The sequence below is a fragment of the Protopterus annectens genome, chromosome 1.part2, assembly GCF_019279795.1.
Source record: "Protopterus annectens isolate FY-2018-M chromosome 1.part2, PAN1.0, whole genome shotgun sequence".
Classification (NCBI taxonomy): Eukaryota; Metazoa; Chordata; order Ceratodontiformes; family Protopteridae; genus Protopterus; species Protopterus annectens.
The window spans coordinates 197,427,644-197,499,732 of NC_056727.1; positions in this window are offsets into that span (position 1 = coordinate 197,427,644).

The following is a 72,089-nucleotide window of genomic DNA, read 5'->3' on the forward strand; positions in this document are numbered from 1 at the left end:
CTTTAGGATGAGGTGTGTCCCGAGTTTCTTGTAAAGTGAAGAACATCAGCAGACCTTGTACAGTATGGTAATGGGGGATATACTGGGTGTTAATGAACAATACATAGTACGACATACTGTCATATACACATTGACAAACACATAACATTCATAGACACATCTGAGAGACCTGGGTTTATCAGTGATAACCACCTTGTCAGTGGGTCCATTCTGTTACAGAAAACTTGCATTCAGCACATCCATCATTGGGGTGTATAGTGTAATCAGTTACCTTGTGTAGTTGATGGTTACAGTGGTCCTGATACATTGGACCTTCGGACATGAATTGGGGATACCATGGTGAAAAAACAGTATACCCAGCACCCACACCCCACATTGGATATTTTACTCACTGAAACCAATGATAATGCTCTGACATACCCACAATCACACATTGACCAGGACTGTAATACAACCCCTTGTCTATCTAATCAGTGCTACTAAAGGAATATACATTTATTGCACATGCCACAGGGATAGTGGGGTGAGGGTTTGTCATCACTCTCCTAATGTCAGAAACATCACTATCCCTTATAATGTATGGCAAGTTGCATTGTATTTGGAGAATGTGGCCTCAGAATGCTGTATCCTACAAATATACACACTAGCACACATACACACACTTGCCAGGACTCAGAGGGTAACCCATGCCTATCTACTCATTTGTACAGCAGTGTTATGCTGGTATTGCAAGCTCCATGTAGCCCATAGGGTGAAGAGTGAAACAAGGTACATTTAATGTCCATTACAGCAGCAGCCATTTCTAACCATGGCAATGGGGATGTAGTGGGTGAGAAGACCCTCAGGGTATTATCAACTACAAGTTTACAAACACACAGACACTGTTATTCTCAGTAATGCACACTGACACATTTGTCATTACTGGGGTCCATAGGTGCAGGTGCTATTATGTGTGTACCAGGCTAATGTCCATAGAGAGATGAGAAGAGTAGGGGATGTGGGTACACTGGTATCATGCAACCTGACATTTGTCAGCAGGCCATCTATCAACTGATGCCACTTGAGTGATCCCCAGGGTGACAGTTAAATGCAACATCCAATTATCTGGTTTTCTCTTGCAGAGGGCCAGTGAGGTGCTCCAATTGACATGTTTGCAACATATATTACATAACATGGCCAGTGTCTGGGTTGGAGACCTGAACTCAAGCATGTTCTTTTGACTGTGGTAGTCTATGTGAGGTATTCATGGCATGTGGAGCATACAGGGTGGGGTTTCCTAGCTGTGGAATTCATAAGACAGCTGGGCAGACATGTCAGTGTCAGTCGAGCATAGATTGAATGTAAGCAGCCAAGATAGATACCTGACATCTGCACAGCTGTACAGAGGACAGACAGAAATCAGCTAGCCAACAGGTTATGCATTAGGATAAATGTTTTGACAGATATACGTCTGGTACTGATAGGTATGCCATTACTACATGACAGCAGCCCTCAATGACATGTCTTATACACATAGTAGTCTACAGTTAATATCCACATATCAGATCAATATCCAGTAGCAAATATTTAATGACACACAGCTCACACACCAAGAACACGATAGTCAGTACTCAGAATTCAGCTTTGCATGGAGTGGTGTATGGTTCCAGTACTACAATGTGCAATCTGCTCTTACTTGGGAAAGCACTGTTAACAGTAGTAATGTAATGATACAATACATGCAAGTGTGACTGCATATAACCTGGGATACTACCCATGTATGAAAGACATACAAAGAGAAAAGATTGTACTAGCCATATATACTCAGGTCTCCAATACAGTATACTCACACCCCTTGCTACTGTAATGACAGAACATAGAAGCATGTTATGTACATGGAATTAAATACACTTATTAAAGATGTCATTACCCTGCTATTTCATCAGACTGGAATGTGATCACTGGTTACCAGGGCTGAGCTATGCTTAGCAGGTGTAAGTATTGCTTAAATATAAATGCTAAGCACATTTAAGTACTGGTAAGCAAAGCCTACACGGTGTAAGTGCCTTTTCATTTAACTGTACATTAGCACCGCTTACCGTCACGCAAACCAGCGCAAACCCACCTAAAGCTGCTCAAAACTACCTTAACCACTCTGTATCCAACAGTCCTTGTTCTGCCTAGCAACAAAATTAACAGCCCTTGCAGGTCTTGAACACAGGACCCTGTACATTTTAGTCATAGCAGTTAACCACCAAGCCATCGGAGCTGTGAAAATGTTTGTTTTTTCAAATATATCTTTCAGTACACATACTGAATAATAGTGAACAACTGCTTTGGCTTCTACAATTGTTTAGTACTTGCTAGTGAAAATAGTGTTGAATCAGTATGTTGTTATATCTAAATATACACATATCAGATAAATATAGTGGCATACATCTGGGAAGGTATATGCAACACTCATGTTTACACATAACAAGGATATGGATATATATATATATATATATATATATATATATATATATATATATATATATATATACATATATATATGTATGTATGTATGTGTGTGTGTGTGTGTGTGTGTGTGTAGATATATGTATACATGTACAAACACACATATATTTATATATATATATATATATATATATATATATATATATATATATATATATATATGTGTGTGTGTGTGTGTGTGTGTGTGTGTGTGTATATATATATATATATATATATATATATATATATATATATATATATATATATATGTGTGTGTGTGTGTGTGTGTGTGTGTGTGTGTGTATATGTATATATATATATATATATATATATATATATATGTGTGTGTGTGAGTGTGTGTGTATGTATATATATATATATATATATATATATATATATATATATATATATATATATATATATATATATATATATATATATATATATATATATATATATATATATATATATATATATATATATGTGTGTGTGTGTGTGTGTGTGTGTGTGTGTGTGTGTGTGTGTGTGTGTGTGTGTATGGGTAGTGTACATCATATGCATGTTCTTTGACATGTGGAAGTGTACTTGAGATCTCTGGGGCATGTTGTGTGGCTTACTTATGCCCTCGGGCCAATAGCCTAGTACCTGCCTATGAAGCTATGAACCTAAGATTGCTATCTTCTGCTGTAGCATTCCTGACCTTATTTGGTGAGACCTGGCTATGGAACTATGGTCATTCTTGCACCTACATTGACAGCATGATACAGGTATTCAGTGGTGTTAGTGGCATCTGTCCATACAGGGCATGTGTATAAGGCATGGTATTAACTTTGTGGGTTACATTTGCAGACTCTACGGTTGCTGCAGGCATCCATTGGGGAACATAGCAAAACGGCCACTGTACGCATTTATTTGCCTACTGTGGGGATGGAACAGGGTGCCATGTTCTTTTACTTGCTGGATAACACACACTCGGTCAGGATATATAACACATCACAGTGCTTTCTGATGTCAGTGGCACTGTTGTGGTCAACAGGCATGTAGTCCACTGCAATCACACTGTGGTTACTATCTGTTGAGGCAATATGCAGGGAACTACCAATATAGTGGTTGTTGCTTAGCCAATTGTGTTTGTGTATGAGACATGGGTGGTGAGTGTTCTCTGAGTAATAGAAGGGTTGCCTATATTGCTCACCAATCCATAATGTCACATGTAAGGCTATGGATTGTCTACACCAGCCTCTCTGGTGTTTGACATCTGTTGTCCTTGTAAGGTGGACATTGTGACATATACAAGGTCCTCAGCATAATAATGTAGCAAAACCAACCCCACAATGCATCCTGTTATTACACAATCACAGCAACCTCCACACAAGATACTGATAACACACACACACACACACACACACACACACACACACACACACACACACACACACACACACACACACACACACACACTTGCCAGTAGTGAGATTCAAACCCCTACCTAGCTATGTATTGCTACTATAGTGTAACACATTTATCGCAAGCAAGTCAATCTCTGAGATTTGTACTGGGTGTAAATGGGGCCAAAATCTTTGAGGTACACACACAAACACTTGCCACAGATGAGATTCAAACCCATACCTGTGTGGTTATTGCTGCTATATTGTTCTACATTTTTTGGCATGCGCCATGGAGCTTACATGTTCAAAAGTTCTCCACAGGTACCTTTGAAGGTGACAAGCATCAGCAGCAGTGCTAAAGGAGGGATAAAGAGAGAGTAGTAAGTGTGAATGTCCATAATATCAGGTATTATCAAGGACACACACACACACTCTCTTACACAAACACACATAGTTTGACAGTTGCCATGTCTGTGATTAGAACTCCTACCTAACTAGTATGTCACACTATAGCGTTATGCATCTATCGCATGTGCCACAGAGCTTATGGGGCTGGCCCTTGTTGAAAGGGGTATTTCAAGGTGACTGACATCAGCAGGCTTGATAAAGTAGGGCAATGGGAGGTGTGGTGACTATGAATGGCTTCAAAATCATTCATCTCCACACACACAGATGAAATGGAGCCATTTTATATAAAAACTAAAGTCGCATGACTTAAAATTAGCCATGTTTGAAAACTATAGTGTCCATTTAAAGCAGCAATACACTATAAAAAACACCTCTGTGCACACATTTCAATTAAGTGATCCCTCTTATTTGGGATTAGAACTCCTACCTAACTAGACATGTTACACTATAGCATTACACAATTATTGCAAGTGCCATGGAGCTTATGGGGCTGAGATTTGGCCAGAGGGTTATTTCAAGATAACTGACAGCATGAATACTAACATGGGCAATAGGAAGTGCAGTGCATGTGAATGGGCCATAAACCATTCCTCTGGAAACACACACACAACACTCAGTCACACACAACTTTACATTTCACAGGACTGGGTATACAAATGCTAGATGAATACTGATTTGTGCTATCATGTTACACAGTTATCACAAGCACGACAGACACTATAGGGCTGAGGGCTACCAAAAGCAAATGTCTACAGTGATTGACATTGGCACATCGTGTAATATTGGCCAATTGGATGTATGGTGGGTGGGACAGGGCTCATGATAGAAATTTCTATGTCACTGTCTGTCTCTTTCTTCCCCACATCTCTGTGTGTGTATGTTTGACCTATTATAGTGTGTTGACCTTGAATATGTGTGAGTATTCCTGTCCATTGTGTGTGCAAAGCAGAAATGGTGTGCAATGTGGTGTGTGTGCACAGACATCTGCGACTGACAGATATGTGTAGTCCACTGTTGTCGTCAGACATTGGCTTCATTTCTCTAAGTGTAGGAGCATGCCCAGTATCACCTTCTATATTGAGTGTATGAATCCATTCCAGGTGGGTTGTACTCCAGTCCAAGATTTGGTGTTCTACACCTACAGCTAGCGACCTGTTTCTGCATGATATCTGTAGATAGGTTGACAATATGGAGCCACAATGGGCAAAAGATAGTGGGATACTGTAACTATTGTGTATGTGCTGCTTGTGTTACATGGTTGGTTTTAGCAGAGATATTCAGACATATGTACTGTTTTACACTGTCATGTATTATTTCATCAACTACTGACAGATATACTTATTTGTTCACAGTTATTTCCTGGGAAATACAAGATGAATGAAGCTGTGTCCAGTATTGTGGCCTGCAGCCTACATATTCTTGCACACTCATGCCATTCTGGAGGGGTAATGGCAGACACTTGCTGCTGGATCTGTGTAAATGGTCTAGCACCTTGGTACTGTGGTGGCTGAGGATCCCCTGCTTGTACATCTATTGACGTAACAAAATGGCTATATCCTGCTGTGGCCATACCTCTCAGCTGTACAGATTCATCCAGGTTACCCAGAAGCAGGGCTCATATATCTGGTCAGTTCTCCTTCACATTGTGGTTTATGAGCAGGTTTGTAGCCACCCATTACTGGGCTTGCAGGCAGGGGTAGTATAGGCACACATCAGAGTTTCAGACTTCACACACTCCATGGCATCCATGCTTCTACACCCCCACTCTGTTAATCTACCTCTTCCTAACATTATGCAAACAATATCTGAGAAGTATCCCTATAGTTGTCCCTTCATCCCAGCGGTATTTAGGGATTGGTGCACAGTTCATGCAGTAGGACATGGTGGGCATGCTACAGGGATTTGTCAACATGGCCTTGCATTTGTGTTCTGTGGACTGTGTTATGTTGTTAGTTGGGACCCCATGAGATAACATACATTGGCAGTACGGGTGAGGCATAGGCCTTTGACAGAGAACTGCAGGGCATTTGGTAGTGATGCAGGCCATCTGTAGCAGGCCAGTGCATTATGTCATTCCTACAGTCCCAGGCTGCGAGCCACTGGATTCCCCTGGAGTGACAGGGTAAGTGTGCGAGGTAATGGCAATAGTTCCTGTCCATATTAATCCATTGGTCTGGATGCTGGTAAGGTGCTTCTTACAGATAGGGACACACCTGCATGGGGTACCTGTTCAGCATGCTGCATTCTGTGGGTATTCACATACAGAAGTGGGGGTCATACTGTGCTCATTCCCAGCAGCAGGGATATGACCTGTGATAAACCTGTGGCTGATGGTGGGGTGAGCTGAGTGCATGTGTGATATGGAAGCTTCTTGCAGCTGACTCACAGATATACCTGGGACATTCCCCTTATGCTGCCTTGTGCGCAGACTTAAGCAGTCTCTCATTACTTCATACCTGTGCCTTTTGTGGTCTGCCAGTGGTTGGCCAGACTACATCAGTATTCCATACTACACAGACAACTGATGTGCTGCTAACCTGTATGTACAATTCCAAAGGTGTGTGCAGTTGACAATTAAAGTTTATGTACTCTGTCTAGGGTACTTCCACCTGTGTACTGTGTGTATGTCTGGGCCCACATTCATGGCAAGTCCATCTTTCAGATGGTGACAGATATTGATATCTGAACAGTGAGTATCGATGACTGCTGAATTGGGTCTTGCTGGGATGCATTGTGGTTGGCACTGCAGTTGTCAGAACATGGCCCTGTCATCAACAGTACCCGCCATAGGCTACCGAGGAACAACCCTCCATGCCTACATGCTGACGACTTCCACACAATATAGAACACGCAACAACCTAACACACAGACCCCTACATATTGTACACATGCAATAATCTATCCTGTAATTTGGGCCAGCTCAGGTAATCTGTGCTCCACTGTTATTAAACCCACACAAAATGTTACTGCAATTCTTCATAGGATTGTTGGGGGGGGGCACACCTGACAACTATAAACATTTGCTATGGCTGTACTGGTATTTCAGGTACTCTGTTGGCTTCCATTTCATTTTGTATTCTGGCCTATCATGCAGACTAGAGGCATATCAGTAGAGTACAGATCTTAGGTTTTATTGACCTATATTTCAGTTTCAGACTTCTTACCCTTCAGAACTAGCATACAACTGCCAGACCTGTTGTAGTCTGTCTGTGCAGGTCTGGAGGGGGTCTGTTCTCCATTGCCATCAGTTGGAGGCCTTAGCACAGCCTTTCTTTATGGTCATCTACACCTGTCCTGCTGGCTGAGGGTGTTGTTGGGTATGTGAGCCTCACTGACATGCATGTGTGTGTCCTATGGACACACATTTGGGCCACCACATGTACTGCAGTGGGATTTGTCAGCTTGTCTAGTACTGCCTAGTATGTTGACACCAGAATTTGTTATGGATTTCATGCTGCTCATATAGTTGTCCACTATCTGCTGCCATCACATTTAGCCACCTGATTTCCTTGCATGCTCACATCCATACCATAGATACAACTAGCAGAACATACTACTCCATTCAGCAATTGATAGGAAGAGTGACTTACCTTATGGCTGTGCCAGTATTGAGGATGGTGCTGGAGGGCTGACTATGTCAGATGCACATAGTACACTCCCTCTACATGGTAAAGCACAGGTAGGGTCATGTTTGGCATCCCTTTTACTGTATGTGCGACTCAGAGAGAGGTGTCATTCCCTGGGTCCCTACCGTGTCAGTGTATGTCCTATGCATTGCCTCTTTGCCAAATCCTGGGTATACTGGGCACGCCTCCATCTGCCCACATGGGTAGGCTCAGGTTATTCCTCCTCTGAGTCACTCTGTGCCTGTGGTAATGGTGGGGGGGCTGTGTGGTCTTGCCCCGTGCTGTTCCTACTGCAGCTGTTTCCACGGGATCATATTGTGTAGCATGGCACATACAATGACAATTTATACACACATAGCTGGAGAATACTGCAAGGCTCCACCGGATATGTCCAGGCACCGGAACTGAGACTTGAGCATCCCAAATACGTGCTCTATTATGATTCTGGTTTGTTCGTGTGCCTCATTATGGAGTTCTTGTTTGGGTGTGTGTGCATTTCTGACAGGTTTCATCAGCCACGGCTCCAGTGCATAACTAGCATCCCCCACTAGATGGCCATATGGGATGTCCTCACTGGCAAATGTCTGGTACAGCTGTGTCATATGCCAGATGTGGGAGTTGTGATAGCTTCCAGGGCTGCCATCACACACATTCAAGATAATGCCCTGGGCATCACACATGACCTGGCAGTTGATGGGGGGGAAGCCCTTGCAGTTTATGTAGACCCTACCCTGCTCACCAGGTGATGCTTTGATGTTTATGTGTGTGCAGTCTATAGCACCCACTACCTCAGGATATTCTGCTATTTGGTGGAAGAAACGCATATTGCTGGTCAATGCCTCACAGGTTGTGAGGAAATATATGTGCTCACCAGCATTTGCTGACATGGCATCCAGGAACTGGTTGTGTACCCTGGATGCTGATGCCTGTGAGATCCCCATGATATCCCCAGTTGGCCTTTGGAAGGTACCTGTAACTAGTATTCTTATCCCTACACATACCTTGGTATCCACTGGGATGGGCTTCCCTCTGTTGGTTCTGTGTGTGAGGCGTGGCCGGCACAGCTCACAAATTTGCTGTAGGATGTCCCTGTCCACCATATAGCACTCCACTATCTCCAGCTCATGTAGCCCCTGCTAGGTTACCCTGGGTCTGTACACTCTTCTCCTTCTCCTCACTGTGGGTTGGTCATCAGCATTCTTATCCTCACCACCCTCAGCTTCTTCCACATATTGATGTATGAGAGTGACAGCAGCCCCTATTATTGTGTTAATTTTGTCAGGTAAAATTTCCCTGTCTGTGTACACCAGTGGTGTAGAGTTTGGGGGAAAAACCAGAATGAAAGGTGTTTGCATAGTTTATAGTAGTATGCTGGGCTGCTGCCTGTGTAATTGGCTGATTCTTATACATTTCACCTGCCAGCTATGCTAGTTCTCCTTGATTGCCTTTTTACTGCTGTTTTCCCTTCCCATTGTTTTTCTGTTTAAGCCCTGAGGCACAATGTGCATACCCAGTGCTCAGATGTGAACAGAGCTGCTATTTCCTGTATTTTTTTTTGTTTAAAACCCAGTGCGTGATGCACACACCTGTTTAGGCAATGTAAACACTGCTAGGCAGCCTCAGACACACCCCCTCTTCTTAGCTGTGCTTAGCTGAGGGCAAACACGGGCCACAGAGCTCCAATAAGCTTACAGCATGCATGACACTCCCCCTTATGATGTCATCTACCTCTTATGCTTATACCATGGTGTTGTTGCACCTACACGGTTGGATGCAAGATAACAATGAGGGGAAATCTGTGATTCAGTATCAATCTCCTCATTTGCATAAAACTGACTGCTAATGCATGGTTACAAAACTGACACGCTGCCTTCCCCCTTAGCAACCACTATTCCATGGTATTGTTGCCTTATGCATGCCATTGACTATTATGGCAGAATGCTGCTTTGGTTATAAATGCTTATTTCCAACTGTTTTCCTTATTTTCAGGCTGATCCCATTTGCGCACCGCTGCCCTACGCTTAAACGGCCAAAATCGGCCAAAAAAAATAAAAGTTATTTTTTTATAATTTTGCAACTATTTCCCATGCCAATGACCATATATTTGGCCATTGGCATGCCTACTACATTGAATACATGCTTTCTTTTGAGCTGTCATGCCTCTGTTTTGTAATTTGCAGAAATGTATTCGGTTAGTAACCAAATACATTTCTGCAGGTTACACTATTCCTGATCAGATGCCTGCCTGCTTCCTGGATCACTAATTCACCTCATTTGCATGGTTTTCACTGGCAAATGGAGTAATTAGCATACAGGATCTGTGTCCATGCAGGAATAGTGTAGAAGTTCTCGTGCACGTCCCGGGAGCTCGTTCCTGGATCGCTCGTCTGCCATATTGTGTGCAGCAGCTCTTGCACTATTCCTGCATGCCATGCAGAGCTTGCTGAATCCTGGGGAATACGTTTATTGACAAATTTGGAAACTCCACCCCAGTTGCCATTCAGCCTGAAAGCAAAATAAAAAGTGGTTCCATTTTTTCATCCATGTTATAACATTGTTAACTGCTTCTTGAACTAAATGTTGTATATTCTTGCATTTGTAAATATGTATATACATTTGTTTTTTAGTATATCCTTGTATCTGTAAATATGCTATGTTCATTTCTTATGTGATCCTGTTGGTTACACCTGCAAATGTACATTGAAATCAGTGCACTACCCCAGTAAAAATATAAATAAATAAATAAACAAAAAGTGCAAATTCCTATACTATAAAATAAGACGGATGTGAAAGAAAAAGAAACAGAGCAGAAGTGTCACATAAATGTGTTGAAACCACAGAGGGTAATAAATCAAGAGGATAAGACTTTGCCAAAACAAGAAGTGAAAATTGCCTTATTAATAAATAGATTTTTTCAGTTCTTCCTGGTAGAACACCTTACATGAACATCATATTTAGGTTCATAGGTTCATAGGTAGGTACTGGGCTATCAGCCCAAGGGCCTAAGTAAGCCTAGCCAAACAAGATTCCCTGGCTTACGCCACCCAAGAAAGTTAATTTCCTGTGCCTCTGTCAAGCAGAGCCACAGAAGTGATCCCAGGGGTGTATTTCCTATTTCCCATCCACTCATCAAGATTTTTCTTGAAGAGTGCTAATGAGGAACTTTGCTTGACATAGATGGGTAGCTTGTTTCAGAGTATAGGAAGTCTCTGGGGCAGGAATCTATCCCTCCAGCATGTCCTGTTTATTGTGGTGACAAGGTTTAGGTCCCTATTTATTTATTATTTTATTTTTTATTTATATTTTTTTATTTATATTTGTTTACCAGGGAACTGCGGTGGTGGTGCTGCGGTAGCGTTGTCAACTCACAGTAAGACGTTGTCCTGTTCAATTCTCAGCTAAAGCATCTTCTGTGTGGAGACATGCGTGAATGGGCATACCTTTGTTGAAGGTTATGCATCAGGGCTGGCAACTCAGTATGTAAAAATCTACTGCCAATCATTAGCAAACCAGAGTTCTGCTGTGGTGACCCCTAACCGGGAAAAGCCGAAAGATACAACAACAACAACAACATTTGTTTACCAGGGTAGTGCACTGGTCTCAATAGACTATTTGTAAGCTCAGCCCCGGTGAATAGGATCACATAAGGAATGAACAAAACAAGCTAATATAAATATTGAAACTATACTATGAAGAAGATGAACCTAAAATTACATAGGGTACAAAAGTTCCAAGGAAAGGGAATAAGTGAAGAAGTGAGACATATGCTTAAATATGGAGTTACTGAAGTGTTTTGGTTTGTCACTTGGTTGATGCCTAAAGTGAATGACGTTGTAGAGAGGTTAGGAAAAAAAAGTGCTTGACCACTTTAGTAGTGACCATGGGGAATGTGGATCAAATAACATGACTCCCATTGTGGATGGGTGATCTGGGTCTCACAAGCCATCCTAACAAGTATAGAATTGGGGGATAAATATTGTGAGGAGAGGATGCTGTGGCACAGTAGAGGGTATTTAGTGTTGATTATACCATTTTTAAATAACATGCTTTTTTTTCCCTTTCTGGTCTGATGTGCTATTTTAAGTGACTTTAACTTAAAGTGGAGTAGACCAAGCAGCATTATTTGAAAGCACCTTCTTGGTGAGGAATTAAAAGAGAGGCATAGCTATACATCTAAAAGAGAGAGTTGTACATATTAAAGATACTTGCCTGTTACTATAGAGAATATATATATTTTTTAAGAGTCTGTCTCTCATTACAGAGGGAGAACTGTTTATAAGAGACATTTGCCTTTGCCTTTCAGTGCAGAAGGAATATTGGTGTGGAATGGAGTAAGAAATGTGCTGTGGTGACTAAACTGTCACCTTTATTTTGTCTAAAATGGAGAAGTATTTTGAAACTCTATTACTGATCAGCATGGTGATGAATCAACCTCTGCTGAGCATTCAAGACTAGAAAAGGCAATTGAGAGACAATTTTTAATTGACAACAACAGACAATTGTGCTAAAGGAAGTATTGTGAACTAATGAAGCGTTGTTTAGATCTGAGGAGCTCAAGTTGCAGATTCCTAAAAACATTCCAAAATGCCAGTAAGTGCAATACTATGATTTACAACCAAAATAACAAAAACTGAGGAACACAAGTAAGGAAACAACTGATAAAATCCTTTATAAAATCGTTTATTAGTGCTTTTGTCCACTAACCACAGGTGAACTCCATCAGCTAGCAATGTATTTTATATAATCATCATTTTATATAAAAATTCACCAATCAGTACATCCTCCTAAAAAACATCAGCATTAATTATCCCATCCCTAACATACATCCTAAACCTCTTTACAATAATCAACTTCTCATAACCTTAATATTAAGTTAAAATCACCCTTATACCATGACAATTAAAAACAAAAATTACATACATATATACATATAAATAATTATATACATGTAGATGAATATAAGTGTAGCACTAGTATACTTAATTATGTTCTTAAGAAATAATGGTAATAATATTAACAATACAACCTAAGGTGTTTATCTAATTAGAGCCCCAAGTTTTAAGAAACATGAGCTCAAGCAATGGTCATTAAGACCTGGACAGCTAAAGGCATTCAGTTTAAGCTGCTTTTTCTCGAGTAAGAGGTTAACAGGACCCCCCCTCAGACCCATTCTAACAGTATCAATGGCCATATATTTTTATATAAAATGATGAATGGGAAATCCGTCATTATCTGATGAAGTTCACCTGTGGTTAGTGGAGGAAAGAGCTAATAAAGGATTTTATAAAGGATTTTACCGGTTGTTTCCTTACCCGTGTTCCTCAGTTTTTGTTATTTTGCTTGTTTAGCAGTTTGTCGTCTGTTTTCAAATACTATGATTTAGATTTGGAAAGAATGGGCGCATTACTAAATATATAACCACAAAAAAGAATGTACTCCATGAGGTAAATGTATTGATACCAAAAACAGATAAAATAGATAAACCACAGTCCAATATGGTAGCGAAGACAACCAGGCACTCTGTCAGCTTAATATAACATAAAATTTATTCAGACAAAATCAAAACTCTTGGTAAGCGCTTTCGCTTAATAGCTTCATCAGACCTTAATGCAGTTAAACATACAAAATCCTATTTAAGCAAAGTCAAACTTCTTGTACCCAATCACAGACAAACTTCTGTCAAAGCAATTAAGTTAAAGCCATAAAGCACACACACACATATATATATATATATATATAAACTCTTTACAAACTAAAAACAATGTATACATATGATTTAAAACATGTTCATATGTGCACCTTATATAAATTAATACATTAAAAAAATATATATATATATATATATATATATATATATATATATATATATATAGAACATTTATTTATTCTCCTATTTTTTAAAAGAGGTTCTATGGATGCTCTTTCATTGAGCCCTCTCCCTGTATCTGCTCTCATAGCAATAATCCAGTTAACTTCCCTACTTTCTGTAAAGTTTCTAATGTCACCTTTTCTAATACTTGGTTTAATGACATCTATGACCCTGAAAGTAAAACTATGTTCTTCTCCTGAACTCATGACATGTTTTGACAGTGCATTACATTCAGATTTAATTTGAATGTTATACAGATGTTCTCTTATTCTGTCCTTAAGGATACAGTCTGTCTTTCCTATATAAAATAAATGACAGAACTCACACTCCGCTAAGTATACTACATGGGGTGTGAGGCAGGTTGCTGATGTCTTAAAAACATATTTCTTGTGTGTATCTGGATGTATAAAGGTACTACTGGTATTATTGTACGGACAATAATTACATCTCGCACAAGGTTGTGTCAATGTGTCCGCATCTACTCTGTCTTTCCTACCAATATTGTAGCAAAGTAACCTCTTCAAGTTCTTATTTTTATTGGAGAACCTAGGTCTCTCCCCTACTAATTCATTTATATCCGGATTTACTGTTAACATAGACATTTTTTTTTTAAATATCTATAAGTTGTTTATTATCACTAGTATAAAAAAGTGGGATCTTTAAAGAACTACTATTAAAGCTAGATGTGGCCACTTGTTCAACCACTGCTGTTGGTCCATAATATGGTTGTGCTCTATTTTTCCTCAAATTATTAGTTGATATTAGGTTCTCATTGATCTCATGTTTCTTATAGCCCCTATTTATAAGTCTGTTCTCTACACTATTCATATCTGTCAAAAAACCTTCTTCTGTGGGGTTTAGTCTAGATGCTCTAACTCCCTGACCCTTAATTAGGTTTTTAAAAACATACCCCAGATGCATGCTAATGCTAACCAGGAGTGAATTCCTATAACAGGGTTTTCTAAAAATTCTTGTATTTATTAGGCCATTTGGTAGTTTCTCAATGAAAATATCTAGGTATTCAATCCTCACATCTGATGATGTCATGGTAAATTAAAAAAAAACTAGTAAGGTTATTTATCTTATCAACAAAATCTACTAGTTGTTCTTGGCTACCTGTCCACAAAAGGAAAATATTGTCCATGAAACGATGATAAAAAGTTACATATTGTACAAATAACTGCTCGAAACAGAGAAATATTTTCCCAGTGGGCCAAAAACATGTTGGCATAGCTATGGGCACAAGAAGTGCCCATAGCTACGCCATCATTTTGAATATAAATCTGTTCATTGAATATAAAAACATTATTCTCCAATACTGTCTAAAAATTGACAGATTAGATCTATCTTGACATTGTCATATTCACTTCCATTGGACAGGTAATCATGTATATAGGAAATACCCAACGAATTTGGAATTATAGTAAAAAGTGACTGAACGTCTAGTGTAACAAAGATAAACTTTCCAACATTATCAGAACTACTAATATATTCATACAGATCAATGAGGAACTGTTTAGTATCCCTTAGGACCATCCTACATTTATTTATGATTGGTTGACAGTGTTTCTCTATGTATATGGGCATGGGTTCTGTAACCCACCCACCACCTACTACTATTGCTCTCATAGGTGGTCTGAGTCCATCTTTGTGAACCTTTGCTAAACCCTGTATAACAGGAATCAAAAGATTCTTTACCTGTAGATATCTATGAGTCACACAGGAATAGAGTTCACTGTTCAAATTATCAGATAACATTGTAGTAATCGAGCTAATAATTTGGTGCGTTTGTATTATAGTAATATGACTATAGAACTTATTATCAGATAACATCCTCTCCATAGCTTCAACATATTGCTCATAATCCATTATTACAACAGGACCTCCTTTATCTGCAGGTCTAATCGCTATCATTTAATTTCTTTGTAATTTTCTAAGTGCTTCTCTTTCACTGTGACTCAAATTATTTCTACTCTTGTTAGATTTCTTAGAGCTTCCTTTGTTACGATAAAATGTATGTAATTAATCTTCTGTACAGTAATTTTACCGGTTGTTTCCTTGCCCGTGTTCCTCAGTTTTTGTTATTTTGGTTGTTTAGCAGTTTGTCTGTTTTCGAATACTATGATTTAGATTTGGAAAGAATGGGCACATTACTAAATATCATTTAACTGTTAAAAGTGTACCTCCCCAAATGTTACTTTTTGCAATGGAAATGTAACCATTTCTGCAGATGCTGTATCAACTAAAATGTGAAATTTTCAGGAAGATGCTAATAATGAAAATGTGTAATTTCTGGCAACATGTTAAGAAAACTGTACCAAAGGAATATGCTAACATTTTTGCTAGACCTCTAGAGTCAGACTGTTACTTCTATGCTACATCTTAGCTAAATGTGCAATATCGGTGACTGGGAATGAAGTGAATGGGTTACTAAATTCTGGAGCATGGTCACACATTAATAACCCTTATATCTGTAAGCATAACATCTAAATCTATAACAAGAGAAAGGTAGACATGCTATGTGTTCAAGGAGATAAGAAAAATTAGCCAGTAACACATGTAATAATCCATACACTGTTGGGTAAAGAATTGCTTCATTATGGCTTTAGTTCCTAATCCAACATATGATATTCTAACAGGTCAAGATTTTATTTTCAGTTAAAGACACCATGGAATTACAGAGAAAGGGATCACAGTTAAATAACTTATGGCTGAAAAATACTCTTAATAAGAACTGGAAGACCGCAAAAGCAGCATGACACTCTGTTAACAATATAGTCCATCCCCCCCTGCACCACCTTAGTAATGGGTGCTAACCCTAGCCCTAATGCTGCCCTTTCTGCCAACCCTAACCCTACACCTTAACATCAGTAAAACCTTCCCATAACACTGCCACTACATAAGACAGACTCAGACACACAAACACTCACAAACAACACTATCCCCAGGATTCTGCAAGCTCTGCACGGAGTGCAGGAATAGTGCAAGAGCTGCTGCAGGCAATATGGCTGTCATACGATCCAGGAATAAGCTCCTGGGATGTGCACAAGCGCTCCTGCACTATTCCTGCATGGACACAGCTCCTGTATGCAAATTACCTCATTTGCAGGTGAAAACCATGCAAATGAGCTGAATTTGTGATCCAGGAAGCTGGCAGCAGGCCGTGCAGGACTAGTGTAATCTGCAGAAATGCATTTGGTTAGTAACTGAGTACATTTCTGCAAACTACAAAACGGAGCCATGACCACTCCAGATGGATGTATATAATGCGTAAAGCATGCCAGTGGCCAAATATATGGCCATCGGCATGGAAAACAGTCACAAAAATAAAAAATAAATTTCTTTTCCGGGACGATTTCGGTTGTTTAAGCGTAGAGCAGTGGCACACAAATGGGATCGACCTGAAAACAGAAAAACCTTGAAATAAGCATTCTATCCAAAATCATAATTTTGCCATTATACTCAATGGCAGGCCGAAGACAACATGGCCAGTGAATAGTGGTTGCTAAGGAGGAAGGCTCAGTGTCAGACTTGTAACTAGGCATTAGCAGGCAATCCTATGCAAATGAGGGGAATGATATTGAATCCCAGATTCCCCCTCATGGCTAGCCTGCACCCAACTGTGTAGGTGTAGGAAGACCATGGTGCAAGCCTAAGAGCTAGCTGAAATCAAAGAGGGGTGTGTCAGGCATACTGTAAGCTTATTGGAGCCCTGTGGCTCGGGTTTGCCCTTAGCTTAGCAGAGCTAAGTAAGGGGGGTGGCTGAAGCTGGCAAGCACTCTTTACATTGCCTAAGCGAGTGTGCATGCTGAGCACTGTGTTTTAAAGGGAAAAAAAGTAAACCAGGAAATAGCAGCTCCACGCACATCTGAGCACTGTGTTTGCGCGGCGTGCCTTGGGGCTTAAACAGGAAGGCAATAGGAAGGGAAAACAGCAGTAGGAAGCTAATCAAGGAGAACTAGGATAGCTTGCAGGTGAAATGTATCAGAATCAGCAAATTACACAGGCAGCAACCCAGCCCATAACACCAGCATAAACTATGCAGACAGCTTTCCCTCTGGTTTTTCCCACAAACTCTATACCACTGGTGTACACAAGTGGGGAAATTTTACCAAACAAAAACAACAAAATGATAGGGGCTACAGCAGCTATCATAAATCAACATGTGGAAGAGGCAATGGTGTGGATGAGAATACTGATGACCATCCCACAGAGAGGAGAAGGAGAAGAGTGTACAGACCCAGGGTAACCTACCAGGGGCTACATCAGCTGGAGATAGTGGAGTGCTATAGGCTAACAGGGACCTCCTACAGCAAATTGTTGAGCTGTGCTGGCCACACCTCACACACAGAACCAACAGAGGGGAACCCATCCCAGTGGATGCCAAGGTATGTGTAGGCCTAAGAATACTAGCCACAGGTACCTTCTAAAGGCCAACTGGGGATATCACGGGGATCTCACAGGCATCAGCATCCAGGGTACTCCACCAGTACCTGGATGCCATGTCAGCAAATGCCAGTGAGCATGTATATTTCCACAACAACCATGAGGCATTGACCAACAATATGCATCTCTTCCACCAAATAGCAGAATACCCTGAGGTAGTGGGTGCTATAAACTGCATACACATATGCATCAATGCAGCACATGGTGAGTGGGGTAGGGTCTACATCAACCGCAAGGGCTTTCCATCCATCAACTGCCAGGTTGTGTGCGATGCCCAGACCATTATAATGAATGTGTGTGCTGGCTTCCCTGGAAGCTATCACAACTCCCACATCAGGCATATGACTCAGCTGTACCAGAGATTTGCCAATGTGGGCATCCCTTACACCCACCTAGTGGGGGATTCTGGTTATGCACTGGAGCCATGGCTGATGACTTCTTCTTCTTCTTCTTTCGGCTTTTCCCATTTAGGGGTTGCCACAGCAGATCATCTGTCCTGTCATGATTGGCAGTGGAGGCTTACAGTGTCGAGTTGCCAGCTCAGCACCCAACCTTCCACAGAAGGCACACACATGCACGCACTCACACCTAGGGCCAATTTAGAGTGTCCAATCCACCTACAGCATTTCTTTGGGATGTGGGAGGAAACCAGAGCACCAGGAGAAAACCCACGTGACTGCAGGGAGGACATGCAGACTCCGCACAGAAGGCAAACCAGCTGAGGATCGAACCGGAGAATCACTTGCTGTGAGGCGGCAACACTAACCACTGCACCACCGCGGCCATCCATAACCATGGCTCATGACACCCATCAGAAATGCACACACACACCCAGAACTCCATAATGAGGCACATGCACAGACCAAAATTATAATAAAGCATGTGTTTGTGATGCTCAAGTCATGGTTCCGGTGCCTGGATGTATCCGCTGGAGCCTTGCAGTACTCACCAGCTACATGTACCCAAATTGTCACTGTATGTGCCAAGCTACAAAGTATGATCCTGTGGAAATAGCTACATCAGGAAGAGCATGGGGTAGGGCCACACAGCCCCTGACCATTGCCAAGGCCTGCACAGGCATGAAGTGACTCAGAGGTGGAACAACCTGAGCCTGCCCCAGTAGGCAGAAGGAGGTGTGTCCAGTATGCCCAAGTCATGGCAAAGAGGCAATGCATAGTACATACACTGAAACAGTAGGAACCCAGGGAATGACACCTGTCACTGACTCACACATACAGTAAAAGGGATGCCAAACATGACACTACCTGTGCTTAACCATGTATAGGGAGTGTACTATATGCATCTGACATAGTCAGTCCTCCAGCACCATCCTCAATACTGGCACAGCTACAAGGTAAGTCACTCTCCCTATCAATTGTTGAATGGAGTAGTATGTTTTGTTGCTTGTATCTATAGTATGGATGTGAGCATGCAAGGGAATCGGGTTGCTGAATGGGATTCCAGCAGATAGTAGACACCTATAGTGGCAACATGAAATCTGTAACAAATACTGGTGTCACCATAGTAGCCAGTACTAGAGAGGGTGACAAAACTCACTGCAGGAAATGTGGTGGGCCATGTGTGTCCATAGGACACACACATGCCAGTCAGGGAGGCTCACATACCCAACAACAGTCTCAGCCAGCAGAATGGGCATAGACAAACACAAACAAAGGCTGTGCTAATGCCTCTGGTTGATGGCTATGGAGAACATCCCCCTCCAGACCTACACAGAGAGACTACAACAGGTCAGGCAGTGGGATGTTAGTTCTGAAGGGTAAGAAGTCTGAAACTGAAATGTAGGTCAATCAAACCTAAGACCTGTAGAACATTGATATGCCTATAGTCAACATGATAGGTCAGAATACAGAATGAAATGGAGTACCTGAAATACCAGTACAGTCATACCAAATGTGCACAAGTGTCAGGTGTGCCCCCCCAATCCTATGCAGAAATGTAGTAACATGTATGTGTAGGTGTAAAACAGTGGAGCACAGATTACCTGAGCTGGCCAAAGTAGCAAGATAGATTGTAGCATGTGTACAATATGCAGGGCTGGGTGTGTTAGGTTGGTGTGTGTTGTATATTGTGTGACAGTGGTCAATATCTAGGCATGGTGAGGTTTGTCCTAGTGGCCACTGGCCAGTACTGTCGATGACAGGGCCAAGTTCTCACAACTACAGTGCCAAAAACAATACATCCCAGCAAAACACATTCCAGCAGTAAGCCATAGTAAATGTTTGGAAGTAATATCTGTCACCATCTGAAAGATGAACATGGCATGAATTTGGGTCCAGACATACAAATAGTACACAGGTGAAAATACCTTAGACAGACAGTGTATAATATGTTGCTGTCAAATGGATGCACCTTTGGAATTGTACATTCAGGTTAGCATCACATTAGTTGGGTTTGTATTATGGAATACCGATGTCGTCTGGCCAAACAGTGGCAGACCACAAAGGTCACAGGTATGAAGTATTGAGAAACTGCTGATGTCCCTGCACAAGCCAGCATAAGTGGAATTCCCCATGCATATCTGTGAATCAGATGCAAGTAGTGTCCATAGCACACATGCACCCAGCTCACCTCACCATCACCCACAGCTACCTCTCTGGTCTTATCCCTGCTATTGGAAATGAGTACAATATGACCCCCACCTCTGTATAGCAATAGCCAAAGAATGCAGCATGCAGAACAGGTGTCCCATGCAGGTGTGTCCCTAGCTGTAAGCAGCACCCTGCCAGCATCCACACTACTGGATCAATAATGACAGAAAGTATTGGCATGAAGACCTTGCACACCTACCCTGTCACCCCAGGTGAATATAATGTATTGTAGTCTGGGACTGTAGGGGTGACAAAATGCAATGGCCTGCTACAGCTGGCCTGCATCATTACCAAATGGCTATAGTTTTCTGCCAAAGGCCTGTGTCTCGCCCATATTGCCAATGTATGTTATGTCATGGACTCCCAAATAACAACATAACACAGTCCACAGAACCCAAATGCAAAGTCATGTGGACACATTTCAGTAACATGTCCACCATGTCCTACTGCATGAGCTGTGAACCAACACCAAATTACTGCTGGGATGAAGTGATAACTATGGGGAACTTATCATATAATGTTTGCATAATGTTTGGAAGAGGATAGAATAATAGAGGGGGGGGGTAGGAGCATGGGCGGCATGGAGTGTGTGAAGTCTGAAACTCAGCCGTATGCACATACTATCCCTGCCTGCAAAAACAGGAATGGGTGGCTACCAACCTGTTTGTAAACCACAATGTGAATGGGGTAATGTGCAGAATTATGACTCCTGCCTTTGGGTAACCTGTGTGAATCTGTACAGCTGTGTGGTATGGCCACAGCAAGATATGGCCATACTGTCACGTTGATGGATGTACAAGCATGAGATCCTCAGCCACCACTATACCGAGGTGCTGAACCATTTACACAGACCCATCAGCAAGTGTCTGCATATTCCCCTCCAGAATGGCATGATTGTGCAAGAATATGTAGGCTGCAGACCATAATACTGGACACAGCTGCATTCACCCTGTGTTTCCAGGACATTACTGCAAGCAAATATGTATACCTGACAGTACTTGATGACATAAAACATCACAGTGTAAAACAGTACATATGTCTGAATATCTCTGCTAACACTAAGACCATGTAGCAGAAGCAGCACATACACAATTACCTACAGTAACCCACTATCCTTTGCCCATTTCGACCCCATATTGTCAACCGATCTACAGATAACCTGTAGAAACAGGTTGCTAGCTGTAGGTTTAGAACACAAAAGCCTGCACTGGAGTACAACCTACAAGGAATGGATTCACACATTTAATACAGAAGGTCATACTGGGCATGCTCCCACACTTATGAAGCCCATGTCTGGCAATAACAGTGGACTATACATATCTGACAGTCACAGATGTTTGTGCACACACTCCTCAGTACACCAGTCATGCTTTGCACACACATTTGATAGGAATACACACATATATCCAAGGACAACACACAATAATAGACCAAAATTACACATACATAGATGTGTGGAAGAGAGTGACAGACAGTGACAAAGAGACCCCATCATGAGGCCTGTACTACCCAGCACACTTCCAATTGGCTAAAACCACATGCTGTGCAAATGTCAATCACTGTAGACATTTGCCTCTGGTATCCCTCAACACTATAATGTCTGTGGTGCTTGTGATAACCGTATAACATGACTGCATAAGTCAGTAGTCATCTAGCAGTTTTATACATGTACCTGTGAAATATAAACCTGTGTGTGCCTGAGTGTTGTGTGTCTGCTTCCATATGAATGGGTTATGGCCCATGCACACACACTGCACTCCCCATTGCCCTACTATGGCAAGCCTGCTGATGTCTTCACCTTGAAATACACCTTTGGGGAAGAAATAGCCCTATAAACTCCATGGCGCATGCTATAACTGTATAAAGATATAGTGTGATGTACTAGTTAGGTAGGAACTCTATTCCCAGAAATGGCAACTGTAGAACTTTGTGTGTTTGTCTGTGTAGGGATCTATGCTTTTGAGGCAATTCAGACTCACTGCAATTTCAAATGCCCTACTTTGGCACGTCTGCTGATGTCATTCACTTTGAAATACACCTTTGGGGAAAGAGTAACCCAGTAAGCTCCGTGGCATGTGCTATAACTGTGTAATGCTGTAGTGTGATGTACTAGTTAGGTAGGAGCTCTATTCCCAGACATGGCAACCATAGAACTTTGTGTGCGTGTGTTTGTCTGTGTAGGGATCAATGCTTTTGAGGCCATTCACACTCACTACAATTTCAAATGCCCTACTTTGGCAGGGCTGATGATGTCATTCACTTTGAAATACACCTTTGGGGGAGGAGTAGCCCAGTAAGCTCCATGGTGCATGCTATAACTTCGTAATGCTGTAGTATTATGTACTAGTTAGGTAGGAGTTCTATTCCCAGACATGGTAACTGTAGAAGTTTGTGTGTGTGTTTGTCTGTGTAGAGATCAATGCTTTTGAGGCCATTCACACTCACTACAATTTCAAATGCCCTACTTTGGCAAGGCTGCTGATGTCATTCACTTTGAAATACACCTTTGGGGAGAGAGTAGGCCTGTAAGCTCCATGGCATGTCCTATAACTGTGTAAAGCTGTAGTGTGATGTACTAGTTAGGTAGGAGTACTTATCCCAGATGTGGCAACTGTGAATCTCTGTGTGTACAAGTATTAGTGTTTTTGTGGCCATTCACAGTCACTAGGCACTCCTAAAAATGGAGAACATCGATATCTGTGCAGTAACAGAGATCTGATCCAAGGCTCCAGAGAGCACCCCTGCAATACCATGTACACCTCTCACCACACCTGTCAGCCAGCAAACCAGGACCAAAGCAATAAAGGTGGGGGAGTGTCCATATTCACCAAGGATATTCACACCATCAGGCTACTTGCCCAACAGAATGCATCTGAAATACCCCCCGGTGCAACTAACACTAGGTCAGACTGCAATCCAAATTGTATAGCTTGCTACAGATTCCCCACCATGCCCCAAGATTCCCACTACACCTTTTGAACATAATGGGAAATATTATTTTACAACCAAACACCCTAATACTGGGTGACTTACACTATCCTGCATTAACTGAGAAAAGTACTTGTGTACCAACACGTGTGCCCAACGGTTCTTGGAAGTCATAATTCCCAGTGCCCTGGATCAAGTAACCCATAGTCCCACCAGGGGCTCAAATATCCTAGACCTGGTCATTACCAACATGGGAAATCAATGCTACACACCTATGGTTACCCCATTGGTGGTCAGGTCTGTCCATAAGCTAATCATCCTTAACATTCACATCCTCCCCCACACCCCAGTAAGGAAACCTCTGTAACACATATCTCCAAAGCCAACGTCATGCTACACATGTCAGATGTGACTAACGTCATGACACCCATGCAGATGGGAACTAAAAGGGTGACTGCTGAATCCTACATGAAGGCACTGTATGAGCACATCCACTCGTGCATGAATTGTGCCATCCAATATAGAACCAAGACACTCCCCACCAAGAAAAGGAAGCTAATGTGGTGGCCCCCTGCCATAAACATACTGTACTTTCCCGGTCAACAAATGTTAAATAAAAAATAAAAATAAAATAAAAAAATAAATACAACAAAAGGAATAAATTGTTGCAGAAACAGAGGAATTAACAGGATACAAAATACTCCCTTACCAGCCACAGTAAGAAGCTGAGATCCTACATAACATCCACCAAAGCTAGTTATGAACATAATATAGCCAAAGATGCCAAAGACAACTGCAAGCCATTCCATAGCTGTGTCAGGAATCTAAATGGCAATGCTCAGATCTGCTCTGAGCTACAACAGGATGGTATTAAATATACTCCTCCCAAGGATATTGCCAATATCCTGGCAGATCGATTCAGTGCCAACTGCACCCCCATCCCACCCAGAAAAAGCCCATCTCAACACTGAAGGATTGCCAGATTCTGGTAATAATGGCCACACAGGTAAAAAACACACTCTACAGAGCTAAGACAACAGCAGCCATGGGACCAGTCAACATCCCTGGCTGTGTACTACATGAACTACAAAATGAACTAGCACCTCACCTGCATGCCATGTCTAATCATAGCCACACCTCAGGCTTTGTGCCCACTGTGTGGCACACAGCTACAGTTATCCCAGTCCACAAGGGGGAATCCACCTTGGATCCTGGGAACTACAGCCCCAGCAGTATGACGTGCCTGATCTGCAAGGAATTATCATGGAAATTAAAACAAAGACATTGGTAACACTGGACCCCAACCAGGTTGAGTTTGTGAAGGGCTGATCATGTCACCTCAACCTGACTGACAACTTTGAATCAATCTCCAGAGCTGTGGATGAGGGTAAGGTGATTCACACAGCCGATTCAGATCTTGCCAAGGCCTTCGGCACCATCCCCCAGTCTGGAATCATAGATAAATGTACCAAGCTGGCCATTAATCCCTATGTCACCTGATGGACTGCCAACTGCTGTACTTACAGAACCAACACTGTAAATGTAGGTGACACCAACTCCAGCACCAGACAAGTGACAGTTGGAGTAACTCAGGGTTCAGTCCTGGGAACACCCTTGTTTGGCATTTACTGCTCTGAAGTACAGTCCAACACTAAGGGGCTCGGGCAAACAAAGGTCACATGACTGCACACTGGGAGTCAATACTGAATCCCCATATGATACGAATATTCTACAGAAGGGCCTTACAGAATGAGACGCTTGGTGCCTGAGCCATGGCTTCAAGATCAATGCCAAGAAATGTATAGTTATCCCCTTTGGGAAGGGACATGTACCTGTGAAGTACCACATAGGTGGCAGTGCACTAAACACCTAAAGTGTGATAAAAGATGTAGGGACACAGGTGGACAGTGGTCTCACCTGTGATAACCACATCACCACAACAGTAAGGAAATCCACCTATGTGGCACACCTCATCACTAACGGCTTTACATCCAGGAAAAAGGAGGCCATCATCCCACTGTAATCATCTCTCAGTAGACCCAGTACAGACTACAATGGCCCATTACATATGTACCGCACAAGACATCTGCAACAACTAGAAAGGCTGCAGACATACCTCACTAAAAAAATCACAGGCCTAAACCAGATGCCCTATGCTGACCATCTGAAAATCATCCAGCTATACTCTGTCACATATTGTGTACTCAGAGGCGATCTCAGCTTAACATACAATGCCATGTCAAACCCACAGCTATTGGACATGCTACACTTAAAGAATTCCAAACCCTTACAGCCACATGCTCCAGGGATCCAAACCTTGTCATCACAATGAACAATACATGCTGGAGGGATGTGTTCCTGACCCAAAGACTTCCCAGACTCAGGCATAGACTGCCCATACATGAAAAGCAGAGTGCCTCTTTGGCCCTCTTCAAAAGGAACCTGGACGATTGGATGGGAGATAAGAAATTGACCCAAGGGATCATGTCAGTTGCCCTGCTAGACAGGGGTCCAGGGAAGTAAATACTGTGGGAAGACATAGCCAGGGAATTGTCATGGCTAGGCATGTATAGGCCCTAGGGCTGATAGCCAAGTACCAACCTATGAACATATGACCTACACTTTCATTGCCCAACCTTGGCAAGGCTGCTGATGTCATTCACTTTGAAATACATCTTTGGGGAAAGAATAACCCATTTAGCTCTATGGCACGTGCTGTAACTGCATAATGCTGTAGCGTGATGTGCTAGTTATGTAGGAGTTCTAATCACAGACATGGCAACTGTAAAGATTTGCGTGTTTGTTTGTGTAGGGATCAATGCTTTTGAGGCCTTTCACATTCACTGCAACTTCCAGTGTCCTACTTTAACAAGCCTGCTGATGTCATTCACTTTGAACTACACCTTTGGGGAAGGAGTAGCCCAGTAATCTCCATGGCATGTGCTATAGCTGTGTAATGCTGTAGTTTGATGTACCAGTTAGGTAGGAGTTCTAATCCCAGACATGGCAACTGTACAATTTGTGTGTTTGTTTGTCTGTGTAGGGATCAATGCTTTTGAGACCATTCACAGTCACTACAACTTCCATTGCCCTACTTTGGCAAACCTGCTGATGTCATTCACTTTGAAATGCACCTTTGGGGAAGGAATAGCCCACTAAGCTCTGTGGCACATGCTATAACTGCATAATGCTGTAGTGTGATGTACTAGTTAGGTATCTGTTCTAATCCCAGACATGGCAACTGTGAGACTTTGTGTATGTGTGTGTGTGTGTGTGTGTGTGTGTGTGTGTGTGTGTGTGTGTGTGTGTGTATGTGTGCTTGTCATATGTATCATGTGTGGAGGAAGCTATGAGTGTGTAATAATAGGACTCATTGTGGAGTGGGTTTTGCAAATTTCTTATATGGTGGGCCTATTATATGTCACATTGTCCACCTTACAAGGATAACAGATGTCAAACAGCAGAGAGGCTGGGGTAGACAATCCAAACCTCTACATGTGACATCATGGCTTGGGGAACAGTATAGGAAACCCTTGTATTACCCAGAGAACACTCTCCACTCAGCTAGGCAACAACCACTATGTTGGTAGTTCCCTGCATATTGCCCACAGATAGTAACCATGGTGTGATTGCAATGGACTACAGAGGACATGGCGCCATGTCCCATCCCTACAATAGGCAAATCATTGCATACAGTGCTCCTTCACTATGTTCCCCCACTGGACGCCTGCAACAACTGTAGAGCCAGCAAATGTAACCCACAAGGACATACCATGCCTTACACACATGCCCTGTATGGATAGATGCCACTGACACCAGGGAATACCTGTATCATGCTGTCAGTGTAGGTGCAGGGTCAACCTGGTGTCCATTGCCACTTCTCACCACATGAGGTCAGGAATGGCGCATCTGATGATAACAATCTATCTACAGAACATGCCCTAGACACTCCAGGTACACTTCCACATGTCACAGAACATGCATGTGGGGCGTGTGCACATCCTGGACACCATCCATGTTATGGAATATAGAACACATACATGGCAAGCATTGCACAGCACCGGCCACCCACAATAGTAACCCAGATGGCTGGATGGTGAAAACAATACCCACCTGTGTGGGCCAGTCCAGACACTACACCCCTGAGCCACACTGCAGACCATTTTCATGTGGCCTGATTCCAAAGTATACCCTTTACCTAGCCTTATACAGCCTTATGGAACAGTCAACCACTACACACCTGTGAAGCAATGCACCCATGCATGTCAATACTGGCAAACCTGTGTGTGTGTGTGTGTGTGTGTGTGTGTGTGTGTGTGTGTGTGTGTGTGTGTGTGTGTGTGTGTGTGTGTGTGTGTGGAGTATAATGATCTGGATGCCATTCATACTCACTACACCTCTCATTGGCCTACTGAAGCATGGGTTCTGCTGTCAGACACCTTGACATACCCTTTGCCCATATATCATCCTGATAACCCCTGTGGTGCATGTGATACCTGCATATTACTGTATTGTAAACTAGCTAGTTAGGAAGTCTAATCCTGACCCTGCCAACTGTGATAATGTGTGTGAGTCCCTGAGAGATTGTGGCTGTGTCGACCTTGACACCTGTTCTTGTGGACAGGCATGTGTACTACACCTACCTTATCCCTCCTTTATCACTGTTGCGGATGTCACTCACTGTCAAATATACCTTTACAGAATTCTCCAACATGTAAGCTCTGTAGTGCATGCAATAACTGCACAGACATGTAATATTAATACATAGTCAAGCAGGGGGTTGAAACCCCGTACTGGTAAGTATGTGACACAAGCATGCTTAGGCTTTACTCTCCCACCCCCTCTCTGTCTTACTTTATCTCTGTCTGTCTCTCTCACTCCCTCTCTGGTGGATGTGGAGAAGTACACCTGCTTTGCTTAGGCAGCAGCTTCTGTTTTGTAAGTGATGCTCATGATCAGCTGATGACCCCTGCACAAATTGCAGTCCCCCACTAGATGATTGCATGTGGAACAGCTGTGGTAACATTCCCATAGCCAATTGCATGGAAACACACTCCTATAACTAGGAACATCATGTGGGTGTTGGCCCTTTTCATTCACTGTGAGCAGGACTTCATATCGATGTTTGCCGAACAGCATTACAGATGGTAGTGGGATATACCTCTAACAACATACACTGTGGAGACAGGCCAAAAAACAGGAGGGTGATGTTCCAGACATGACTGCAGAATGTAAGTGTTGCTCTTCTGCATTTGGAGTAATGTTGGTTTAACAGGGTTTGTGTGGATATGGCTGGTCTACATGATTTAATACCTGTCATGACAGTGTTATGTGTTTGAGGAAACTCCCACCTGTAGGGTATTTGCAGACTGGCCGGTGTTTGGAGTCTTATGTGTCCTGTGTTACTCACAGATTACCTTACTTAGAACTGCAGAAGCATAGCCTGAGGATTGCAGTCAGTACATGGTGACAGCCATGAGAGATACTGACTTTATATCCCTCATAGGACATATGTCACAATAAAAACAGTAAATGTGTGAGGTTATTACAGCAACATGTCAATACTGGCCCTGTGTTTGTGCCTCCAGTCACAAGTTTGTTTGTACACCACTTTTTATTGACATCATACCTGATAACAAGCCAGTGAGATATCAGACTGCCAGACATGTTATGTATAGTAGGGGTTATATTTGAGGACATAACCTGGGCATTCTGTGGTTGTGTGTACAGTAGTGAGGTCTGTGTACTTATGGTGATTGTCGACAGTATGTGTAATGCAAATATGTACCTTGGCCTGTGTACAAACTGTGGTAGATGTCATTGTTCTTGGTCCTGTTCTATCTGATGTTAAATGCTGCTCCAGTGTATGGTGCCCTATTGGCTTACATGTTTGTAGGGCCAAACACATGCATGTCCCATACCACAGACAGGCATTGGACCACACTGTGTCATGGCCCGGTATATGTAGGGTTAGTGTGTAAGTGGCACATATGAGGATGGTATTGATCAGACAGTCCATATACTGTAATATTAAGCTTGCTTACCATATGTGACTGTGGCTGTGTGGGTATGCACTTTCACATAGGTGTATGTTACTCTGTGCTGTGACATACCTGTAGAGCCTGCTATATTTGCAGGTACATGTGTATTCCCCCATAAGAAATGTAGGCCAGTGTTGTGGCAGTCTGCCTGTAGTTTGCACAGTGCTTTGTTATATGCCTCGCAGCTTAGTGCAATTACCCAGTGTGATGTTATGTCCAGATATTTTCCAGATGTACTGCTGCCAGGCCACCATAACTGTCATGTATTTCTGACAAAGCAGTGGGATGCTGTACAGATGTATGTCACTCACTAGTGGGTAGCATGTGGCCATGTGACCTCTACACCACCAGTTATTATGTATCAGGACAGACAGGAGTGTGTGAATGCATAAACTGTGTGGGCATATGTAGTCCAGTATTTATGTGATATACCTATTTACATGGCTGTTAACATCCACATTGTCAGGCTTGGTCCACATGTCTCACACTAAGGGGATCTGTGTATACCTCTGGACTGACCAGAGTGTGCCAGACTGTCCACATTTATTGGTCATATCTCTGCTATAGTCCATAGGATCATTACTGTGATATCAATGGTACTGTACTATGATGACCTTAGGATGTCTGTCAGTAACTGATGGTGTACATGTCAATAGCAGATGTGACCTCCCACACACAACATTTCTGTTAAGACAACCCTTGTTACAGTAGCAACAGTCTACATATATACCTGCAATACATACATGACATCCCCTTGCACTAAGCGGTTGAGACTATTGGTGCTGAGGTATGACTCCACTCCATGTTCTGGACATATGGTAAAGATATATGTATATATATATATATATATATATATATATATATATATATATATATATATATATATATATATCCATATAATATATATAGATATATACACACACATACATATCTATATACATATATATATATATATATATATATATATATATATATATATATATATACACACACACACATATACACACACACACACACACACATATATATATATATATATATATATATATATATATATATATATATATATATATATATATATATATACATATATACACATCTATATATGTCTACACATATACAGATATATAGATTGATATATATGCACATATAGATATATATATCTACATATATATCAACATAAATAGATATATATATATACATATATGATGTACACACACACACACACACACACACACACACACACACACACACATATATATATATATATATATATATATATATATACAGAGAGCTCTATATATGGCCATATATATGATGCACTATACAGATGTATATAAATACATATATATGAATATATATGTGTATGTACATATGTATATATATATATATATATATATATATATATATATATATATATATATATATATATATATCCATATCCTTGTCATGTGTAAACATTACTGTTGTGTATACCTTCCAAGATGTATCACACAATATGTATCTGATTTGTGTATATTTAGATATAACAACATATGTGATGCAACAGTAATATCACTAACAAGTACTACACAATTGTAGAAGTCACAGCAATTTTTCAATACTATTCAATATGTGTACTGACATATATATTGGAAAAACAACAACTGTCTTCACAGCTGGCATGGTGTAACGGTTAACTGTTGTGACTATAGTGTACAGGGTCCTGGGTTCAAGAGCTGTTTATTTTGTTGCTGGGCAGAACAAGGGCTGCTGAATACAGAGTGGTTAAGGCAGTTTTGAGCAGCTTTAAGCACATTTGCGTGGGTTTGCATGAAGCTAAGCAGTGCTAAGGTATGATTAAATGTACGGGCACCTACACCATGTAGGCTTTGCTTACCAGTGTGCAAATGTGCATAGCTGTTATATTGCAGCAATGCTGACACCTGCTAAGCATGGCTCAGCCCTGGTAACCAGTGCTCACATTCCAGTCTGATAACATAGCAGGGTAAAGACATCTATAATAAGTGTATGTAATGCCATGTACATAACATGCATCTATGTGCTGTTATTACAGTAGCAAGGGGTGTGAGTCTCCTGTCTAGGACACTTGAGTATATATGGCTTGTACAACACTCTTATCCATGTGAATGTGTTACATACATGGGTAGTATCCCAGGTTATATGCAGTCACACTGGCATGTAGTGTATCATTACATTACTACTGTTGACAGTGCTTTCCCAAGTAAGAGTAGATTGCTAATTATAGTACTGGAAACAAACACCCCTGCATGCAAAGATGGACTCTGAGTCCTCACTGTCATGTTCCTGGTGTGTGAGTTGTGTCTCATTAAATATTTTCTACTGGATAATGATCTGACGTGGAAAATAACTGTAGACTACTGTGTGTATAGCACATGTCAGTGAGGGCTGCCATCATGTAATAATGGCATACCTATTGGTGTCAGACATCTATCTGTCAACACATTCATCCTAATGCATAGCTAGTTGGTGAGCTGATATCTTTCAGTCCCTGTACAGATGTGCAGATGTCAGGTATCCATCTTGGATACATACAGGCAATCTATGCTTGACTGACACTGACATGTCTGCCCAGCTGTATTCTAAATGCCACAGATAGGACTGAACACCCTGTATGCACCACATGCCATGGATACCTCAACTACACTACCACAGTCAACAGAACATGCTTGAGTACAGGTCTCCAAGACAGGCACTAGCCATGTAATGTAATACATGTTGCATACATGTCAACTGGAGCACCTCACCGGCCCTCTGCAGGAGAGACCCAGAGGATTGGCTGATGCATGTTACTCTCACCCTGAGGGTCACCACAGTGGTGTCTGTTGATAGATGGCCTGCTGACACATGGCAAGTGGCATGATACCACTGTACACACACATCCCCTACACTTCCCATATCTCTATGGACAGTAGCCTGGTACACACCTATGAACACCTGCACTGATGCACCCCAGTACTGACAAATGTGTACATGTGCATTACTGAGAATATCAGTGTCTGTGTGTTTGTAGACCTGTAGTTGGGAATAGCCTGAGGCCCTTCACGCCCACCGCATCACCCATTGCCATAGTTAGATGTGGCTGCTGCTGTACTGGACATTACATGTACCTTGCTATACTCCTCTCCTTAAGGGCTACCTGGGCCTTGCAGTACCAGCACAATACTGTTGTACAAATGGGTTGATAGGCATGGGATGCCCACTGAGATCTGGCAAGTTTGTGTATGTGTGCATGTGTGTATATATGTAGAGTACAGCATCCTGAGGCCACATACTCCTATTACAAAATGCATTGCCACACAGTATTAGGGATAGTGATGCTGCTGCCTGTAGGAGAGGCATGAGAATACATCACCCTATTATGCCTGTGGCATGTGCATTAGATGTATATCCCTGTAGTAGCACTCTTGGGATGGACAAGGGGTTGTATTGCAGTCCTGGTCAATGTGTGATGGTGGGTATGTCAAAGTGTCATCATGGGTTCCAGTGTGTACAATATCCACAGTGGGATGTGGATGCTGGGTATACTGTCATTACAACATGGTACCCCCGGTACATGTCCCATGCACCACTGTATGGTCACCACTGTCACCATCAATCATACAGGTAACTGATAAAACTATCCAGCCCAGTTATTCATGTGCTATGTGCATCCTACCTGTAATACAATGGACACACTGACAAGGTAGTTAGCGCTGATAGGCCCAGGGCTTTCAGATGTGTGTCTGACTGTTATGTGTTTGTCAATGTGTATATAACGGTATGTCACACTATGTATTGTCCATATACAACCATAACATCCCCATTACCATACTGTACATACCTGGGGTGTTCTGTATGTAACATGTAACTTGGAACACACCTCATCCTAAAAGCTGTGTAGTGTGTGCAATTAAAGCCACACACATCAGTAGCACTACATATCTAGGTAGGGGTCTTGTCCCAGTGTTGCCAAGTAAGAATGTGCATGTATGTAGAGCGATCTACTTAAGGTTGCAGAACATACATGTCCCAGGGGTCATCTGTCCAAGAACTGTGTGGCATATGCTAACATGTCACAGCTATCATCCTGTGGACATACATTCTATCACAACTACTCGGTAAATGGCCTCTTCCCCACTGCATAGGTGTGCAGTGATACTGGGGTTGGTATATATATATAGCTGGGTGTGGCTGTTGTGGACACAGCCAACATCATTGTGGTTACTGTTGAGTGTATTCCCCCATGTAACTGGCCGTAATACTGTACAGTTCATGTTAACAGGTTAGGTATTTAGCTATCACACTATCTGTGGTTCTACAGCACTGTCACCCTCCAAAGGGTAGAGGTGTGCCACCCACACCAGCACACATGTTTACTGAGTTGAGGATTGCACTACATTGGGGAAGGGGACATATACACTGCCAGTACCATCATCAGTTACATTAAACTAGCGGACTGCTTATTCCACAATGTGTTGTTCTGCGTAGTCTGGCTTGGTAGAATTACATAGGCTACAATGGGTTGCTTGCACAGGTACATACATCCATGTGTACAGTATTCTCTGTGTAGTGCATCAACACCTAAGCCTCTGTGTGTGTTATACACAAACATGTGGTGTGTACCACCCAGTACAACTACCATTGTCCACTGTAGAAGGGCTGATAACAGCAGCCACCATGCACTCACCTGTATACACCACCCCCAGACCTATCGCCCATGTGGCACAGACAATAACTGTTATACACAGACCTGTGACATGTGTTCACCTGCACCCAGGATATGGCACAGCCAAGGTGTCACTACAGTGCCATACCCTTTGTGAGATATGACAGCAGACCATCCTCCTGCTGTCACATGGACACCTACAACACAAATGGATAATATTATGGAGACCACAATCACTGAGTGTTAATAACAGCTATAATGCATCACGGCTGGACAGCTACACTACCTGACATGTAAGCATTAAATGTTACTGCTGACAACCTGTTACACAGCAGTACATCGATACACTGTAGTACGGTCACCGTGTGCATCTGAACCATATTAACCTGTCCCTGAATTGATGTTATGGATGACAGGGATGTGGCACAGGTATCATCATATGCACAAGGTGTGTTGTTGGTTTGCCAGAGACCTAGGCTGGGCCATATGTTTGACACCATGTGTGTGAGTGAGGGGTTTTAATTACTGATATGGCCATGGTGATGTGGTGTGTAGGTATGGGGTTGCCCTAGGTGTGTTTGTATTGTGTGTGAGTATGCATGCACACAGTTCTGCCATGTGGCTGCCCTATGCAGGTGTTTGTTGGATAGCTGCAGACCATACCTGGCAGGGTGTGCAATTCACCGCCTCTGGCCAGAGGCATAAGAACTGTGCCTGCCAGGGGTTCCATGGGTACATCCAGGTACAAGCTTCAATATGCTACTCTCCCCTGATGATGACATATGTCGGCTGGAACCAGGTCCCTCCTGGGACTGGCCAGGGCCACGTGCATGTGGTCTGCAATGGTGTGGTGTGGACAGCCCCCCCTGCAGTGCTGGGGCTGGTATTGCCACTATGGGAGCAGCTTGGTGTCCTTGCACATCCATGCCGACCTCCAGATGTTGGTGTTGCTAGCCTACGTCCACATGTCTGTCGCACCACTCCCACCACATGCTCTAGCATGGGCAATCCACGGTCGAGGAGTCCCACCATTTCACCCCACCATCTATCCATGACCTATGTAAAATAACAGACGGCACTTGAAATATCATGGATGTTGTCACTTACAGCTGAAAGAGCAGCCCTCTGCAGCCTCATACCCTGTCTGGTGTACCATTCCATATGTGCTTGCACCTCCATGATAGCCTGAAACATGCATCTGGTGGTACCAGATGTGGCACTTCTGCCAGGGGCACGATGACCAGCAGCCTTCCCACAAGCAGCCCTGTACATCTGCCTGTGTAGTACCCTGCCAGACATCCGGCTATGGCTGCTGTGTCCAGACACAACAGCCATAGATACCACACTGTCCTGTGCACTGACACCAACTGCCAACTGTCCCTCTGCTATGGCCACTGATGATGGGGTATCTATAGGCACTGTGACTGTGTGCGGGTATGGGGTAGATAACAGGGGTATGTCAAACAATGGCACAATTTCAGCCTCTGACAACCCTGGCTGTGCCTCAACACACCTATCATCATTTTCAGTGTCTGTATGGACACCAACATCAAATTGCCTGCAGGAAGGACCCTAACCCACCTCGCCACCTGTGAGAAGAAAACAAGAAACACACTTTAAGACCTGTACATCATTGCTTAACAGTACACACACACACACACACACACACACACACACACACACACACACACACACACACACACACACACACACACACACACCCTGACTTTCCACTGTAATACCTACTTGTCCCTGAGTTTACAGACTGTCCCAAGTTTATTCTCTTAAGTTCCCCATCCTGCATCACACTTGGAAACTTACACTCATTAATACCAATCATTAACGCATCATTCTTCTAATTGCCTAGACAAGTGATCACAAAACATGACTTGTTACTCCATTACCTCTTTGACTTGATTGGAGTCGGTTTTACAAGGACTCATTGCTGTCATCCAGTGTTCACCCTGGGTTTGTCCAGACATCGTTAAGCATGGCCCCCATATGTTAGGGGCTACTACAGTCACTCAATAATGTCACGCACTAGAGTGTCATACTTAACTATTGCTCAGTAGATGCAAGATCTGTTGCTCTATTAATTATTATGTGGACAACTTATGTTTATATTTGGATACATGCACTGGTGTTGGCTAGTAATTCCCCAATGCATCTGTAGTGTTGCATATGTGGGCATTCTTTCACCTTTCTGTTGATTGAAATTATAACATTATACCTGGTGACAGTTTCCCTCCCAATGCATGTTCCATACTACAGACCTTATTATACTATCAGCTGTCCTGAGATTACATATCAGACAAGTATTCCTGGTGTCTCATGTGTCAGTCCATGTCCATGTACTGCACAATTTCAAAGGGAAGTAGAGACATATGAACAACCCCACAATCACACATGTGCATACATGGACACACACACACATACACACACACATCCTACATACATCAAGCCCCCTCCACTCCACCAGATTGCACTTACAGATAAAATCCCTCACACCCCCTACACACACACTTACAGGTGAGGGTGCATGAAGATATTACACACAGACCTCCCATTACCTATCTGTCAACATGCATAACATATGATATTCAACAAAATGCAGTGCAGCTATAGTCAATCCATGCTAGCAACAGTATACATGTGTGTGATGCATGGGCTGTGTTAGTAGGTGATTCCCCTTCCCCTGGGAAACACTCCACCCTTGTACACAGTATTGCTGTGCACCCACCCTGCCATGTACTGTGCACAATACTTCACAGGTGTACACATTATTGCTGAATGTGTACTACAGTGTCAGTTATGTCTGCTCTGCTGCTCACAGCCCCTATGTGTTTGTCCGACACATACCTGGGATGATATGTGGACAGATGTCATTTGTGAATGCCTGATGTCTGATTTACAGATGTCAGCGGTGCATGTATGACCAATACAATACAATTACACTGACAACCATCAAACCTTATCATGGCTATGGGGAGTGTACACACCCTTATTGATATGATGTCCTCTTCCTTGATATGCCATGGGACCACATTACTGCATATGTTAACATTACATGAGCCTGATATGAGACATATGTCCTGTACAATCAAATGCAATGTCAAACAAATGTGTTAGTTCCGCTGATGCTGACTGAGATGCATACACTTTGTGAGTGCATATGTGCATGATGGTTTGTTGCACCTACTGTTATGTGTACTACAGCAGTCACTATTCCTGGCAGGGGTATACTACCATGGGCCATCTGCATTTGCCAGTATTTGGTCAGTCTACCCTACACATGTCCCCCAACTCTGCATGATTGCAAGGTCAACTCATGTGCACATCCCTTGGAGTTAACACACTGCCGTCACTATTGCTGTGGAGTCAGGGTTATGTCTGCCACCACAGTTCCTGACCCTGACTGTGTGCAGATACAGCCATTTGTAGCATCCTTTGGATCCCTGCTGCAGTGCACTGTTGTGTCATGATGACACCCCCTCCCCACCTTCAGCCTTTTTGCAGATGCTTGACAACTATGGCCTACACATGTATGCATGTATGTCAGTTTTCAGTGTCCCAAGCACTGAATACCACATGTAACAACCTAGTTCCAGCTAATGAATGGCAAACATATAGGTGTACACTTTACACTTGCACTGGCATGGTACAGATGGTGATGGTGAGCATGATGTGGGGTGAGGTGTTGGTTGTGCAGCACATGTATCTTATGTGATACTGTCTGTAGGTTTCCAATGTGGTCTTGGTACACCAGTACACATTGCAATGCATGCTTTTTGGGAACCTTTTCTGATATGCATACGCTACCTGTAGAGAGGCCTGGCTGATGTTCCCTGTGGTACAACTGTCCCATCTGATTACCCTAACCCATGGGCCACATGTTTGCAGAGTCCAGGCAATTGCTGACATGGGTACTGAACAGCTAGTACTTGCTAGACATTCCTGCAACTGCCTCAGTCTTGTGGCATGTTACTAGGCAGTCTGCATGATTGGTTTGCTACATGTGACATCATCTGTCTTGGATGGCCATCTGTTTATTTCCTACAGTATTCCTGTCCCATATCCTCACCACATACATGACTGTCTGCACTGTCTGCCATTGTATATGCAATGGTGAGGTATGGCTACATGCCCAACTTCTGGGTGCTACCTGTTGGGTATGGGGTCCACGCCATGGCATGTAAGATGTGTGCAAACCATGGCTGCCTCTGTTGCAGGTAAGTGGGCACATTTGATGGCCAAACTTCTTGGACAGCAGACCATTTCTTGGTGTGACATTGGGGATGTGTACTTGCTGGAAGGTTCATTTCCATGACAAATGCATGCAGTCAATACCTCAACAGCTGCTTCCACTATATTTTATCTGGAGTGTGTGCACACATATGCTTCTCATGTTTGTGAAGGTATGTATTCCCCATATTTGCTGTCCTAACATACAATTCCATATTACACACTCATTGCTCATGTTAGGACCACATTGCAGGTTGTAAGGGTTGTGGACTGCAGTATTGTGATATGATGTAGTGTAGATCTGTAACAGTTGCCATTGTAATACTGGTATATACACTGCTGTAGCACTGTATAAGGGTGATGCTTCACACATGTCCCTACTGTAGGCCATTTGTCCCACCATTATGTTCATCTCTGTGCACACATTTTGCAATGACAGGATGTTAGTTATATTGCAGGAGTCTGACATACCCTTCAGATACACCATCATGGTGACCACTATGATGCAGTGCAGTTAACAGCAACAATATGTGAACATGTATGGCATGCATTATGGGTAGGTGTGTTAAATGTGTGCATGTAATATACCATGGCCATAATATGATCAGTGTATTGGCAAACCTGAACAAACACCATACTTACCAGCTAAAGGCTGCTCCCTTGGAGGTATACCAGAGCGACCTGCATCAGTGTGTGAGAGATGTGATGTCAGTAGCCACAGCTGTGGCATTGGTACAGGGTGGATGCAGCATTACAGTATATCAACAGTATAAGCCCATAATCATCCTACAGATTATGCACATCTGTTTATTACTAGTATGCAGCAACAGACTATATATATATATATATATATATATATATATATATATATATATATATATATATGTCATCTCACATATGCATGATCTAACTGTACAGATGTGGATGGATACACAACAGTGGTCTACTGATGTGCCCTGTGGCCTTACCTGCATGCTCCTCTGCCATTGTGTGGATAGCACCCACCTCCACTATGCTATGTGTTGTGTGTGTTGGCGGGCAGGTGCCTCAAGGCTGGCAAGGAGCTCCTCAACATGTGTCGGGGGGGGCTGGATGGCATGACCCCCCCATGTTGTGAGCTGATCCCCCCTGACTGCAGCAGCATGCTGATGGGCATTGTGAAGTAGGTCTGTGCAATGATGTCGGACCTGCTCATAACTGCAGTTATGCAGGGTGACATCATTTACCCAGTGGACAAGATCATTCCACAGGGAGGTCCACTCCTGTTGCTCATGGGTTGTTTGGCTGAACAACACCTGGTAGTGATAAACCAGGTGTGCGATGATGACATCCTTCTCCTCCACTGTATAAATGTGAAGCATCTCCCGGGACATCTTGCCTGAAAGACATAAAGATGGAAACAGGTCTGAGGACCTCATACAGCAAAGTTATCATAGTTTTTAATACACACCTCTGTCTCCCCCCCAACATATCTCCAATAACAATCTGATCACACAACTCAACAGGTATGCCTACAGAATACCTACCATTGGGACATATATTGTATTGTACAACACTTTGTGCTATGTGTTTGTAGTCATGTTCCCTGTGGGGACACTATCATTGGTGACCTGTTAAGGACAATGTCACCTGCATGCCATTGTAAGGGCCACTATGGTTCCATATATGCATGTGGTCTGTTGGCTATGTGATTGCTGCACATCTGTTGTTTTGTATTACTGTGGATATCTATGCATGCTGCTGGACATGATCCGGGAATGTGTGGACTATTACTCCCCACATATATTCTATAGCAGTGACACAACAGCATGCTTAGGGAACAGTTGCCAGCAGAACCCCCCCCTTCCACCTCATCTGGCCATGTTACCAGGCCACATCACATGTGAGACCCACTCTGGGGCCTCCTCATCTACTGGTTCTGCACTACCTTCAGGTGGAATCACCTCAGTGGTGTTCACCCCCCTGGGAGCACACACAGACATGATCCTGTCACTCGAGGTCAGGTCCAAGGTCTGGTGCATAGCAAGCTCCAGAGAGACATTAGGGATGTGCTACAGCACCTTGAGGCACTCAGTACACACTCACAGGGTCCGCATTCTCCTCCTGCTCAGCCTCCAGCCCAGGCACCTTCAGGGCCATGAAGCTGACGTTGCGACTGGCCATAGGTGGGGGCCTTGGTCCCATTGTTTCCATATGGGGGCTCATGGGGCTTCCACATTGCAGACGACACTCCCCATCCAGGGTGTTTACTCACCACAAGTGTCATATACCGCTCCTGTAGGCTGTCTTCTCTATCTTCCAACCCAACCCACATCCACAAATATACCTGCTATCCTTCCCAAATTCCCAATCCCACCTTCAAAAACAAGGGCAACGTGTTCCCAACATGGGGTTCACACCTGACATAACTGTCCATTTTGCACACACGTACTGCTGTATATATATGTGCGTATTGATATGTGTGATGTTCCCTCACACATATCATGCAGCACTGTCATGCAAAAATAGGGGACATGTATTTATATTCATATGTGTGTATGTGTGTGTGTTTGTATATATATATTTCTATATGTATATATATATATATATATATATATACACATATATATATATATATATATATATATATGTGTAGACATACACACTCACACATATATATGTATATGTGTGTGTGTGTGTGTGTGTGTAGATATATATTATGAGTTGTATATATATATATATATATATATATATATATATATATATATATATATATAGATAGATATATATAAACACACACACACATATATACACACACACACACACACACACATATATATATATATATATATATATATATATATGTATATATATATATATATATATATATAGATATATATATATATATATGGGGTGCATTCAGACATCAGGTCCACACTCTCTAACTCTCCTTCCTGCACAGCTGCACTGTTCTGTCTTGTTTCAACACAGACAGGTGCCACATGTGGATACAGCCTAATATTAGGGGGGTATATATAGTGACAGATTGCAGGTAAGCCTCTTACACACCTATGGCATTTCTGCATGCTACATTACACGTTAACATGACTATCCTGAAAGTGGTGGGCTCCAGAACCCACGATTCCATCATAACGGCATTACTTCCACCACCAGCTATTGGCCACAATAATATACATGTCTTGCATTGCACAACACATACTATGATGGCTTACATCTTGTCAGTCAGTGCTGATCTGCCCAGTTGACAAGTATGGCCCACTGCACACAGGGACAGACACTATTGTCCATAGCAGTTGTTCAGCTGGACATCATTACAACAACAACATCTGATGGCACATATAAATCATTCCACATCATCTATCCCATTATTATGGACCAAGTACTACATTAAATTATATGCATATATACTTCACATACCTGTTGATGATGTCTCTTCTGAATAGTTTGCTGTGTGGATGGCTGGATGGATATGTTTTTTTGCTTTCACTCTCCCTCTCCCTCTGTCTCGGTCTCTCTCCACTAAATGGATTGAGCTGCCTTGAATAGATTGCAGCATGGATTTTTTAGGGGATGCATATGATCAGGTGATGGCCTCTGCACCAATCAGTGTCCACCACTTGCTACCTGCATGCAGCATGCTGTGTAGTACTTCCAATTACCACTTTCATGGCAACCCACTACTATAAATTCCTACATCATGTGGGCATGGTCCCTTTACCTTTCCTATATGGAGGACATTCTTCCTGTGTGTGGTAAGCAGTTTTACAGACAGCAAGTAGCAATACCTCTTACAAGAGGACTTGCAGACTCAGGCCAGCTACATATTTGTATAAGGTTTCAGACATATAGACAGAGTGTGAGTAATGTTGTTATATTCATTGTATAGCACCAGTGTTACAGGGTTTGTGTGTACATACTAGTTTAACATGGAATGCAGTCTGTCTGCATAGCTCTCAAATGTGGGCCTATCCATATGATGGCCAGAGGAGTGCCTGTTATGTTTTATCTGTCCACCATACAGGTCTTGTGTCAGATATATCACTGGCATTGTGTGTGTTTTGTGCTCTCAGTACATGGCTACATCCATTTTGGTTTCTGACTTCATATTTGTGACTAAGGGTATGTTTCAGATTATCTTGTAACACCAGCAAGTTTCTCAGTGTATAACAGCACTATTTCACATATGGCCCTGTGTTCCGGCCTCAGTTCTCCATCTATATAGCAGGCTTTGTCCATATGACATGCAGTAAGAGGTTGTTATGTAGTGGCCTGTGATTATGTCGTGCTGCCATTCCTGCCATCTTTCCAGTGCTGTTGTGGTCCTCACACATATTGTGGGGTAGGGTCCATATATATGTGGTCTTCAGCTGCCCAACACATGTGTGCCCTTCTGCAGTCCAGAGATCCGTGTATGTAACAGTGTTATATGCCCCTGTAAGTCAGTCTATGGAGAAGGGGTATGCACCATATATAACCTAGGCTGTTACAACATGTGAGGGACATTAGCAGTAAGCCGCCTTAAGGTATATGCCTGTACATTTCCATACATTTCACCTTGGGAACATTGGTAGCCTAGTGCTTACTGTCATACAGACTGTTCTGTTTGTCAGTGTGATAGTGATGTTTTCAGTTAAGCATTGTTATGTAACAGATACATCCACATTGTGGCAACTTAATTCTTTTCCCCCTAGGGGTTGAGTACAAAGTGTAATTTGAGGCTGCTGAACTATACATCTGCATTACTTACTGCTGATTGATTGTTATCCTCTGGCCCAGTCTTTCTTTACTGTTGTACTACCTGAAGGCCTTGGCTTGGACAGCAACATATATTATGCTTTCGAATTACTGTATAAAATTATCTGCTTGAGAGTTGCATTATCAGTTAGTATGTATTTCAAAGACCTAACAGCTATATGACATGGCATATATAACTGTAATACTGCACAAATAAACATTTCTTATGTATGCAAACATGTGTGTAGTGTCATATCCTTTGACTTCTCTGTGGGTATATGTTTCATGCAACAATTGTCTTTTTTATGAGTGAATCATACACTGTCCATTTGAAAAGGAGGCAACTGTAGAAATACTGGCTGTTCAATATGCTGTGCACCCTCTAAATATGTATCTTCCTATACATATCTATGTGTGTGTATGTGTACTTACATATATATATATATATATATATATATATATATATATCTATATATATGTATGTATGTATATATATATATATATATATATATATATATATATATATATATATATATATACATGTGTGTGTGTGTGTGTGTGTGTGTGTGTGCATGTGTGTGTGTGTGTGTGTGTGTGTGTGTGTGTGTGTGTGTGTGTGTGTGTGTGTATGTATCTGCATATATGTGTGTGTGTTTATGTATCTTTAGAATGTTTATTGCTTCCACATTATACATTCCCTATGGTAGCCAGACTGTACTGCATGATATGTTATTGATACCATCTTGACATCATACAGGTGGGATGGAGTATCGTTAACATCTTGTGGCCATGTTGTGTAGGGTCCTGGATATGGGACTTGCAACAGTTGGTATTGTGTTGCAGGGCAGATCTGTTTGGCTGTGGGGGAGGGGGTGATATCAATACTTACAAGAGGTATTTAGCTTGGGCCCCCTCACCCCCATTAACGGTGGCTTTGGTCATATATGTATTTGTTATGGTGAGGACAACAATAATATGTTGTGAAGCCATTTAGACCAGATTACATGTGTGCAGTGGACACATGTGAAATGGACAGCTATGTATGGGGCAAGATTTTTTGGGGGGAACAGATTGCACTTTTTATTTTTTTTTAAGGTGAGAGTGGAATGTTGGGGAGGGATAGTAGGTATATTTGGGGAGGTAGGTTGGGTAGGATAACAGAAAAGACAGACAAGATAGCATACAAGGGTGGTATATGACATATGTGGGGGGTAAACACCTTGGATGGGGAGGGGGACTGAGGTCCCCACCCATGGGCTGTCATCACTGCACCCTCATGGCCCTGAAGGTGGCTGTGTTGGGGGCTGAGTAGGAGGGGCAGGCTGACCCTCTAGTTGTGCCACACAGCCCTCAAGCTGGTGTAGCAGATATCCAAACTCCCTGCAGAGCTTGTTACGCACCAGACCACGGACTTGACAATGGGTGACAGTATCCTGTCCATGCCTGCTCCCAGGGGGTGGTGAGCCCCATCCCCTGAGGCAGTTCCACCTGAAGGTGGTGCAGGACCAATGGACGAGGAGGTCCCAGGCTGGGCCACAGCCATGCTGTTGCCCGGTGCCATGGCCAGATGAGGTGGCAGAGGTGGGTCTGCTGGGACCGGCCTTCCCAAACGTGCTATGGTGTTTCAATTTTAAAAAAATATGTGGGTTAGTAATAGTCAACACATTCCAGGATTAGGTATAACAGCATGCATAGATATTCCCATTAACCTGAAACACCAGATATGGAACAGTTGCATAACAAACAGAACACATGCATATATGGAACCACAGTGGCCATTACAAGAGCATGCAGTTACACTGATGGCAGCATGCCACCAATGTGGGAGTCTTTCAACATGGCACATGCATAGAACAAATTTCGATATTTATCAAACAATAGGACATATGTTCCAACATTAGATTTAATAGTGCACATACCGATTGAGTTGTGTATTTAGTTTATTGTTGCAGATATGGTGGGGGAGAGAAAGATGTCAATTAACAACCTGTATGTCTCTGTAGTTCTCATTACTTTCCTAGTCAGTGCTCTGATCTGTACCTTACAGGTATTATTACACTACCCTATGGCCTTAGTTTGGACAGTAGTATAGATGTACACAACTATATACATGAACTGTGTTTTACCTGCAGTATACACCTCTTACCCCATATACCTGTGGAGGTATTGTTTGTTAACACTACCTGACTGTTTCTATGCATATTCCCAGATTCCAGGTTGATGTTATGCATATACCTCTCCATCTCTTATTGCACACACTCTGGGCATGTCTTGACAACATGCAGGTGAAACCGGGACATATTTTGACTATTGCCCTCATAAACCTTTGGTGAGTTGTACAATGACAGGTTTGTTTTCATAGACATTTTCCAATTATTTACAGGCCTGACAGTCAGTTATATGACATTAAATGCTGCCTACATGTCAGAGATTAGCACACTTATATGCCAGGGGGAGAGGGTAACAGCCAGCAGATATGGGCCAATTCTCTGGACATTCCAGACAGATCTGTACAGTTGAGGGGTATGATTCTGCATACAGCTTACTACCACTTCCAGGATTTCAACCATGGCTGTGTGTGCTAAAATAAAACAGGGTACATCACAGTTGGGTGCGCTATATAGATATTTGCTGTGTATCTTTTCTTTGAATTCTTTCTATAAGTCTCCCGTGGTTTTACAATTTGACCCTGTAATTTCAACACTCTTATACAGGGTTTCCTAGACAGTTTTATTATGTAGCACTGTGTGGATGACTGTGATGAGTAATACCTTATTAGCCAGAGATACTGCAACACTAACACTGCCATGCAATACCAGACTAAACAGTACCAGTCCAAGATTTCAATCTTTTATTTCTAGGCACAGTTTTTGTATCTGACAGACCTGTGCGGGGAATGTTCCTTAACACTACCTGAATGTTGTCACACATATTACCAGATTCCACATTATTATTATGGACATACGTCTCACTCTGTTACTGCACTCACCCTGGTCATAGCTTCACAACATGGGGGTGGAGTTGGGACATACTTTGCTTATTACTCTCATAACACTTTGGTGAGTTGCTAGAGTGACAGGTTTGTTCTTATGGATATATTTCTGACAGTTATGATGTCTGACAATCAGTTGTATGTCATTATTTGCTGCCTAAACTTCTGGGATCATCTCACTGATTTGCCAGGGGGCAGGATGACAGGCAGGGGACTTACACCAATTATCTGGCCTTTCTGACAATATCTGTACAGTTGTGGGGTATGATTCTACATACAGCTTACTACCACTCCCAGGATTCGAACCATGGTTGTGTGTGCTAAAAATACAATACTCCAAGTCTCAGTTGAGTGTGCTACTTGGTTTATGTTGTCGATCTTTTCCCTGTTTTCTGTCTAAGTCTCTCTCAGGTGTACAATATGACCTCTTGTGATTACAACAGTCATAATACATACATTCTTACACATTTTATTTATGTAGCACAGTGTGGGTAACAGTGCTTAATACAACAGTACTATTAAGAGATTGCAACACTACATTACCATATGATATCAGAGTAAACACAAGCAGTCCAGCAGTTAGATCTTTATTGTCAGGCTGTTAACCTTTTATTTATATACAGCCTATATGAGACTCTTCCTGCAATATTGTCTGGTTTATTCAGAATATGCCATACACAATACAGGTTTTATACTGGCAATGAACTTTCTACTACTTTTAGATTTATTTCTTATGACAGTACATGCAAGATTATCATTAATATGCCTCACGATGCAACCTCTGCAATCTACAGTTATAGGCTTCCCAGTTCACAGCCCGCTCATCTGCTGCTGTCAAAGACATAAGAGGAATATTTAGCCATACCTATCCGTAATATACATGAGCTGGCAATTATTAAACAGGTAGTAGACTGATACTTACACACGGCTGGGACATCACCCGTTTGCCTAGCATCTTGGATCCACTGATGCAAGAGCTGCCTCCTTCTCCGTTTCAGGTTGACTTAGTGATGCCTGACCTGCTCGCCAGTTCAAGGTATGCCAGTGGCACTGGTGAGGTCATGGATGAGATGGTCCCAGGCATCCGCTTTATATTGGGAACCCTGGTACTGGCCCTGCAGTAGTCTCTGGTCATGGTCTTTAACAAGGAGTTCTGCCATGATTTTGGACTCCTGGATGACCCAGCTCTCTACCCAGAAGTGCACTCCTTCACCCATACTGGTCATAGTACCTACAGGAGGAAGCAGCAACCAGTTAAGAGATGTATTCCCACCTGTGGGGTTTAAATAGGGCTGATTTCCCACACTTTGCCATGATTGGGCAGTTTTGAAAATGCAAAGCTATGGGCAAACCTGCTTACCTAAGGGTGGCAATGCTTAAAGTGGTATACCAATGGGCAAACTGATTTAGCTGGCCTAAACATTGCTTACACCTAGTAAGCACAGGTGTGAAATGCTCAGCTTTGCTTAATTTTTAATTTACACACTATTGACTGTTTGGCATTGATTTATCATTCATTACATGTTATATATGTATTTGGTATCCATAATTCACGTGTACCTACACCGTATGGGGTCCTTGTGTTTATTGGGGGATTTCAACAGTTTATTACAATAACACCTCACATCTGGCCTTAATGCAGTACTCCAGTTCACATATTTATGTTATGTAGTAGGCTATACAACATAAAACTGTATATAGATTCCTTTCACTTGTTAATTTTGATTTTTCCATAGTGAGGATCTGTTTGGTGATACCTCAGTTTTATGTACTGCTGTGATGGCTTACTGGTTAACTACTGTGAATGTAGTGTGCAGGGTCCTGGATTCAAGACCCACAAGGACAGTTTGATTTGTTGCTGGGCAGAACAGCGGCTGTTGGATACAGAGCGATTAAGGCACCTTTAAGCAATTGTAAGTGGGTTTGCATGAGTTTGCACGATGTAAGCAATGTTAACTTTCGGTTAAAAATACTTACAGAGAGTTAGCTTCAATATTGCTTAACCTGTGTGCGCATTGCTTACCCCCACAAAAACAGGCTTACTACTGCTTACAAGTGCTTACTTCCACTTATCCCCGCACAAATTTAGACAGAAATGTAACATGGTTCTTGGGAAGATGTTGGATATGGACACTCTATGGATTTATCATTCATTATACATTATATCTTCAATTTGTATCCCTGATTCATGTGTACATATACTGTATGGGGAACTTGTGTTTATCTGTGGATTTTACATTATTACAATGACACCTCACATCTGCATTTAATGCAGTACTCCAGTTCACAAATATGTTATTTAGTAGGTTATACAACAAAAAATATTGTTCATAAAGTGATTTTACATGGAAAATGGAATTTACTAGAGTGAGACTCAAACTGGGAATGACTGCTTATAAAATGAATGCTCTGACCACTACACTATTGCAGTACTGCTTCATTTGCATGTATTTTGATATTTATCTTCTTGTGCCATTTACGCTACAGTATGCATAGCTAAGCAATGGGTAAACCCGCGCACCTAAGGTTAAATTTAATCTGTTGGATAAAAAAAAAAGTATTTATATTATTATATTTTAAATATTGCTCTTATAAACTTGGGGTTGCTTGGGTAACAGGATTTGTTTTTATATACATTTTCTGATGGATTTGAAGTCTGACACTCGTATGTTTGTCATTATGTCAGACTTCATTGATGAGATCATCTCAGTGATTTGGCAGGGTAAATGAGGGACAGGCCAGATGTATGAGCCACGTACCTGGACATTCTACATTGATCTATGCTATTGGGGGTATGCAACCCCCTATGAGCAGTCTCACTCATTGTAATTGCCAAATGGCAGTTCTTGACTGCAGGGGCGTGTATATTGTGAGAGCTCTGCTCTCAGACACGCCCCCTGCACTTGTGCACACTTCGTGTCCATTTAGGAGCTGAGGCAGCACACCTTCATTACTATGCATGGTGCCCTGCCGTCCTGCTCCTAAACAGTCGCTTCCAATCAGGAATAGGCTATTCCTGCACAGAACCTTACTGAATCCCGGGGTACATCTATCCTCTAACCTAACCCTTACTCTAAAATACACAAACTCATACACAAACACACAACACTCATCCGTCACTCATCCTAAACCCTAACCCTAACTCATGCACACACACACACACACACACACACACACACACACACACACACACACACACACACACACACACACGCACAAATACACACATATGCACTCTCTTACCCGCCCAACCCCACTTATATGTATCGGCATTCTAGACCATCGACATATACACCATTCACCCATCTGTACTATCGACATTAAATCACAGCCCTGCATTTGTCAAATCAACTTACTTCAGTCAAATGTAAGGGAACCATATATACATGTAGATATAGATAATATATATATATATATATATATATATATATATATATATATATATATGTATGTAAGTAGATATATATATATATATATATATATATGTATGTAAGTAGATATATATATAAATATATATATATATATATATATATATATATATATTTTTTTTTTTTTTTTTTTCATATGTTTAGATACAGTGTTTAGGCCATTTGGCCATCAAAGAACACTGATTCTACAACATATGACATGTAAACCTTATCATCCTCCCAGATATCCAGGTTCCTTTTAAAATTACCAAAACTATTTGAATTATGTAAGCTTATATGGAGATTGCTCCAAAGTATTCTAATTTTAACAGCAATAAACTGTTCTCTGATTTTGAGATTTTTCCCCTTTTTAGTACAAACATCATATTCTTATGTTTGTGCATTTTAATACATCCATTAACCTTGATGCTATACATAATTTGTAGCATATGGTCATAAAAGTTCTTATATACTAAGAACAACTTTCCTCATACATGCCTGTAAGAGAGACTATATAAATCTAACAACTTACACCAAAGACCATAATCTGTATTGTGTTTTTCTATTTTTTTTTTTGTAAATCTCCTTTGGACTCCTTCAAGTTTTTTTTTTTCAATTGCCCCCGAGTATAAATACAGGCAAGTATTAGTTTACTCCAGTAATGGTCTTATATAAATTTTAAATGCCGTAGTCAATACATCCCATCCCTAGTACATAATATTCTTAACAGGTACCCCATATACTTAGTTAACTTTATAAAAATTTGATCAACATGTGCGTTAAAAGACAACTTACATATAATAAGTATACCCAAGTCTTTATATTCCTGTACCTTATTTAATGGGAATGACACCAAATATACATGAAACCTTGGGCATCTACTTGAAAAGTACATTATCCTACATTTGTTTAGACTGTTAAACTTGTTTCCAGTGCCCAACAACTTAGAGACTGCAAACATTTATTTAACTCATTTACATCAGAGGGATTTTAAATCGAGAAACCAATCTTGCAAGCATACTTATAAACCCAGAATTTGTTATTCTTGGGTAGTGTAGAAAACATCATATTAAACAAGACTGGTCTCAAGACAGAACCCTGGGGTATATGCTCTCACACACACACACACACACACACACACACACACACACACACACACACACACACACACACACATGTACATATATATATCGCCAAACAGGGAAAGACATGCTCAGCCTCTAGAGGTGGTGATCTAGATTCCAACCTGCTGCAATCTGTAAAACTTTAAAATCCCAACTACAGTTATTAAGTTCTAGCAAAGTTCTTTTTACATAATACATATCAGGAAGAATAAGTCTCAGGTGTAGTTCATTTAAATAAAATACTTTTTATTGTAGTGATATTGTTCCAGGCAGATGAGCACTGTTTTGTGTTAATATTACAGTCACTTAATTTATTGGGTTTATATTGGCTAGGAAAGGGGCATATTACTAGCCAGATCCCACTCTTGAGGAATGTCGCCCAGTGGGCTGGAGGTGGGTGTCTATAGGAGGTGCAGTTTGGGTGGATCCATTCCAGTCTCTATCACAGTTATTCATTTAACCATTTACAGTCCAAATGTTAACACACGAGAGCTTACATGCATCCAAACCTAGTCTGATTTGTGCCTGAAATGATCATTCTTCCAATAAGATTAATGATTGCATTTTATTATAATTCATATTTAATTATGACCCTTTTACCAGAAAAATTTTACAAATGCTAAACCATTGTTTCTTTACTGTTAAATATATTTTGCAGTACTTTTATAAGTCTGTCTCAGATCTGCTTTAAAATAGTTTTACCATAATTTTTTGTGTAAGGTTATTTGATGGTTATAATTCAGTATTTGCTCTGTTTTTTTAAGTTGTTTCTTTAGAAAATAGTGTTACATCTTATAACTACAGTACCTTTCACTGATTTTCAAGCCCTTATCAATTGAAAATAGTATTATATCTTTTAAAATACAGCCAGGCATATCTTCCAAAGCTTTTTCCAAAAAAAAAAAAAAAAAAAAAAAAAAATTACATATTTGAAAGGGAATCTTTTTGTTGTTTTAGACAGTCCATAGATAATGGTTCCTTTAATAAAACATGTGGTGATCAAATTTCCTTAGATTAAGCATGCAGTTGATTGAAAAGGAGGTGTTTAACCCTGCTTTGTTTTTTTTTTTTTCAGTTAAAAAGTCTTATCTGCCATTCCAGTTACTTCTCTAATTTGTTGTTTTTCTTGCTATCCAGATGGTTGTGGTTGATTCTATCCATGATGTGGAATTTAAAGGTTCCATGTCCTCCAGATTGTTTTGCATGTTTGGCCAATGATTTGGTCATGCTGACTTGTCAGATGTCTATGTAGTGGTAGACTATCTTGATCTTCAGTTTCTTGATGGTCTTCCTGATGTAAAATGCTTGGCAGTGATCACATTGTGTTCTATAAACCTTGGTAATAGTACTGTAGTTGCCATAAAATGTGCTTTTGAATTTCTTTTTGTTGTTAGGTCATATGAAGTTGGATTTATTGCTCATATATCTGCAATAATTATAATGGAGAGCCATAGGTACCTTTCCATTAGGAGTTGTCTTCTGTGGTGTGGTGGCATTCCACATAGTTCCTAATGATATTTTTTTGTTTGTTTGTTTTCTAATGGTGAACCCATTTAGATACAGTGTTTAGGCCATTTGGCCATCAAAGAACACTGATTCTACAATATATGACATGTAAACCTTATCATCCTCCCAGATATCCAGGTTCCTTTTAAAATTACCTAAACTATTTGAATTATGTAAGCTTATATGGAGATTGTTCCAAAGTATTCTAATTACAATAAAGCAATAAACTGTTCTCTGATTTTGAGATTTTTCCCCCTTTTTAGTACAAACATCATATTCTTATGTTTGTGCATTTTAATACATCTATTAACCTTGATGCTATACATAATTTGTAGCATATGGTCATAAAAGTTCTTATATACTAAGAACAACTTTCCTCATACATGCCTATAAGAGACACTATATAAATCTAACAACTTACATCAAAGACCATAATCTGTATTGTGTTTTTCTATTTTTTTTTGTACATCTCCTTTGGACGCCTTTAAGTTTTTTTTTTCAATTGCCCCCGAGTATAAATACAGGCAAGTATTAGTTTACTCCAGTAATGATCTTATATAAATTTTAAATGCCATAGTCAATACATCCCATCCCTAGTACATAATATTCTTAACAGGTACCCCATATACTTAGTTAACTTTATAAAAATTTGATCAACATGTGCGTTAAAAGACAACTTACATATAATAAGTATACCCAAGTCTTTATATTCCTGTACCTTATTTAATGGGAATGACACCAAATATACAGGAAACCATGGGCATCTACTTGAAAAGTACATTATCCTACATTTGTTTAGACTGTTAAACTTGTTTCCAGTGCCCAACAACTTAGAGACTGCAAACATTTATTTAACTCATTTACATCAGAGGGATTTTAAATCGAGAAACCAATCTTGCAAGCATACTTATAAACCCAGAATTTGTTATTCTTGGGTAGTGTAGAAAACACCATATTAAACAAGACTGGTCTCAAGACAGAACCCTGGGGTATATGCACACACACACACACACACACACACACGCACACACACACACACACACACACACACACACACACACACACACACACACACACACACACACACACACACGTACATATATATAGCCAAACAGGGAAAGACATGCTCAGCCTCTAGAGGTGGTGATCTAGATTCCAGCCTGCTGCAATCTGTAAAACTTGAAAATCCCAACTACAGTTTTAAGTTCTAGCAAAGTTCTTTTTACATAATACATATCAGGAAGAATAAGTCTCAGGTGTAGTTCATTTAAATAAAATACTTTTTATTGTAGTGATATTGTTCCAGGCAGATGAGCACTGTTTTGTGTTAATGTTACAGTCACGTAATTTGTTGGGTTTATATTGGCTAGGAAAGGGGCATATTACCAGCCAGATCCCACTCTTGAGGAATGTCGCCCAGTGGGCTGGAGGTGGGTGTCTATAGGAGGTGCAGTTTGGGTGGATCCATTCCAGTCTCTATCACAGTTATTCACTTAACCATTTACAGTCCAAATGTTAACACACGAGAGCTTACATGCATCCAAACCTAGTCTGATTTGTGCCTGAAATGATCATTCTTCCAGTATGATTAATGATTGCATTTTATTATAATTCATATTTAATTATGACCCTTTTACCAGAAAAATTTTACAAATGCTAAACCATTGTTTCTTTACTGTTAAATATATTTTGCAGTACTTTTATAAGTCTGTCTCAGATCTGCTTTAAAATAGTTTTACCATAATTTTTTGTGTAAGGTTATTTGAGGGTTATAATTCAGGATTTGCTCTGTTTTTTTTTAAGTTGTTTCTTTAGAAAATAGTATTACATCTTATAAATACAGTACCTTTCACTGATTTTCAAGCCCTTATCAATTGAAAATAGTATTATATCTTTTAAAATACAGCCAGGCATATCTTCCAAAGCTTTTTCCAAAAAAAAAAACCTTACATACTTGAAAGGGAATCTTTTTGTTGCTTTAGACAGTCCATAGATAATGGTTCCTTTAATAAAACATGTGGTGATCAAATTTCCTTAGATTAAGTATGCAGTTGATTAAAAAGGAGGTGTTTAGCCCTGTTTTTTTTTTTTCAGTTAAAAAGTCTTACCTGCCATTCCAGTTACTTCTCTAATTTGTTGTTTTTCTTGCTATCCAGATGGCTGTGGCTGATTCTATCCATGATGTGGAATTTAAAGGTTCCATGTCCTCCAGATTGTTTTGCATGTTTGGCCAATGATTTGGTCATGCTGACTTGTCAGATGTCTATGTAGTGTTAGACTATCTTGATCTTCAGTTTCTTGATGGTCTTCCTGATGTAAAATGCTTGGCAGTGATCACATTGTGTTCTATAAACCTTGGTAATTGTACTGTAGTTGCCATAAAATGTGCTTTTGAATTTCTTTTTGTTGTTGGGTCATATGAAGTTGGATTTATTGCTCATATATCTGCAATAATTATAATGGGGAGCCATAGGTACCTTTCCATCAGGAGTTGTCTTCTGTGGTGTGGTGGCATTCCACATAGTTCCTAATGATATTTTTTTGTTTGTTTGTTTTCTAATGGTGAATCTGGTTTACAGGGGTAGAATGTTATTAACGGTTCTACTTTACTCTATGATGCACCAATTGATGAGGACTGTTTTTCTGATTTCTGAATACTTGAGTGACGGCTTGAGGGCTATGCTGGAATCTTACTGGTCATTGTTCTGTCAGGTTAGACCCTATGTTTTCTGTGTAGGTGATTTGGAGAGTGTCACGTGGGGGAGTTGTTTCTTTCTTTCTGGTCTGTGATGGGATCCAAGACTTGTTTGATAATCCTGTCACTGTAACAGCTAGCCAGAAAGTAATTTTACAAGTTTATGATGTTTTTAGTGAAGGCTTCCATTTCTTTGGAGACCCTGGTGATTCTGAGGCCCTGGGATTTATTTATTATTTATTATTTATTTATTAGACATTTGTTGACGGGGTTAGTTCAACTGAGCTTGCGCCCTTTTTCAGTAGAGGTCAGGGGAGAAAGGTTCCACTGTACAATATATACAATAAGAAATTTCACAGTACAAATTAAACAAGTATCACATTCACTGTACAAGTTATACAAGTAACAAGAAAATAGCAAGCTAGTAATGAATTCTCCATTTTGTTATGTGAGTAAAATTATAGTACATACAAGTAAAGGTTAACAAAATAAGGTCAAATAGGTGAGCATTGCTGTACAAGAAAGGGATAATTTGTCAGATGAGGCACTTCTAATAGGAAATGAGTAATAGGAAGTGGGTAGAAGTAGAGTGAAAAATGCAGAACCATTCCTAATATAGATCTAGAGAGGTCATAGTAGTTAGTCTGATGAGTTATAGTGTGATGGGAACTGGTGTTCTGCCTGGCTAGAGAGACAGAGTTAGTAAAGGAGATGAGAGCAGTAGTGGTGCTGTGGTGGGGGCAGAAGGCATGCTGGGTAGGGGTGATAAGGTTTTCTTAAGTGACATAAGACATGAGTTGCTTATGCAAACAGTGCTCAAGAATTTTGGAGAGGGGAGAGAGTATGGCAATAGGGCAATAATTAGAAAGTTCTACTGATTTTCTACCTTCATGAATTGCTATGGTGTGGAATTTCTTCCAGAGAGTAGGGACAGTAGATTCACTGATCGAACGGTTAACGAATATAGAGACTGGGTATGCTATGGAGGTGGCGGCAGCTTTTAGGAAGAGAAGTGGCAAGTTGTCTGGGGAACAAGATTTGAGTTTGAGCAGATGACTTTTAATGTAGCTGGTAGATATGGGTTGTAGTGAGAGAGGGCAGTTTTGTAGTTGGGGGAGGTTAGAGGTGAGGGATTTTTGGGACTGGATGTTGGCATAAGTTTGCTGATGGTATCTATGAAATAGGTATTAAAGATGGAGGCAGTTTCCTGGGATGAATTGTTTGGGCAGAGGTTTGGTGTTGATGTGTTTCTGGGGTGGAGAATTTGGTTGATGGCGTTCCAGAATTTTTGAGGATTTTTAGGTTGTGGCATTTGATGACATTCCTTTTTGTCCTGCAAGGGTGCATGCAGCTGTTATGCAGTAATATATTCACACTGATGGTTTTCTGCTAGTGGTCATTGGTGATTGGCCCATGTCTGGTTGTTTGCTGACTTTGAGGTCCCGAAAGCTTACTGAGTCATAACTGCAATTTGTTGTAAATTTGAAAAAAAATTGTGGAATTGTTGATGTGGTTCAAGAATTGCTCTAGGTTTTCCTGACTGCTATTCCATATGATAGAGGTATTGTCTATAAATCTTGGGTAGCAGCCCATATAGGAGTAGAAGAAGAGCTGTAAATAAAGTCGTCCTCCCATTTGCCTAGTTCTGTATTCGCTAGGCTAGGGGCCATTTCTGCCAGCACTGTGATTCCCGTGGTTTGTCTGAAGTAATGTCCTTCAAACTGGAAATCATTACTGTTGTGTAGAACTTTCAGGAGTCTGGAGATAGCCTCTGTCTCCCCTGACAGTGCTTCACATTCCTTGTTGTAGACCTGTATGATAGCTGTGATGCAGTAATTGTGGGGGAGTACAGTATAAAGTGCCACAACATTGATGGTAGCCAGTATGGAGTTCTAGTGCAGGTAAATATCCTTGGTCTTTCAGAGAAAGTCTATGGAGTTGAGGATAAATGATTTACTGATCTCTGCAAGCAGTTTGATTTGCACGTCTAGATAAATGGAGATGGGTTTAGTTATTAATCCCCCACTAGCCACCACTGGTCTGTAGGGTGGGTCTTCTACATTATTGTAGGGTTTAGGGATCCCAAAGAAGTTTGAAAGGTTGGGGTGCATTACTGTGAGGACGTTATGAAGATTGTTGCTTATCATGCCATCTTTGCTCAGGTTGGTGACCTCCAGGAGAATTTCTGCATAGGCTATCTTAATTTTGCTTATATCTGTCTTTTCATGAAAGTTTGGGTTGTTTAGCATGCTTAGGATTTTGTTAGTGTAGGTGAAGGTGCCAGCAATGAGAATACCTTGTCCTCTGTCTACTTTCATTATTGTCTTGGATTTCTCCTTGCTGAGATCAATTAGGGCTTTGGCTTCTTTTTTGTTAAGGTTGTAAAATGTCTTTTTTGCAGGTTTGCTGAGGATTTTGCAAATATCTGATTCATAATTGTCTTCAAATGCTCTGGTTTTGAGGTGTGGTGGGGGGCAGAAGTTGCTGGGTCTTTTCCATTTGTGTATTGTGATTGTGGGCACTGTTCTGTTGTTGTCATCTTGTGTTTTTTTTTGCGTGTTTTTTTTTGTGGAAGAAGATCTTGAGGTTGTTTCCGAATAAAAAGTTTAAAATCTAAGTCTATGTTTGTACTTATGTTGGTCATTTGATGAGACAAGAAGATGAGATGTCTTTTACATACATCATAGTCTATGCCATTCAGTGATTTAGTGGAGTGATTCCATACTGCATGGTATTGTGTTTGGCTTCCTGATTCCTCCATCCTGGTCTGTTGGTTGTATACTTCGGGGGTGCCATAGATGTTTGAGGTCCCTTTTTCTTGGCTGGGTTTTGTCCCTTTGATGATAGCTGTCTTGTGAGAATCTGTCCAATTATGATTGGTAATAGTTCTGGGAGTGGTGTGCATGGGATGATTGTTGCACGGTGTCTCTCCTTGGTTGTGTGCCTGAAGGGGTGGATGCTGGTCTGTTGAGTTGACTCTTCTGTGTTTCTTGTGTCCATGAACTTGCACTGTATTGACTTTTGTTTGTTGCAGGTCTAGCACCAGTATTATCAGGTAACTGGAAAAAAACTGACACACACACACACACACACACACACACACACAAGATATATATATATATATATATATATATATATATATATATATATATATATATATATATATATATATACATACACATACACACATACACACACACATATATATATATGGTTTACTATCAAAAAGCTGAACAGAGATGCTCTGCAGACAGAAAATCGAAAGATGGATGTTCGATTTTTCATGTTGTTGAGCATTCCATGTTTGAAAGTTCATATCAGCAAATGATACTGTGCATTCACTGATATGAACTCAAAGTACTGCACAGAGATGGCAGTACGGTGGGGTTTGGAACATTCATCCCTTTCCTCACTGTAGTGTGATCTCTAAGTTGGAATATATAGTTAGCAGGGGGTGTGATGTGAGGTGTAGGAGTTTCAATTACTTGAGCATCTATATGGACATCACGTGCTCTGTTCGGTGAAAATGTCGAATCTGCTGAATTCGTTCAGCAGATTCGACATTGTGTCCTGACATATATTTTTACTTTCATTCTGTCCTTTGATGTTACGTGTGGGAATTTGTTTTTAACAGTGATATTGTGATAGTAAACCTATATGACCATATAGCCATTACAGCCAAATTGAGAAGTAGAAAACTCAGGAAATAAATATAGATGTATTAAATGTCTAATATGTTTTTACAATGTTATTTTTTTTATATTTTATATGTTTTGTAAGATATATTGTTTACTTTTTAAGTTACATAAGTTTTAATATTTGTATATATTGTGTATTATATATTGCATATATATATATATATATATATATATATATATATATTTTTTTTTTTTTTTTTTTAGTACATTGTAGCTTTAAAGGTGATGCCTATGAATGATTGGTTCATTTGAATTTTAATGGGTATAAAAGGATGTGACATCATTGTTTGAATTTGTTCTGATGAAGCAATTTATTTGTGAAAGCGCTCACCATTTGTACAATAAATTTTCTTGGATTATATTTTTTACTTCTTGACTCCTGCTCCTTGACTTGCCTTAGAGTTTACAATTTGACTTATTTTTGATCTTTATTGATGACTCGTCGTTTGTGTGCATTTTACTTATTTTATCACCAATCAGGCATGGCTGAGGATATTGCTAATGGAACCAGGACTGGAAGTGTAACAGCATCAGCAGGGACTTTCAGAGGTTCTTTGGATCAGGTACTACATCTGAGAAGTAACCTTTTGTTATCTGAGACTACAATTAAGAATGTAGCTGATGACTTTTTGAATAACAATGATGCCCAGAGACTTTGTGAAGTTTCAAGAAAATTTCAAGATAACTTATATCAGCCAAAGAGGTTACAATTACAGTGACAGCACCTGGAGGCTTGTGGCATGCTTAAAATCATTCCCTGTGGTCTCAGGGTACTCACGATGCTCACATACAGTGAGTCTCAACCAGAGTTGTTAGCCAAATGGCAACAAATTAACCTTGAAACTAGCTACTAGTATATGCGCTTACTTAATGAACATTTTTTACCTGTTGAAGCACAACTTATTAATGACATTGAGTTGTGCTATAGACAAGTATGTGATATGTTGGGATCTGAATGTGCTGACTCCTACCTTACTGGGACACTTGATAATGTAAAGGTCTATGAGCAGAAATTGATTTTGTTAAAAAGACAGAAAATTGAATGAGACACCAAAGATTTTGAGCTGGGTCATGTATTTATGTGGCCAAGGAGAACCAAAGTGAATACTGGGGACTCCGGATATTCATTGCACCCAATTAGACAACGACATGTGGTGACAATGACTACTTCTCAGTCTTTTTTGTCCAAGGATGACAGTCAGTCCATGGCCAATAATAGTGTTCCTGTAATCAAATGTATTAATGAGGTGGAACATGTTGATGCTAATTGAGCATCCACTTCAAGCACGGCATTGGTTACTTCTCCTGCCTGTCAGTTAAATACCTCTGTATATGAAATGCCTTTGGTGGAGGGCGGGTTTCTGCCTTTACATGCATCTGGTGTGAAGGAGGATTCTGTATGCAATTGTCCTAGTGTAAATAGCAGTTCTGAACCAGTTGTTCGACTGAAAAGTGGTGGGGTGATCTTGCAACAACCTTTTTTACCCCTACCCATCAGATCGAAATGGAAACAATCGATGGGGTCTCCAGAACAATGGGGACATTACAAGAGGAAACCAGAGAACTGGAACAACGGCAACACCATAAAAACAATGTGGGAGAAATTAAATATGACATAGTTTGGAACATTTCACAGAGGTATATTTCTGTTTTTGAATGTAATGTTTTGAATAAAGGGCTGTCCTTTATTCCTGCTACTTTTTCTAACATTGCAGACACTTTGATTGACTTTAAGCTGACATTGCTAACATACAACTAAAATTAATGTTTAATGATGATATAGCACCTGTTAATGCTGATTTTAACAGAGATTTGGTGTTTAAAAAGCCTAGTGTATATAATCCTTGGTTTAACTCAACCCTTGATATGTTCTATAAGGTTTGTGAGGCTGATTTTTATAATTATTTTGATAATGAATATAGAAGTAAGAAGAAGCGAATATCTGATAACCTTACTGCACCTGAGAGATTAGCCCTGGAAACATTAGAGAATGATACTAGCATAGTCATTAGACCAGTGGACAAGGGGGGACAGATTGTTATTATGGACAGTGCTTTTTACTATGATTCCATCTGTACTGTGTTAAGTGACAATGATGTCTATCATGAGATTAATTTGTCTGACATTCAGCATATTATTATAAAGGTGACTAACACATTATTACAATTTGCAACATGTGGAATTATCAGTAAGGATTTATTTAGCTATTTTGTAGTGGAGAAACTGCTAATACCGACTTTGCAGGGACTCCTCAAAGTTCATAAAGATTCTCACAAACCCTTTTTTAGGCCAATAGTGGCTAGTAGCAGATGGCTTACTGAACCACTTAGTATATATGTTGAGAAACAACTGAGACCAGTGCTAGAACATCACCCTTTTATTCTACGTGACACCAAACAGATGCTACAAGAGCTTTACACTTTTGTGAATGACTCAAAGGATGTAATGAAAGGTTATTTAATGGCCACTTATGATGTTACATCACTGTTTACAGTGATCCCTAATACAATAGGGATCTCTATGGTTAAAAACTTTCTAACACTTTGTAGTAAGTACACTGAAAGTCATATAAATTTGTTATGTGATTTACTTAACATTATTTTGTATAATAATGTATTCCTATTTAATGGGAGCTACTATCACCAGTTGTTGGGCGTAGCTATGGGCACTCCCTGTGCCAATAGCTATGCCAACATGGTGATGGCAGAGTGGGAATTACATAATTTGATCTCACATCCTATGGTGCAGCAATGTTTGGCATTATATAGAAGGTTCATTGGTGATCTTTGTATGTTTTGGAGAGGAAGTCAACTTGAGATTTTAAGATTTGTTGATCATATGAATCATAGTGGTGAGTTTTTAAAATTTACTGGTGAATATTCCGCTACTGAAATACATTTTTTGGACATTTTGATTAGTATTGATGGAGAAGGACATCTACATACCGATAGGTATGTGAAAGATTGTTATTGTCCCTCCTATCTGCACAGGACTAGTATGCACCCCACACACATTTTTACCAATATTGTAAAGGGGCAAGCTATGCACTGTTCTTGGATAACTGATAGGGATAGCCATCTACATCAAGAGTTTGACAATATTAGTGCTGATTTTGTTAATAGGGGTATGATGAATGAGTAGTAAGTAGGGTTACCCTGGAAGTCCATATAATGAGAAAAGGGAGGGCTAAGCCATATTTTTCGGAAGCTATTAGATCCACCTATGACTCTAACAGGACAGTGAATAAGATACCTTTTTGTGTTTTTCTTATACTAGGGATAATGTGGTGATCAGGAATATCCTGCAGCGTAACTGGAAAATATTACGCACTGATGAAGAAATTACTCAAGTGATGGGGGATAAACTCTACATTACCTTTAAGAACACCAGGAACTTGAAACAAAGGTTGTGTTACCCTAAGGGGATTAGACAAGAAATGAGAACTGATATAGAGGTCGGAACAACTAGATGTGGTGGTTTTAATTTTTGTACTTTCATACAAGAAAGCACTGAATTTAGGCATCTGGATACTAGCAGAGTGTAGAGATTTGATGTTAATGCTGACTGTAATAGTAAGAACCTCGTCTCCTTATCACAATGCATAGTCTGTTTTTCATTCTATATTGGAAAGATGAATAGATGTCTTCGTGAACGCATTAGGGACCACAACTATTGTTATAGGCGAGGGCATACATATAGTGCATTAGCTAACCACATTATAGAAAATGGGGTTAGCCATCAGTTTAGATTTAGGGTGTTAGAGCTTGTATATGAAGATGCTAGGTTAGGGGATATTTCTAATAAAACAGAAACTAGAGAGCTTACCTGGATTGTGAGGTTAAGAGCCCATTTAGGTAAAGGGCTCAATGACCATATAGCCATTACAGCCAAATTGAGAAGTAGGAAACTTAGGAAATTAATATAGATGTATTAAATGTCTAATATGTTTTTACAATATTATTTTTTATATTTTGTCATATATATTATATGTTTTGTAAGATATATTGTTTACTTTTTAAGTTACATAAGTTTTAATATTTGTATATATTGTGTATTATATATTGTGTGTGTATATATATATATATATATATGTATATATATATATATATATATATATATATATATATATATTTTTTTTTTTTTTTTTTTTTTAGTACATTGTAGCTTTAAAGGTGATGCCAATGAATGATTGGTTCATTTGAATTTTAATGGGTATAAAACGATGTGACATCATTGTTTGAATTTGGTCTGATGAAGCAATTTATTTGTGAAAGCGCTCACCATTTGTACAATAAATTTTCTTGGATTGCATTTTTTACTTCTTGACTCCTGCTCCTCGACTTGCCTTAGAGTTTACTATATACACATATATGGAACTACTTCATAACATCTTGTTACCATAACATTGAACTTCTAAACATCGAGAACACAACAATAAAAAAAACACATTATTGAAATTTAAAACAGCAAATCCCTAAATACTGAACACAGTACTACAACTTATACTTAGAAAATCTATCCTCGGTCACTTTTGCAGGGGGTCTACACCCCCCTGCACCCCCACACCCTCTGCAAATTAAATATACCAACTCCATCTCACTACTTTGAAGAAAAATACAGTCGAGTGATCAATAAACAACAACCACAGCAACAACAACCTTACTACTTTCACAACCGGAATACCTTAACTGTAAAGGTCTGTTCTAAATTAACTTCAGACTTAAAACTTATATGTACCCAAACTTCTCCAAAGACAGCAAGACCATCCGATGTCAACTCAGCCATATTTTTACCATGCTTGCTACAAACCCTTAAAGTAACACCACACCACTAAATCACTTACCCTATCAACATTTACTTCAGGTTTGATACTCTGCAATATGATCTTCTGAACTTTCGATAATGTGGTTTTTGTTGTGGTTTCAATGTTTAGAAGTACAATGTTATTGTTATGCGATGTTATGAAGTGTATATATATATATATATATATATATATATATATATATATATATATATATGTGTGTGTGTGTGTGTGTGTGTGTGTGTGTGTGTGTGTGTGTGTGTGTGTGTGTGTGTGTGCGTGTGTGTTTCTGTACACTGATGTGTATGCTGTATGCTGATGGCCATATACATGGTAACACAGGGCTATAAAGACAAACGTTTAGAGGTTTAGAGCTTAGATCGCGTAATTCTAGCAGATTCAGCCCTTTTGGATATGTTACTCATTTGCAAAACAAACAGCACTAGAATTACCCGAGCTAAGAATCTAATCTTCATCTGTGACATAAACAAAACATCTTGGATGGGCAGGTATGTTTCTCAGAGATTTTTCCTTCTCTGGAACAGACTTCCCATTCATGTGAAACAGAACTCTTCCCTAAGTCTATTTAAATGCAGTTTGGACCAGTGGATGGGAAATTGCAAACTCACCACTGGCTTGTCTCTTGTGGCCCTTATGGACAGGGGCAGTTTTCTGATGCCCTAAAGAACAGGCATATAGACCCTAGATGATGGCATTACTACCAGCACTTGAATCTTACTCTGAATGAAACAATTTGCTAGTAAGCAATTCATTTTCTTATTGGCTAAGTCCTAGCTCATTCAGCAACTTTGGCAGTGAGGTGAGGGATGCTATGGAACAGCATCATAATGGCTTGAGAGATGAATAGGTCTGGGCTCTTGGGTTAAAGTATAGTGCATATTAACTATTATAAATTATTGATTAAAGGAAAAATTGGACAGATACCTTTTAGGATATCTAAAGTTGGATGTTTCTTACTGAAACCTATTTTGTGGGGTGCAAAATTTGTTTGAAGTCATTTTTTCATGTGCCATTATATTGTGAAAAACCTTTGAGTATAGTAGCATTGAAGACTAATGCAATACTAATTTTGATGTTGCTGAACCTGTGAGTAATTTAGTGTTCTGTTATTTCTAAGGCTGCACATCTTTGCAGTCAGTATATTTAGAATTGTTAGGATATGTAGGGGTGTGGAAGGCTGCCCCCTGCAAAATTACTTATTTTTGTTAATATCAGCATTTGTGTAATATCCGTGATATCTCAATGATGCTGCTGAATACAATGCATTTGTTCTCAATATCTTGACATAAATCCATATTTTGCAAGACAAACCATACCCCCATCCTGCATAAATATGTTTTTACTTTACTTCCAAAGTTTAAAAAGTCACTGTTACACATTTTATGCTGCTGCTGTTGTTTTCTATCATATTTACATGTATGATACTTAATACCATTCTCTTCTGCAATATTAAAAGGACAGTTGTAAGCTTGTTTTCCAATGAAATCAGTGCAGTTTTTATTTTTTTATGTTTATTTTAGTTTATTTTTTGCAGGGCATAGTTATTCAAATCAGAACTGTTTTGCCAAAAGAGGGACTAGGGGTACACTTAATGAAAAGTGCATCTTTCTTCAGTCATTATTATGACTTCATTCTCTTGCTCACAACTTTATGTCTCTTCTGCAACAAATTTTGTCACAGGGCAGAACAATCTGTTCTGAAGTCCATTGTCAATAAATAAATAGATTAATTAACTAAACAATCCATCCCCCACATCACCATGAAGGTTTCCTAGTCCAGACTTTAGGAAAAACTTCCTGCTTTAGGACACCAAGACCCTAAGGCTAATGACATTCAGACTCTTAAAACACACGTTTCTGTCATTCTGGGTCCCATCCTACAGATAATAAAGCCCATCAGATGCCTTATATTAACACAAATTTTGATTATTACTATAACACACTGTCTGCCTGATGGAGACTCCAGAGCAGGATACTATCTATGGATATAAGGAAAGCAGTAGGTTGGAGGCTACGCAATATATGCTAGAAAGCTATGATATTGTCTAAATTAGTGAGATGAAAGCAAGTAGGCATGCAGCTAAAGGAAATACAAGATGGCAGTGGGACTCAGTGTCACAGAAGATGGTACATAGCAGATAGCCACACCTAGAGGTATCACTGTTTCAGCAGCGGTTGTGATAGGGATGCCAAAAGGTAGATACAAAAAGATCAACCAATTAGGACAAAGTACAGTATTGCCGATGGAATTTCATTAGCTGGCACACCGCTTAAGAGATATTCATGCAGTGTGGCAGAAGGGCACTAGACAGGTGAATAACAAAGAGATCACGTGCGCTTCATTTAAACCATAAACTAAAAATCTTTAATTACAGTTGGATTAGGCCTGTACTGACATTTTTAGTTTCTGCTTAAAATAACTTGGCAGCAGATTCATTTTGGAAACCATGTTATACTGCATTCCATTTACTGAATTTGCTTATTCAGCATATTATTTGAAAAAAAACACACTGATGACTTGCAAGCATCTTACTGAATGCTATGTTATCGTTTGCTTGGTGAATAATATCACGGCGGATTTTCTTGGTTCTGCATTCGTTGCTGTTTTTTTTTTTTTTTTTTTTTTTTTTTGTTACTATTGAAAAAAGCTTTAAACAAAGGTTTTACTGTAAAACAAATAAAAAAGTCAGAGACTGTTGTCTAAGCTCATGCAAAATACCAGCATGTTCAGTGCATATCAATAAAGAAAGAGAGACAACTGAGAGAAAAGACAAAGAAGACAATGGGACACGTGAAGGTGCTTAGATAAAACACCAAAATGCAAATTCTTGCAGTCTAGCTTTCAGATGATGATAGCCTAATATTGATCTTTGCTAAAGAGATACGTTTTCTTTCAAAAGCAGACCTTATTAAAAAGGAAAAATCCTTTGCTAGTTAATAAGTTTTATGTGGTGCTGTCCATCTGTTATATGCAGTTTGACATTTGATACATTAGTTACACAACATATGTATATAAGAAGGCACTATAGAAATAAAGTGTATTCATTTCTGCACAATACTATTAGTGTCTTTGTTAGAATGTGGTATTTCCTCCTCCATCTACAACTGAATGTCTTAGCCCCAGGCACCTCTCAAGAAAATTCCTTAATGCCACACTCATTTTTCAAGATTCATTCTTTTGGAAGAAATAAAATCAGACAAAGCATACAATGAACTATTTATGTATGACAAATGAGCTGTGCTCTCTACTGTTACATGAAGAAATGTTACATAGAGCAGCTTGGCCCATTTTACCAAACATGACTGATAGCAGTAGAGAGTACCATAACGCCCAAGCATGCTTTCAGCTGAAGTAAGAATTCCCTGCAATCATCACAGGAATTTTAGCTTTCAGTCATATTTTACAGGAGCTACAGAAAAGGTACTTTACGTTGTTAGTCTGTAAAATATAGCATGTATGTTAACTTTGCAAAGGTGGAATATTTTATAACATAATTCTTTAATGTAAATACAGCGTTTTTATATCTGTATTTATCAGAAACAAATGAACAGATAAAATGTGCATTTTGTCTTCAGATGGGTTGGAGCAGTAACTGGAAAATATGAATTTTTATGTCAAATGCTGCATATTCTCTGTGTTTCTGGCAGATGTCTGTCCCAGAATAGACTTACACTGGTTCATAAAACTCTGAATAAATGTCAGAGAGAGAGCTGCATGTTCTGCAGCACTGTAAACATATTCAGATTACTGCATAGTTAAATCCTGTACTGACTGCTTACCTGTAACATCACATCTGATACTCTGTGGGAAACATTAAATATTTTGGTTATGAGAGTGCTTTAGTTCATGGAGTGATGCCACTCACACAAAGATAAAATAAGACAACAATATATTTTTGCTTGTTTGTCAACGCTATTAGCTTAATTAGATTGCACTTTTAACTCATCAATTTGGTGCCATTGATTTTTTTACAATAGTCAGGATGCAAGCAAAAACAAAAAAAACTGTGAGTAGCATAGTGGGATAGGGGACAGGCAGCCTAGCATAGCAATGAGGCCTACTGATGCAATATTGTTAAGGCCCTACAAAAACATCCCTTCTTTATACCACTTATTCTGGAGAGTAATAGGGAACTTAGAAAATGGCATTCTAAAACCAGATACTCACATTTGGGAAAATAATTATTATATTAACATTTTATTAAGTTTGAATAATAACAGGGTCCCACAAATAAAACAAACATAAGCAGAATTAGCTTTGTATGTTTGGATAAAAAAAAAAAATAACACAATACACAAATGCATGGATCTCACCATACCCAATAGAACCAAGATGCTCTCCTCCAAAAAAAGGAAGCCAATCTCGTGGTCCCCTGCCATAAACAAACTCTACAACAGAAGGAAGAAACTGATGCAGAATAAGGTGAAGTCCCAAGACTGGAAAAACTCCCTTATCAGCCCACCATACCTCTCAACAGTACAGATTTTTGCAGAATGTCCAGATATTTCCCTTATATTTTTGGTCTGTTTTCATAAAATTGTGGCTTTATGGCAAATTAGTGACAAATCATTAAAGACTGAGGTTAGAAAATAATGACAGACATTTGAGTTTTAGACTTCATACCCTACAGAAAAGGCATACTAATGCAAAACCTGCAATTTTATCAACTTTCTAAATTTGTAAGAGCAATATTTCAAAATTGTCCCTATTTGTACCACTTTTTTAATGGCTTTGTACAGATTTATTACTCTAAGAGGTTGAGATGTATAGCCTCAACAAAAAGTTGAGATCTCTCATCAAATCCTCTAAAGTTAGCTAGAAAAACAGACTTGCAGCAGATAGTAAAGATAACCACAAGGCCTTCTATAGTTATGTATAGAATCTCCATGGCAATACCCAGTTTTGCTCTGAGCTACTGCACAATGGTACCTCCAATACTGAGCCAACAGATATTGCCAATATACTGGCCGTCAGATTCAGTGCCAGCTTTGACTCCCCCCCCCCCAAAGGACCAATCACAATACCAGTAGATTGCCAGGCACCCAGTATTACTGCTGCACAGGGTAAATCAGCACTGTTCAAGGCCAAGAATATAGCTTCTATGGGACCACAATATCCCTGGCTGTGTTCTACATGAATGACAGAGTAAACTGGCACCTCATCTGTTTGCCCTGTTCAGTCACAGCGTCTCCTCAGGCTTTCTTCCTACCAAATGGTGCACTGCACCAGTCATCCCTCTCCACAAAGGAGGAGCAACTACAGACCCTGGGAACTATCACCCCTTTAGCATGATGAGTCTGATATGCAAAGCTATGGAACGCATAATCGTGGACCTAATAAGCAAGGATATAGGGAATCTCAAAACTCTGGATCTCACACAGTTTGGTTTTGTGAAGGGTAGATCATGCCTGCTCAACTTGGTTGACTTCTTTGAGTCAGTCACCAGAGCTGTGGATGAAGGCAAGGTGGTTCATAAAGCCTACCTTGATCTGGCTAAGGCCTTTGATACCATTCCCCACTCAGGAATCATAGAAAAACTCACTAAGCTAGGCATCAACCCTTATATCACCAGGTGGGTTGCAAACTGGCTCACAGATAGAACCCACAGTGTGAAAGTAGCTGACTCCAAGTCAGGCTGCCAACCAGTCATGAGTGGAGTCCTACAGTGGGATCCTCTCCTGTTTGGTATCTACTTCTCTGAAGTCCAGGCCAACATGAAGGGACTCTGGCTTACATAGTTTGCAAACCATTGCAAGTTAGGAGCTATTAGTAACTCCCCAAGTGATGTTGACATCCTACAAAAATGTCTCACTGAGACCAACGACTGGTAACAGAACCATGGCCTTAAGCTCAATGCAAAAAAAATGTGTCGTCATCCCCTTTACGAAAAACCCAGTTCCCATGAATTACCACATCGATGGTAGTCCACTGAACACAGAAGGTGTTATGAGATATCTGGGAACACAGGTTGACAGCGACCTCTCTTTTGACCACTACATTGCCACTGTGGTCAGAAAGTCCTTCTATGTGACACAACTTATTACTAAGGGTTTTGCATCTAGGAAGAAAGAGGTCATTGTTTCCCTCTACTCTTCCCTCATTAGGCCAATCATCGAGTACAATGCCCTTGCTCTGTTAGAAATGCAACATCTAAAGAAATCCCAATCCCTCCGCACTACTCACTCAAGAGACCTCAACCTCATTACCACAATCAACAGAACGTGCTGGAGGGACAGGTTCATAACACAGAGACTCCCCATGCTATGGAATAGAACTCCCATGCATGTCATACAGAGCACCTCACTGGCCCTCTTCAAGAGAAATCTTGATGAGTAGATGAGAAATAGAAAATTCACCCCAGGGATCACTCCAGTGGCTCTACTCGACAAAGGCACTGGCAACTAAGGTCGGGTGGCATGATGCCAGGGTAATCCTATGGGCTAGGCTTGTAAAGGCTCCAGGGCCATTATCCTAGAACACACCTATGAACCCAAGAACCTATAACAGATGCAAATAAAGTGAACCATCCTCAAGTACATTTATTTTATTTTATATATTTATTTTAATGTAAGTATCTATGTCCATTGATCTGACTCCTTGTATATGTCTTTACCTAACCATAATGAAAACAATAAATACCAACTTTTGTACCCATAAACTGCCAGTCATTTGATAAGGAAAGTAACATATTTCAGTTGTCAATTTCTACTTTAAATTAAATAGACAAACAAAGTCAGTTTCAAAACTCAGCTAAAGTCTGGGAGTGGTAAGAACTAGGTAGCCTATCTACCACAATAGTGGTTTTTGGCCCAGAAATTGCAGTTTATTGGCCATTTGGGCAGTTTTTCCATCTCTTTCTACCTTCTGGTTTAAAAGCCCATGTTTGTGTTCATTTCCTATAACTAGTCCAGTCCAGATGCAGATTTGCTATATCCAGCACTGCTTGTAAGCTTCTGAGCCCCACAAGCCTTTCTGTGTTGGAGGGAAGCCTTCTAGCTTATCAGTGGGAGTGGTAAGCACTAGGTAGCCTATCTACCACAAGAGTGATTTCTGGCCCAGAAACTGTAGTTTATTGGCCGTTTGGGCAGTTTTTCCATCTCTTCCAACTTTCTGGTTTAAAAGCCCATGCTTGCACTTGTTTCCCACCTTTCCTGTAACTAGTCTAGCCCAGATACAGATTTGCTGTATCCAGGACTGTTTGTAAGCTTCTGAGCCCCCAAGCCTTTCTGTGTTGGAGGGAAGCATTCTAGCTTATCAGTGGGAGTGGTAAGCACTAGGTAGCCCATCTACCACAAGATCCAGGTACAGGTTCTTAGTTTTAGCCCTTGAATTTGCTTATTCATGCTCAGAACTTGTTCAGAACTTGTTGTTAGCATTAAATAAGCTGCAAATTACTACAACACTCAACCTTCCTCCTTACCTAGAGAAAAACAGTTTTTGTACTTACTTTCCTCACTTGCTTTGAGAAAAACAGCTCTTATACTCACTTTCCTCACTTGTCTAGAGGAAAGTTGTTTTTTATTCAGGCATGTCCAAGGGTCAGCTCCCAGTGTTCTCTCCTGTCTATCTGATGAATATGGGCATCTTGAGGCAATGTAGCAATTGCCTCATGTACACAGACAACCCTCTCCTACTACCACCCAACACCACAACCTGTGAGAGATGCACTTATCTAGCCAAACTGGAGGTAAAGCTCTCTCCAGCCAAGACTGCACTTGATAGTCAAGAGGAGAAGGTAAACACTTGCACAACACCACACTCATCACATAGTCCCACTAAACCTAGACCACCAAAATCCACACATAGAAACACAAAAACATTCACAGAGGCTCTCAATAATAATCTTCTCAAGCAACAGAGACCTCCAAAGCAGAAATGCAAGCAACCTCTACCCCCCAACACAACTCAAATGACACATAGCCCACAGACTCAGTGTGCCAATAAACCACAGCAAATAAGGCAAACCAACCTACCCAACACACTAGTCATAGGTGACTCTATAGTCAGGCACACTGATGTCCCACTCATCAGGTTAAATAAGGAGAAGGTTACTGTCAGCTGCCTGTCAGGTACCAGGATTCGCCACATAACCCATGCACTCAAGTCACTCCACAACAAGTACAAATATGACTCTGTCATTGTCCATGTTGGTGTGAATGACCTGAGATGTATCTCCCTGGACTACATGAAAAGAGACATGGAAGAGCTCTCCGATCTTGTAGCCTAGGCAGATATGACCATAGCCCCGAGTAGCATCATGCCATCTCCCAGAGTGATACTGCAGTTGTTGTGTCTTTCGGCTTTTTCCCAGTTAGGGGTCACCACAGTGGAACTCCGGTCCGCTAATGATTGGCAGTAGATTTTTACATGCCGAGTTGCTGGCCCTGATGCACAACCTTCAACGACGGTA